General features: G+C 41.1%; 2 protein-coding genes across 6 annotated transcripts in view; one reads left to right on the plus strand and one right to left on the minus strand.

The window, feature by feature from the left end:
* The window catches only part of waca (WW domain containing adaptor with coiled-coil a), a 16268-nt gene extending 14838 nt beyond the window's left edge, over nt 1-1430 (minus strand). Inside the window, exons 1-2 of one of the 2 annotated variants that reach the window (XM_088322550.1) lie at nt 1184-1430; nt 999-1029 (exon numbers count right to left, since the gene is read on the minus strand). In XM_088322550.1, coding sequence (XP_088178676.1) covers nt 999-1029; nt 1184-1224 — 72 coding nt within the window. In that variant the 5' untranslated portion in view covers nt 1225-1430. The remainder of the gene's footprint in view (nt 1-998; nt 1030-1183) is intronic. The other variant, XM_088322551.1, reaches the window with a different exon arrangement.
* Nucleotides 1431-6099: 4669 nt separating this feature from the next.
* Nucleotides 6100-60677, plus strand: mpp7a (MAGUK p55 scaffold protein 7a). Of its 4 annotated transcripts, XM_088322173.1 has the most exons (19): nt 6100-6395; nt 22233-22313; nt 36508-36669; nt 36750-36868; nt 38841-38918; nt 41313-41393; nt 41491-41622; nt 41689-41770; nt 42946-43031; nt 44374-44448; nt 44563-44759; nt 46128-46192; nt 49848-49880; nt 51602-51772; nt 51845-51925; nt 56551-56644; nt 58566-58674; nt 58782-58925; nt 60138-60677. In XM_088322173.1, the coding sequence occupies exons 3-19, from the start codon at nt 36633-36635 to the stop codon at nt 60315-60317; spliced, it is 1764 nt and encodes a 587-aa protein (XP_088178299.1). In that variant the 5' UTR covers nt 6100-6395; nt 22233-22313; nt 36508-36632; the 3' UTR covers nt 60318-60677. The 4 variants fall into 4 exon arrangements, with proteins under 4 accessions (XP_088178299.1, XP_088178298.1, XP_088178301.1 ...); XM_088322172.1 differs by lacking the exon at nt 22233-22313; XM_088322174.1 differs by lacking the exons at nt 6100-6395; nt 22233-22313 and adding an exon at nt 35065-35210.
* The last annotated feature ends 271 nt before the right edge of the window (nt 60678-60948 follow it).

Below are 60948 nucleotides of genomic sequence, written 5' to 3' on the forward strand. Positions count from 1 at the left end.
TTTGTACCGAAGATTACGCTAACGCGAAGGTACGATTAGCCTGGGTTAGTTCTATGATTACGTTGAACATTCAGGTAAACATTCAGGGTGTTGGAACTGAGCCCAAAATTCAGGGTGTTGGAACAGAGCCCCCTTTCCAATGAAGCGCTAGCCACTTGTGGTGCTAAATGACTTGTAAACGACCTGATTTTTTTATTTTTACACTTTCATGTTAGCGTAATCTTTCGTACGGAAGATTAGCCTGGGTTAGCTTTATGATTACGTTAAACAGTCAAGGTAAACATTCAGGGTGTTGGAACACATTAAAACAAGTTACATTATTTTTATTGGGAAAAATGATTTCGGTGATCGAACAAATCGGTTTTCGAACAGGGTTCTGGAACGGATTATGGTCGAGAACCGAGGTTCCACTGTATTCCAAATTCTAAACCCGATATTGTCTGCATTTAAATGTCATTGTCAGTAAATATCATCTGGGGTTTACAAAGAACTGGAAGTATTGTGTGTAGGGAAATTTTAGTTGAAGATTGAATTGAAGATAAAATAAATAACAATTCATATCGGGTTGATTATGACGCACACAGTATCGCTTCGGTTAAGATCTTAACAGCTGTTCGGTGTAACCGAAAGCATAGTAATGTTTAACCGTGCATGTTTAGAATGTCAAAATATTCCAAGTCACCGGTGAGATTAAAAATCACGGTCCGGCCTTTTTAATCAGACTAGCTAGCAGGCTAGCTGACGGTGACAGGATGGTAGCTATACACTAAAACTCGTTAGAATATTAACCCGGCGACAGGCTAGGGATTATATTCGTTTCTCGCTGTTTGTCACTAAAAAGTCTAATCTTGACGTTTTATCGCCGGTAACGCAATGGTTGACAAATAACTACTTTTGACTTTTCCGCACTGGCCGGGGCCTGTTGAGCTCTCCAGAAGCCTGAACCGGAGTTTCCATTTTAATCTGATTTGCTGCTAGCCGAGCTAGCTTTCAAGTACCTGATAGGGCTGTGAATCTCTTCGGTCGCACCTGCAATGAAAAAGAAAAAAAAAACAAGAATGAGAGGAAGACAGAAAAGCGAAAGCGAAGAAACACAACGAAGAACTTTCCGCACAGTTATTTTGGTTTGCTTTCAAAAATGGCGGATTGAGCTATAGGCGAAAATGTGAAGAAGTGTGTTTACCCATCGCCGAGTCTCGGTTGTTTCCTCGCATACATTACCATCAATGCCGTGTTAGTGTGTTGGGACTGGGATGGGATTAAAAAAATGACGGCGCCGTGTTTTCGCTGGCTGGTTCGGGGGCGCCCTGGAATCGTTTTGGACCTTTAGCTGGGAGGTATTTCGATGGTAGTGGTGGAAAGAGCGCCCTCTCTCCCGCAGTCCATTTCCCGCACAGCCACCGCTTCTCCGGATCGCGACGGAAAACGTAGCAGTGCGGTGCTGGAGGAGTTGCCAGGTTTGATCATCCATCCATTATCCTCAGTAGGGTCGCAGGGGTGCTGGAGCCCATCCCAGCTGTCTTCAGGCAGTGGGCAGGGGACACCCAGAACAGGGTTGGGTAGGGTTACTTTAACTGGATTACTTTCAATTACTTTTGGATGACTCCAATACCAAATGTGCTAATAAAAGACAAAATAAACTAAATATGAATAAAATTACTAAATTTTGTGCAGGCTTGGGGAGTAACGGAATACATGGAACCTCAAAAATAATGTTGGCAAGCTGTTTGGATTTATTTTAATTTTGTTTCTGTCGCATTTTATCTTAGTTTTGCCGGAGATCAAATAGATCAAAGCCAGGAGAGAAAGCTTACCACAAAAGTAATTGAAAGTAATCAAGTTAAAGTAACCCTACCCAACCCTGACCCTGAACTGGTTGTAAGCAATTACTTTTAGATTACTCAAATACCAAATATGCTAATATTAGACAAAAGAAACTAAATATGAATAAAATTATGACTCACAACACGTGGTAAGCTTTCCCTCCAGGCTTTGATCTCTTTGATCTCCGGTACCACCTGCTGGTATGGGGTAAGGTTTGGTTTTGGCTTTTGACTTGTGACCGGAAGGCGGGGTTTGTTGGCAGTCTAACAGCGTGCTGTCAACGGTAAGACACGATCTTTTGGTGCTCTGCAAAAAGTTAATTTTAAACATTAAAGCCACAGCCGACAAATCTCTCAACATGCATAGTAATGTGATTGATGTTGTCAAGCTGTTTGGATTTATTTTTGTTTTGTTTCTGTCGCCTTTTGTGTTAGTTTTGCCGGACGTTGCATGTTGTGCTAAAATGGTAATTCCCCTTATAGAGATCAAAGCCAGCAGAGAAGCATACCACGTGTTGTGTTGTGACTGATTCATTTGCAGGTAAATTGTACCCGTTTTTATACTGATTATTGTTAATATTTCTATTTTCTCATATATTAAAAAAAAGGATGATGTAGGTTAAAATTCAGTTTAAAGAAAAATATGTTGAATTCATTGTGAACGTTAAAAAAACACTACATGTTCTCTTGTTAAAATGGATGTAAAAATGTATTGTGGTGGTTGATATTCTAAAATATTTTTATGTAAACTGAAAAGAAAGCTCTTTGATATGTTTTGGGCAGTCTAACAGCGTGCTGTCAACGAGATCAAAGCCAGCAGAGAAGCTTACCACGTGTTGTGTTGTGACTCATTCTTTTGCAGCAACTGTAATAAAAACCTCATCATCCAGTCCTGTGTGAATGTAGATCTTTGGTGGGACAGGTACACCACGCTTACACACACACAAACTAACCGATAGCACCATCAGCAACTACCTGCTCATCAGGGGCATTAGGGATTCAATGTCTTGCCCAAGGACACTTCGACATATCATTTGGAGGAGCTGGGAATCGAACCTGCGACCTCATGATCTCAAGACGATCCTTCCTGAGCTGCTGCCACCCTGATGACACTAGATCAAAGAACAGCAAGTGACACAAAAAAACCGGAAGTACCATTACTTAGAAGTAGTATTATTTTACTAACCTGACATCAGTAGCCTAGATGGTAGTGTGCCCGCTTTGAGACTGGGAGGTCGCTGGTTCGCGCCTCGGCCGAGTCATACCTAATTGGTAAAATGGCGGCGCCCTCTGTTGGCTGCGGCTGCATCGGCTCGCTACAACGGGTCAGGTGTATCGACATTTCGTTCTGTGTACATTGTTACAAAGAATGACAATACAAAGGAAATTATTATTATTATTATTATTATCCATGTTTTTAAATTGTGGGAGGAAACTGGAGCGCCCGGGGAGAACATGCAAACTCCGCAAAGGAAGGCAGGTAGCTGGATTTCATCCCATGACCTCAGAACTGTGCCGCAGACGTGCTAAACACTCATCCGCCGTGCTGCCTCAGGTTTGATCAACTCATGAAATTTCGAGCGATTGCGTATAAAAGCAATGGGCGAGAAGTCAGGAGAGGCAGACGATCCACTGCCTCACCTGTCATCATGGAAATTATTTAAGTCCAGTTATGTTTATTTGTGACGCCCTTTATCACATGGAGTCTTAAAGGGCTGCATAGACCACAGATTATTGTAAACCACAGACTATGATGACACCATCCCCTGATCTGAAACCTACATGAGGGCAAGGAAAAACTCAAAACCTCAGCATGAGGAAAATGAAGAAACCGTGAGAAGGTTTGACCAGGCTGCAATAGGCGTTATAAAATTAAACATTAAATTAAAAAATTAATTAAAGTATAATATAAAATAAAAAAATAGAAAGGATGACCAGGTTGCAATGGATGTTGCATAAACAAACGGTTTTATGTAACATATTATCATGCTGAGCCTGTGAACCACAGCCAATTGGTCCCCTTTTTAATGATTGCAATGCCTCCTATTACACAATACTAAATCTTACAAACACAACACGGCACCTATTTACTCAAAGAAAGACAAACAGTAGAACAAATACACCTACATATGTGTAAACAAGTTTATTCAATGAAATTATTGACATTTATTTAAAGGTGGGGTGCTTAATTCGAGGTGTCCTTAAAACATTAACAGTTAAATATTTCCTTTATTAAGTATGTGTTAGGGCAGCACGGCGGCACAGTGGTTAGCGCTTGTGCGGCACAGTTAATGTCTCGGGAACCTGTCGTGGGTTCAAATCCAGCTCCAGACTTCCTGTGCGGAGTTTGTATGTTCTCCCCGTGCTTGCGTGGGTTTCCTCCGGGCACTCCGGTTTCCTCCCACATTCCAAAAAACATGCATTTCAGGTGAATTGGCTGGTCTAAATTGTCCCTAGATGTGAATGAGCGAATGAGCTGTCTGTCCCTGTGTGCCCTGCGACTGGCTGGCAACCAGTTCAGGGTGTCCCCTGCCCACTGCCCGGAGATGGCTGGGATGGGCTCCAGCCCCCCCGCGACCCTAATGAGGATAAGCGGTACGGCTAATGAGAGAGAGTATGTGTTAACAATGCCCAACTGAGTTCAAAGAGCCCCTCTGCAAATATTTGCTTTTATCTTACTTTTACCAGAGCTGTTCAGGACAGAAGATATTAGGTGGGAGGAATGGGGGGCAGCGGGGAAGTGCTGGATAGTGACGTCATGCATGTCCATGTGTTGTTTCGTTTCCATTCGTTAGTGTCACGTGAAAATGGTGAAAGTAAGAAGAGGCTTGTTTGAAGTACAGTTCAAACGCCAAATAAAAAAAAAAGGATGAAAAATAAGAGTTGCTTACATGCAGGTAGTTTTTCATTTAAAATGGACAAATATGCCCTTTTTTTCTAGGTATGTGGCGCAACTATCAAACCTGGAAACACAACATGACTAAGAAATTCACGAATTTGCACGCGCAAAATAAAAGGCTTGACACAAGCTAGAAAATGGCGTCAGCTAGCAAAACGTTCCAAATTTCCTGCAGCATTCACATTATTTTTATTTTTATTTATTTATTTATTTATTATAACCTAATTTGGGATATGTAAGGTGTGTATTTTTGAGTGTATTTTGTGATTTTAAATGAAGATAAATACATTTTAAAACACTATTGCTAACTGACAATACTTTTGAACCAAAACAATTTTGAGAACCACAGAATTAAGAATATTGAACAACATGTAGGCGGCGTAACTGTCAAACCTGGCAACCCGACAACATTTCTAAATTTCCTTCAGCATTCATATTATGTTTATTTATTATTTATTTATTTATTTATTTATTTATTTATTATTACCTAATTTGGGATATGTAGGTGAGTATTTTTGAGTGTATTTTGTTATTTTAAATGAAGATGGATACATTTTAAAATACTATTGCTAACTGACAATACTTTTGAACCCCCCAAAATTTGAAAACCACCGCATTAAGAATATTGAACAGCATGTATGCGGCGTAACTGTCAAACCTGGCAACCCGACCAAGAAGCGTCATCCCCCACTCGAAACCTCTAACAACTGTAGGGTAAAAACACAATGCTTATTATCTGTGAGGTTTATTGCGTAAAAATTAATTGAAATCATTATTTGAATAAGAGATATGATTTGTTTGATGCATTTATTAGCGGACCGATGTTGAGCAGTACATAATATCCGCTCCTATCTAGTGGCCGATATTTAACATTGCTGCTAGTGTTCCTTGGAAATCTATACACTGTATTTCCATTCTACAAAAATTAGACGAAAATGGCAAATATGTTTATTATTTAATACATTCGTTGAAGAAAATAAGAATCTTTTTATTGTTTACATTCCCTTTGCTCCACCCCCTCACATTTCTTGACATGGCCTTCAGGGGGAGGCATTTTACTGCATTTACAGAAGATTGGAAATAAAACCAAATCACAATGTAATGTAGAATACAAGTTGATAAAAGCGTAAGTACAATAGGTATTTATGTTATCATAACTTTGATGCTTTAATGGCGTCACTGAAAAAAATGTGTCACTGTCACAGAAGCAAAAGCAATTTTTATGAATGCAAAACGTCACCCAAGATACATGTCTTTGATTGGCTATTCATCTCACCCAATGAGAACAAAGCATTCAGGTAAACAGTCCGCCTTTTCCGGCACAGCCAATAAACGAACGGGCGGGGCGGGTCCTTTTGCTATTGCCGTATACAGACCGACCGGAGATCAGCAAAATTCTCCTTATTTTCAACGCACGCCGAAGAACAAAACAAAGAAACTGCTTAGAAATCAGCCACGAAAGATAATTGTATACTTGGGAGAGTGCCACGGCCGAGAGCGTACGTTTCGGAAGATAATTCTAGCAGTTACTCGCAGGAAAAGGAGTTACGAAGGAGAAAATCATACTTTTATTTTCAAAGGGAAACTGAAGGCTTTAATATTTCTTATCAAACGAATGGCAGGATGCGATCGAAGCTAGAGAGAACTCCTCCGACTTCGATCTCAAATGCAAAGTAAGTCAAAGCCTCATTGTATAGTGCATTGTGAAAATGTTCCCCTCTCTTTCATATAAAGTCTGCGAAATTGGACGTTTTGAGGATTAATCAATTGTTATGGGCTGATTTTGTTTTTTTGCACTTTTTTTTAAATTTCACATGTAATATCTGATTACGCTCAGGTGTCCATTTTATTGTGTTTTTTAAAGCAGACAATGTTTACGATAGCTTAAACAATATTAATATGAATGAATGAAAACTTGATTTCGAACATTATGAAATAAAAACAGGACAAAAACAATGACTCAACAACAAAAATAATGTGAACATAACATGTTCGAAAAGGGGTAGTAAGAAGCAAACGCTTATTTTCCCTACCCCTTCATCTTCCCCATTAATTACATTTTATAGATAGCTCCTCTTTTGTGTCTAGTATAACAAAATCTCACGGATATACATATTACATAGGTCAGATATCAATAATTATAATAATAACAATAGTCACATATTTTATACACTAATCATCGTAGTACCCATCCCTCAACGTCATGATGCCACTAGTCACCAAATATCATTGAGACACCAATGATAATAACAACAATGGCAATAATAACAGTTATGATATAATAATAGTAACAATACCAAAAAGGTTAACTATGATGGTAAACGCAGCATTTCCAATCTCTCGTATCACTTATACCCCATTTTCTTCATCTCTGTAATCCACCACTAATGTTATTTTTGTATTTAAATTTGAACACATGAATAGTTGGACATTGTTTGATCTCGTCTTGTAAATTGTTCCAAAGTTTGACTCCACACACAGACACACACATACTTTTCCTGGTGGTTCTCACCTTTGGGATTTTGAATTGACTACAGCCCCTTAAGTTATAACTTCCCTTTTTCTGAGTGAATCATTTTTGGATGTTTTCTGGCACTATGTTTTTGTTGACCTTAAATAGCAGTTGTGAAGTGACAAATTTTACTAAATCATCCAATTTTAATCATTTGGACTGCAGGTATAAAATATTAGTATGATCCCGATATCCTACCCTGTGTATGATTCTTATTGCACGTTTTTTAAGGATAAAAAGGGGCTGTAGTGAACTTTTGTAATTATTGCCCCAGACTTCTGCACAATATTTTATGTATGGCAGAGCTAGAGAACAATATCATAAATACAATGCATTATAGTTTAAAAGGAATTTGGCTTTATTAATTATTGAAATGCTTTTAGATACCTTAGTTTGTATGTGTCTAATGTGTTTTTTCCAGCTTAATTTATTGTCTATTATGACTCCTAAAAACTTTATTTCTGATACAGTGTCTATTGCAGCACCACCTATTTTTAGATCAAAAAACTTAAAAGAAAGCATTACTTATTACAGTTTTTTGTGTAAATTGACCTGTAAAGTCAGGTGAGACTTAGTGTCAGAAATCCTGCTGACACACAACAAAACAAAGGATGTTCGATTCCATATCTTTTTGTGAAAAATACAGATACATCATCTTCAAATCTTGACACTAAAAGTAGATAAGACTTACTTTCCGCTGCAATTTATATTTTTAACCCCCATCAAAATATGTCCATTAAAGGGACAGTGTGTAGTAGCTATGTAGTGCCTTGTAGTGGTACAAAAAAACATATCCTGCTAAAAAAAAAAACTGGATTTGAATTCTAGGGAATATACCCGGAATATCATACCAATGCAAAATTTTATAAAAAAAAAAAATCATAGTGGAATCCATATCTAGTAGACACTGCCATGTTTGTTTGGCATCTAGCTGCTTCGCAGTGATCATTTGGCACTGGTTTTCCTTCGCAGACAACAGTGCCTTCTAGTGGTCAAATTTTACACACTGGGGCTTTAAAAACACTTTGAGTATTTTATAGCAGTTCATAGTTTAAAAAAATGCATTAATTGAAAAAAAACAGCATTGGTTAAAATTAGAATTGGCAAAAATACACAAATGATTACATAAACATATATTTTTTATAGCATGAGACTCACCTTGGGCAGGGGTGTCAAACTCATTTTAACTCGGGGGCCACACGATAAAACAAACATTCTCTCGGGGGCCGGACTTGTCGAATAGAGAGAAAGAAAAGACAGATAAAGAAATAGGAGAAGGAGAGGGAGAGAAAGGTGAGAGAGGGTGTCACTAAGAAAGAGAGAAAGAGAGAGAGGGAGAAACAAAAGAGAAATAGTGAGAGAGGGGAAAAGAAAGAGAGAGAGAAATATCCCGAGGAGAAATGAAAAGAGAGAAGGGGAGAAAAGAGAATAAGAGAAAGAGAGAAGGGGAGAAGGAGAAAGCAAGAGAGATAGAGAAAATGAAAAAAAGAAGAGAGAGCAAAAGAAGGTAAAAGACAGAGAGAATGAGACAAAGAGAAACAACCGAACCGAACAAACCGTTAAAACTGGTTTCCATCAGCAGGAGAAGCCTCCTGATCTGATTCAGATACAGCATCTTCATCATCTGGTCGCTGTAGTTTTTCGTTGTCAAGCTTCGTCCTGCTCTTCAGAGATACCAGATCCTAAATCACTGGGGAAAATCTTTTTCACTCTGAAATTTTAAGGAATCTTGTTCCGTTCACATTCACATCTCACAATATATCTTCCTTTCATTATTATTATTGTTATTCAATGATTTCTGATTGCTAAATAGCCACTGTGAGGCAATCTATACTCGGCAACGATCGCCCGTCCCAATACCCACTTTCACGGTTGCCATGGCGCCCAATTGGCCCCGCCCGTGTGGCACCAGCTGCAGCTCATTAATATATTGGCTTTACGTCCATTTAAGCTCAGTGCTCTCTATCTCTTACTTGGTCAGTCCGTCAACGAACCTCTGTCCCACAAGACGTGGGTTTTGACTCGGCCCAGTTTCCTGTTGGTATTCCCTGTCCGGTATTGTTCCCTTTTATTTTTGTCCTGTTTAATATCGGTTTCCAGTTCATTCTCGTCTATTTTTGTCCTGTTTATTTTTCTCTCCAGTTTTCGTTCCCATCTAGTTTGTCCTGTTTATTTTTCTTTATCCTGTTTCATTATCTATCCTGTCCGTCCTGTCCGGTGTCGACCCCATCTGTCCGATATCAACTCGGGCAATTGGTTTCGATCTGGTCGGCCTCTGGCTTCCTATCATTTCACACCAGACTGCTGCCTAATGTGCCCGACTCCCCATTTCCCGCAAATAAAAGGCTTGTGTGAGATACGTCACGCGTTTGGGTCCTGATCCTGTTCTGGTTCATGACACCCACAGTATATACCGGTACTCGCCCTTCCCTAAAACTTAAACTAAAAAAAATAAATCTATTCCTTTCCAGTGAAGTGATGAGAGCACGTCACGCCAAACCACAAGTGCTGAGAATTTAGGACTCGGTCAGCCTCCCCCGCATGCCAACTCAGTCATTTACATACTTTGTGTTCGTATGTAATAATAAACATGATCCCTGTGGGTTTGTCTTACGCCGTTTTTATAGTCTGTCTGATATGAATATGAAATGAACCAGCTTGCAAGTCCTAGTATGTCATTTAGGTTTCTCCCTTAATATTTTATGAAAATATACAGTGTCTGAAATAACGTCTGCCCGGATGCCAGGGGCGTACATCTTTTACGTCGGGCGTACAACTTACAAAACGTCTCCGCCCGGGTGGCTGACAATGTTTTCAAGAAAAAAAAAACATTTTTTTTAATTCAAATCAAATAAAACGTTTGCCTTATTCTGATTTCGAAATCTTAGTTCGGTTTGGAATTTTCTGAATTTCGGTTCTTTTTGCAATTTGCATACTCTGCAGCCAATCAGAAGCCTGCATCAAATAACTTCCTGCTTCCGGACTCTCCCGAGCGTTATCGGGTCACGCATTTGCATATCATTTTCCAAACTTGACGCGCAGAGATTGCAAGAAAAACGGATAAGTGGTTAGGAATCAAGCCATAACCTCGGTCCCAGAAAATAATATTCAAAAGAAGCTAACAAATTTATGACGCTACAAAACGTAAACGTACATTAAAAGCATTGTGGAAAGAGTTCACCTGGCTTGTAGCAAACATTGCATGAATGAAGATGTGTAAATACAGGGACATACTGATGGCAGATGGAAAACAGCGATGTCATATTCATGCAATGAATGTTATAAGTAGATGTATAATAAACTTAATTTTAAGTGTTGTTCTGTTATATATTCTGATTATCAATTCTTAATACTTAGCAACAGAACACGGCGGCGCAGTGGTTCGCGCGTGTGCGGCTCAGTTCTGAGGTCACGAGATCGAACCTCCTGTGTGGAGTTTGCATGTTCTCCCCGTGCTTGCGTGGGTTTCATCCGGGCACTCCGGTTTCCTCCCACATTCCAAAAACATGCATGTCTGGTTAATTGGCCTAACCAAATTGTTCCTCAGTGTGAATGAGCGAGTAAGTTGTCTGTCCCCGTGTGCCCTGCAACTGGCTGGCAACCAGTTCGGGGTGCCCCCTGCACACTGCCCAAAGATAGCTCGGATGGGCTCCTGCACCCCCGCGACCCTACTGAGGCTAAGCGGTGCAGATATTGGATGGATGGATGGACTGAATACTTTGCAACAATGTTTTTTTTTGCGATAAGTCGTCTTATTGTGCTCCAAGTTGTGAAAAATGGGCCAGGCAACTTTATGGCTGGGCAGGCAACTTTTCAGAGTTGTCTACCCTGGTGTCCGCTAACTTTTTCTCATGATTTTCAGACACTGATATACAATGTGATACTTTCCACAAATATATAACAAGGTTGAGTTTTTAGCTGCAAATCACAGTGTTCATTGGTTTCGAGCAATTACTCTAACCACACTTGTTGTTTTGGATACCGGATAGGAGTTTTATCTCATTAGTATTAATGACAGGAACTAAACAGAAGCAGAGGCGGACCGTTTTTAGGAAGGAGGTCACAGCGGCCCAGACGATGCATGATGTTTTGGTTGTATCACCTGGTGTCCTCGAAACTCCCTACATTGCTCACATTCCAAAGGTTTTACTCCCATTTTGAAGGGCCCACTCACTTGATCGAGTGTTGTGTGAGAATGAAGAAATGTATGAGGATTTAGCTTTCGCAGTTGTTCGCCCACTAAAGAAAAAAAAAAAACAGACTATGGGATGCAGGGGTGGGCCGTACATTTCACACCTAGGCCTTCCGTCACTGTTGCCAATTGGTCCTGCCAGTTTGGCGCCAGCTGCGGCTTGTTGACTGATTGGCCTCCCTACGATTAAAACTCAGTGCTCTCATTCACCCTTTGTAGGTCTGTCAACGAACCTCTGCACTTGCAAGATGTTTGTTTTGTCCTGTTTGATATCGATCTCCAGTGACTGGTATCGTTCCCATCTATTTTGTCCTGTTTGATATCGATCTCCAGTGTTTGGTATCGTTCCCGTCTATCTCGTCCGTCTTGTGATCGGACTCCAGTCTCCAGTGTCTGATATCAATCCTGTCTGTCCCGCTCTTTCCGGTATCGACCCCATTTGTCCCGTATCTGCTCGTGTAACTGGTATCGATCTCGTCGGCCTCTGGATTCCTGTTGTTCCACGCCAGACTGCCTTACAACTGAGGACAAACGGTGCAGATAATGGATGGATGGTTGGTATGTTTTTTGGATCCCCTAACTACTAGTAGTAGGGGCACCATCTCCTTTGGTTTGTTCTGGGCAAGTACAGTCTGGTGGAGCCCATCTATGTTTACTGCTCACCAGGGTTGAATAGGGTTACTTTAACTGGATTACTTTCAATGACTTTTGGATGACTCCAATACCAAATATGCTAATAAAAGACAAAATAAACTAAATATGAATAAAATGATTACTCACAACATGTGGTAAGCTTTCTCTCCTGGCTTTGATCTCTTTGATCTCCGGCAAAATGAACATAAAATGCGACTGAAACAAAATGAAAATAAATCCAAACAGCTTGCCGACATCATTTTTGCCGTTCCATGTATTCCGTTACTCCCCAAGCCTGCACAAAATTTAGTCATTTTATTCATATTTACTTTCTTTTGTCTTTTATTAGCATATTTGGTATTGGAGTAATCCAAAAGTAATTGAAAGTAATCCAGTTAAAGTAACCCTACCCAACCCTGCTGCTCACCTTGCACAATGTTGACTATTTCTTTTGCGCCATGTTGACTATTTTTGCACCAAATGCATATTGCACAAACCCTTACGATACCAACTGTATGTAACATCCTACATGCCGTCATTTCTTTGTGTAAATATTGTGTAAATTATAACGATAACCTTATCCTCCTTGTTTTATAACCTTATCTTCTCTGTTCCTTATCTTCTTGGTTTCTTTACCTCACAGTGAATGTGTGAAACTGGAGTGTCATGCCCAATTTCAGTGTCACAATATGTTCACCCATTTTGTAACAATGACAATAAAGGTATATTCTATTCTATTCTATTCTATCCCTCTCCAGGCCAACAAGTGTTTCCACCAGGTCTTGAACCGCCGGGCTAATAAAGCAGCGGGGGAAACCCTAGGGTTGGTCAAATGGCATATTTGGCCTCTCGAAAGTCACGCGGCACGTTGTACAGTTAGGGTTTTATTGCATTAACATCGCAAACTGTCCCAAAATAGCTTGCCTAAAGCGCCCCTCGCTTCACTACACCTTTGCTTTGTTCTCTGGTCAAAGTGTTCAGCTTGATAAGCCAAACGATGCAAACACAGATGTCTGTCCGTGGAATTAATTGTGATTAAGGACAAGAACGGATGCATCAGTTGTGTTTTTGTTGGTGAATGTCATTAATGCTTTGGCAAAACGGGCTAGGTGCGATTTTGAAAATACATTCTAAAGAAAGCATACATGTTATTTAGTCCCTTCTCATGTTATAAAACTTTCATTCATATAAAAAACACAATATTGATTTTTAGAAATAAGCAGAAATACATGAACTTGTCACGACCAGCACACGGGGTAGACCCAATCGCGTAACGTTTCTCACAAATTTATTGAGATATAGGAAGAGGAAGGGCAGCGCCCGCAATCCGATGCCCGCTGGACGCGGGAAGCAAGTCGCTCTCACAATCGGGTTGTGATCCGAATACGGAAGAGGATCTTCCGTAGCGGGCGATGGCGGTGTCAGGGATGTAAAAACAGGTCGATAGCCGGGACAGGAGAGCAAAAACGTGGTCAGGGTCAGAAACAGGTCGTAAGCCGGGACAGGAGAGCAGACGTGGTCGGGATCAAAAGGGGTCATATCCGGAGACAAACGGGGAGATCAGGAATGGACAGGTGGAAAAACGGGTGCAAAAACGGGACAGGCGGGAGTCAGGGTAAAAGAGGCTTATTTTTCTTATTTTGACGTATTTTAAACTTGTTTTTCAGTGAAATAGGAACAATACTTCTGATATGGTCGTCGACAAATCCTTATTAGCTCATTTTAGAAATGATCCTTTGCTGAGATAAAACCAAAAGGTATCTTTAAATAAAAAATAGATCCCTAAATACCAATTATTAAATTAGTTTTTGTCTTATTTGAGGTATTATCTATGTGTTTTATTTGAAAACTTGTTGAAAAAATTCGACTCATTATGTTATTCAATATGTTATTATGTTATTCAAACAAGAAGGACTGTTTTTGATGTAATAAACTCTCTTATAATCGTTTGGTTTTCAGAATGTATTATTATAAGTGTCCAATTTGCAAGGGAGCAGAATCAAGATAAGCTCTGGCCTTTTCCCTGTCTGTTTCTTTTTTTACTTTGTTTTTTTCTCAAGTGTTTCATAAAGTTAGAATTCATTGTAACCTTGTATTTGGACGAACAGTATGACAAGAATTATTTGTCGATAAAAAAATCCAATAACAAAAGTGACACCGTGAAGCAAAAAAAAACAATAAAATGAGCACTATAACCTGCCAGTGGTGCAATATTTATTTTGTTGCGGTGTATGGAGTAAATGTATTGGATATTATTTTTTATGTTTCTAACTCTTTTTGATAATAATGAATTATTATTCTATCTGTATGTTCAAATAGCTCCAGAATACAACGATGAGATCAAGTTGTTTTATTTGTCAATATCATGTTTTAAAATCTTCCCGATCAAGCAAAAATGTTCCTCTTTTTAAATGGTTCTCGACTGAAAAAAAAAACGTTTCACAAAGGTACATCGCTAAAAAGATAAAGGTTGAGAACCACTGCCATGATGCACAGCATGTCATAGTTGCCATGGCACCCAATTGGCCCCACCCGTGTGGCGCCAGCTGTAGCTTGTTGACGGATTGGTTCACTGTCAGTTTTTAAACTCTGTCCTGTCAGTCCCCTTTTGTCGATCCGTCTGCGAATCTCTATTTTTACACGGCAAGCCCTTTTTCGTCTGTTCCGTGTTTTTGCTCCTGTTTGTCTGCCGCTACGATCTGTTTGATCTCGACCACGTCTGTTCTCCCATCCCTAATAACAATACGTTTTTGATCTCGATCACGTCTACGCTCCTCTCCTGGCTTTCGACTTGTTTCCGATCCCGACCATGTTTTTGTTCTTGTATCCCGGCTATTGACCCGTTTTTTTCTGTTCCCGACACTGACATTGCTCGCCACGGAAGTCCCACTTCCGCGTTTAGAGCGACCTGCCTCCTGCGTCCAACAATCCCCGGATCGTGGGCGCAACCCCCTCCCTTTCTTCCAATAAAACTTGTGAGAAACGTTACGCGAGTGGGTCCTGTTTCCGTTCTGGTCCTGACACAGCACCCAATGTGAAGACTACACTGTTCTGTCGAACAAACCATTTCATTCAGTCATTCCTTCTTTCCCTATTTGGTGTTGAGTGATTCATTTCCATTCATCCATCCATAATGATTAATCATCACTAATACCCAACGTGAATCCACGATGAAGTTGTATCCAACTTCCACTCTGGGTGTCATGATTTGCCCATTGCCCTTACCTGCTCGTTTGGCCCTAGCTGCTGCTCGTTTCCTGATTGGTTCTCCTCCTATTTGAACACATCATTTTTATTCACTCCTTGTCAGTCTGTCTGCGAACCTCAGCGCATGCAAGGCAAGCACTTTTGACTCTGGCTCCTGTTTTGATCCTGACTTGTTTCCGGGACTGATCCCCGATCCACGCTCCGTTCTCCTGTACCGGCTACCCGTATCCTGATTCTGTTTCCTGTATCGATCCCTGATCCAAGCTCCGTTCTCCTGTCCCGGCTACCCATATCCTGATTGTGTTTCCTGTACCGATCACCATACCTGACTTCTCGCTCGTCGCGGCTACCCGACTTGTTCCGATCTCCAATCACGCTCCGTCTCCCGTCCCGGCAACCCGACTTGTTGAAAAAAATAGTTTTGGCTGTAAATCGCTAAAAAATCTTTTATATGGATGTTAATTAAACAATTTAGCATGTCGTGTTTTGCTAGCTAATGTTTGTTTTTTTGTTTTTAGCCTGCATAAACTTTACCTGATTCAATGCGAGACATTTCTCTTAATTCTTGCCGTTTTGAATTATTTTCGAAGGCTTAAAGACAATTTAGTTCTGTAGCTATATAGGCATAGGACACAAAGAGAATGCTTCATTAATACTCTTTCATTAGAAGCAAAAGTATGTTTCTAGCTTTTACCATTGCTTGGTAAACAACAGTTGATCATTGGTAAGTTTATTGAAAATCCTCATTTTGTGAAAGATTGCATTTCAAGCAGAACTTACACTTTTGTGTTTTTTTGTGATACCTCCAACATCTAAACAAAAAAAGCTCTGTTGAAGCGTTAACCGTCTGTATTTATACATATACAGTATTCACTTTTCTCACCACACTGCTTCACTACGCCTACTCGCCACACGGGGTCGCCTACGCACTCCAATTGCTGGATACAGGAAGCAACACTAGGAAGTTGGCCTTCCTTGACATGTGGACAAAGCTCTGCTCAAAGCTACTATTGCCATCTAAGAGTGATTTTTCATTCTGAAATACTTCCCACAGGCTTGATACTTACTGATGAGTTGCGCTAAACCCTTTGAAACAGTGTAAAAATATTTATTTTCACGTTTCGGCACTAAGGCATTGAATGAGTTAATTGTTGGCTGCATTTGTGAGTGAAATATTCCCAAATTTAAGTCCTTCCTGACTACCGTAAAATCCGGACTATCGAGCGCATCTGATTATAAGCCGCACGCACCACATTTTGCGGTCATTATTGGTTTTGTCCTTACACAAGCCGCTCCTGTATATAAGCCGCATGCTCCAACATTTAAACATGTAACACAGTCACAAGTTTATCCCAAACCCATCCACCACCTTAGGCAACATGAACGGAAAATGATACCGGTAGTTAGAATTTAATGCAAACCTTTAAAGTCAAGCTCCCGTTGAAAGTAATCCAACTAAAAAAATGTATATTTCCAAAGTTAAGGGTGGGAAAAATATATATCAACTATTGTCCGCTGCAACAACAAAGAGATTTAACTCAGCTTTACCCCACTTCCCGTCAGTCCGCGTTTGCTCCGCCCCTTCTTTTTGATTCGCTCGTAGAAAACATATCACAATAAGTCTCTAAAATAAATACATCACAAAAATATGGTTGCAAATACATATTATACATGGTTACACATATTTACAAAGAAAGACGGTACGCCGAGAGAGTTTTCAAAGCTTTAATAATGATAATATAACTTTCATCCCAAACCGTGCCTGTGAAAGGTACCACCACGCTACTCCTAACACGCTCGCAACGCACAAAGTGTAGCTGTTTAAAAAAGCCGTACCGCAATTGCGAAATTCACGGTAAACCGTCCGCGTCTTTCTCCTCATAACTGTCGCCATCAAGCGTGTCTTCCTCATAATCGGAACGAACCTATGTATTCTGTCATACGGACAATTCGAACATGAACTAAGAGGATGCAGTCTACCTCGGCGCACAATTCCACCGGTCTAAATTTTACCTTTTGTACTCGAGTGCCGCTGGTGGCCGTTAGAAAAATTACATAAATTGGCCGCTTCACTGAATAAGTCGCAGGGCTGAACATTTGGGAAAAAAGTAGCGGCTTATAGTCCGGAATTTACGGTAATTAGTACTGTGGTAGCATTCATATCGAACATGCGAGGGTTGCACTCAACTTTAAACTTTTATTGCAAGGCGGGGGCTGAAAATGGGCCGCAATAGACCCCTGATCTAGGGAGAGTTACAATGAATGAAAGACATTAGTAGTGATGCCCTTGCCAGCAGTGGGAGGTGTCAGGTTTCTGTATGTACGCACTATGCTACTTTGTTAAGAATAGGAAAATATCTCGGGGCTATAATATTGTGCCAATAATGTCTGGATACGAAAACGTTGATGCTTTGCAGTTATTTACCCTCACCCAACAATCAGAAGAATGTGCTGCGTTAACCATCGCTCGGATGAAAGTGGCAGAAGAAAACAGTCAATCATTGTATGTTGGGCGCTTTATGATTCATTTATGGGGACCAGGGGCCCCCGCAAACAGTGCCGATTGGTCGCATGGCATTTTCATTCGTGGCCTTTGTTTTGAAAGTCCTTCATGGACCTAAATTCTTGACTGTACGGATGGTATCGTAAGTGTTAGCTTCTGTTGACGTGTTGGTAATTACTGTCTCCGGTATGGTATTGTTATCAAACTGCTCATTTTGTTTGGTATAATATTAATCTGAGATGCAACCACTAAAGTAATAACCAACAACCTGTCATGATTACCAATGTGAATCACCTTTGCCTGCTCCTTTTGGCGCCAACTGCCTCGGACTCTGATTGGCTCCCTGTCCCTATTCCAACCCACTCCTATCTGTCCCCTTTTGTCAGTCCGTCTGCAAACCTCAGTTAACACTAGGCAAGCCTTTTTCGACCTTGACTCCCACCTGTTTTTTGCTTCCGTCCGTCCCCCGGCTTCGACCCGTTTTTTGACCACGTCTACTCTCCCGTCCCAGCTTTCGACCTCTTTTGTCCCCGACCACGACTATTCTCCTTTCATCCCTGCAGTAGTACAGTAATGTTGTTTCCTTTACTTTGGAGAATAATGATTATTATGTTGGCTTATTATCTGGGTGGAACCAGGAACTGAATATTTATTATTTTTTGACCATTTGAGTGAAAAAGAATGTGTTTTAGAATCAAGAGTTGGACATTTAAAAATGTCTTGAATTATAAAATATATTACTCAATTAACAAAATAATTATTTGTTGCAGCCATTATAATAGTTTAAAAGTCTGGGTTTTGTCTTCTCATGACTCGTTCTTTGTTTAACTTGTTTCAGTCTAAGGTCCAAAGATTTGTTGACTGTCCTCCAGACAGTTTTTTTTTTTAACAACTTTTTGGACTTCCCACAGAATACAGCCTGTAGAGCAGCCAGCAAATCATCTGCTAAGTTGTGTGGATCATTTTTAAAGACCCCCTAATACGTTTTCAACATGCTGAAGACAGGAAATTGTCTGAAGTCCCTCCACACTTATAAATGTCTCAAAGAACCGCGGTCTGTCCGTCTCCCGGTTATCTGATAGTCTGTAAACCTTTGATACTCTGACTTCCTGTGAATGGAGACCCTACGATAATGTTACACCTGGTAATAGTTTATACGCAACTTGAGGGAGTGAATGTTTAAGTTGGACTTTCAAGGCATGCATGGGCAATCTACAGGCCGTGGGCCAGATATGGACTGTTAGGCTTTTGACTCTCGCCCCCCGAATGAAAATTTTTAAAATATAATGTTAAAAAAGCACTACTACATTTGTTTTTTATATTTTGCTGAAAATGGCCACTTATCCCCAATGGATGGTCAAACCACAATGAACTTTGTTGTTTGTTTCAAGTTGTGCTCGATTGGAGACTGAAACGACAGTGCAGCTTCCACCAATGGAACGGACAGTAATACCAAAGCTTCTCTTTTTGTTTTCAATCTGTGTCCTGTTGAGCGGATTAAAGAAAATGAAAACATGGACAGTGCACCGTCAAGATTGGAGAGGTGACAAAACAATCATGACTGTAGAAAACATATGCGATGCACGTAGCTCGAAAGAGTTGTATTCAAGCTTGGTCCCCATTGGTGGAATTGAACTAGAACATATATTACGTGTGCAGCACGGCGGCGCAGTGGTTAGCGCTTGTGCGGCAAAGTTTATGTCATGGGAACCTGTTGTGGGTTCAAATCCAGCTCCAGACTTCCTGTGCGGAGTTTGTATGTTCTCCCCGTGCTTGCGTGGGTTTCATTCCAAAAACATGCATTTCAGGTGGATTGGCTGGTCCAAATTGTCCCTAGGTGTGAATGAGCGAATGAGTTGTCTGTCCCTGTGTCCCCTGCGATTGGCTGGCAACCAGTTCAGGGTGTCCCCTGCCCACTGCCTGGAGATGGCTGGGATGGGCTCCGGCCCCCCCGCGACCCTAATGAGGATAAGCGGTACGGCAAATGAGATGAGTTGAGATATATTACTTGTTCTTTTTTGTTGATCAAAGAAGTCACTGTGTCACTTATTTTATGACCTTGGTGTCACTCTTGTCCCTGGAGTTCACTTGTTAACCACTGCATAAAATATATTCTTTATAAAGCATCTAATCTGTATTATTATCCAATATTGAATTAATGTAAATACCATGGATATTTTTTTCTGTATTTTTAAAATGTATTTATTTATGTACATTTTATTCATAAAAAAAATCAAATATTGAACAAAAACCCACTTCCTTGTCTTTTTTATTTTATGAGTTTTCAATACATTTGTTCATATTTAGATACGGGGAGAACATGCAAACTCGCGGGAGGCTGCAGTAGCTGGACTTGAACCCTAAACCTCTAAACCAGGGGGCTGCGTGCTAACCACCCTGTCGCTGTGCCGCCTGACATATTGATCTTGCTTCAATTCTCATTGTTTCAAAACAAATTTCATGACATGTATTGGGTCCACGACCTGTTTTGATCCTGACCACGTCTGATCTCCCGTCCCCGCTTCCGACCTCTTTTTGTCCCCAACTACTTCAACTCCCCCGTTCCGGCTTACGACTCGTTTCCAACCCCGACCACGCCTTGCTCTCCCAGTCCCGGCTACCGACCAGTTTTTCCGTCCCTGACACCGCCATCGCTTTCTACGGAAGATCCACTTCCGTGTTCGGATCACAATCAGATTGCGAGAGCGACTTGCTTCCTGCGAGCTCCGGGTCTCGGGCGACGCCCTTCCTCTCTCTATCTTAATAAACCTGTGAGAAACGTTACACGATTGGGTCTACCCTTTGTTCTGGACGTGACAGTAAAAGGGAAAAAACCCAAACTGAAATAAGCAAAGGGATTTGATTCGTCAGTTGGCGGCGTTTTTCCCCGCCCCTCATTTTAAGAATTATTTGTTACTAAAAAAATTCGAATTATTACAATTATTTAGCATGGGATATGGGACGGTTTTGACCATTTTCAATTGACAAGAAAAACAAATACACAGGTAGTAAATGAATATACATATCACTTAAAATATGTTTTAAAGCAATTATTTGCAATATCCTAAAATGAGAAAACTACATTAGAAAAATCATTGAAATGTTATGCATTACATTAATAAAACCACACACGAAGTATAACAGTATTGTTATTTGTATGGTTTTTGTTTTTCTTATTTTACATTGATAAAAAAATAATTGTCCTATTAAAACTATTTGGGAATTATTCCCTTCCTTTTTTATTAATTAGCCATTTTTTAGCCCTTAAATTTCAAAGGCTGTCTTAACAAATGCAAATTTGTGGTGATCCCCTATTGCCTGTTTTAGCGCCCCCTGGCTTTGATATGGCTGCTGACTCGTATACGATGGATACAATAGAGACAAATGAACTTCCACCAGCGTTGGATGAATTAAGTGACTCAATGTCACATTTAAACTGTTTCTGATTGTTAGATGTTTGTCACCCAAATACCTACGGAATTTAAGAAATGTTACTCATTTCGATTTTGGGGCGTAATTCCGGGATGCACAATTGCCACTTTGTTTACCCCCTCACTCCCCCTTTCTTCATGCCAATTTCCAGTTCCTGGCAACCCATGTAAAGCCCATGCAAACGATGGAGGGTACCAGGAAATGGGGTTACGCACACTCACACTCATTCAACCTTTATCATGTCCATTTCATGCTAAAGTGCTGGAATGTGGTAATTGGTGTGTTAAAAGACAGAGGCCGTCTGTTGCAGACAAGATAAATGTTTTTCTTTCCCGCTTTGATGTCATTGGTCCATCCTGTTTTGTCATTTTTTTTGTCGCCCATTTCCCTGTAAGTTTTAGTATGTCCAGGTCTTTTTGCTAATACTGACTTATTTTAACTCCTCATACTGTAGGTTCAGTTCTCAACAGGTTGAAGGTCCACATCGGGATAATTCAGCAACTATAAAAGAGATGTTGGGTTAACATTACCTCGACTGAGTAAAGAAAAATAAACATTGAGGAAGAACTTTTACTTTTTTGAGTCCCCGTTAAACTGTAAAAGAATACAGACGCTGCCCTACTTACGAACAAGATCCGGACAATCGTTCGTAAGTTGAAATTGTTTGTAAGTTGCTTCAGTGTTATATAAACCTTAAACATACATAATATAAGTATGTTTAAGGCTTGTATAAATAACCTCTATTATTTTGTATTAAAAAATAAACATTTCATAAAATACTATGCTTTCTAAAGATAAAATAAAGTTGAGTTTAACTTACTTTTGGGAGATGCGCTTTAATATAGGCGACTTCCTCCTTCGTGGTATAAAGTGGCAGTAAAAAAGCGTTCCGACCATTTTCTCAACCGCATCAAGCTTTCTTTTTCCACTTTTGTTTCAAAAGAAACGTCTTGCCTTTTCTTTACACTTTACACCAACCATATGGAATGGATGCACGAGATATCGAACAATAAAAATGTCAACGTTCTTAGGGCTTTGCTCAGGAGGTAGAGTGCTCATCTTGGGATCAAGAGGTTGCAGGTTCGATGCCCTTCGTCTTCGCTTTCTTTTAGGTATGTGATTGTGACCTTTCTTTAGTGTTTTATACTGCGTGTCTTGCATTTAATATAATATTGTCCTGATTGTTCCCCTGTTTGCGTGCGGGCTCCCAAAGGCTTCCAGGTTAGCCGCACTAGCAGTCGGCTAGCTGGCTAGCCTGCTGTGCTGATTGTTTATTACTTGGCTGGGTTCGTTTTTGTTGCCGTAATCATTTTTCGTAGTTGGCTCCCAGTTATCCTGGCTGCTTACTGCATGTTTTTGGTCAGCCAGCCTCCCGTTTTTTACGTCGATCAGCCCCAGTGTGCCTTCTATAGTATCCGGCTTAGAAACCCTAAAAGTACTTTAAAACCATAAAATGAAGGTCAAACCCTAAGTTGAAACAAAAGCTGGAAACTCTAGAAAGGCCACAAAACTTTTTTATTAAACCCAAACTATATTGAAACCCTACCCCGAAACTCAAGTTCAAACCCTAGTTTGAAACCCTAGCTCCAAATTCTAGAAATGCCACACACCCTAATATCAAGCCCAAGTCTAAAACCCCACCTGAAACCCCCTAAAAATATTCAAAATAGTAATATCAGGCTGTCAAGACCAGAACAGAGACAGGACCCACTTGCGTTGCGTTTTTCACACGTTTTATTGGGAGAACGAGAAAGGGTTGCGCCCACGATCTGGTAGTCGGGTTGTGCTCCGAACACGGAAGTGGATCTTCCGTGGCGAGCGATTGTCAGGGACAGAAAAAGCGGGTCGGCAGCCGGGACAGGAGAGCAAAAACTTGGTCGGGGTCGGAAGCAAGTCGTAAGCCAGAATAGGAGAGAAGACGTAGTTGGGGACAAAAAGAGGTCGAAAGCCGGGACGGGAGAGTAGATGTGGTCAGGATCAAAAACAGGTCGAAGCCAGGGACAGACGGGAGCAAAAAACGGGACAGGTGGGAGTCAGGGTTGAAAAAAGGCTAGCCTAGTGTTCACTGAGGTTCGCAGACGGACTGACAACAGGGGACTGACAGGACTGGGTTCAAATACTGATTGGGAGCCAATCAGAACCCGCGCCAAAAGAGCGGGCACAGATGAGTCACATCAGTAATCATGACACAGGCTCTAACTCTAATTTGAAACCCTAACAGGACACCTTAGAAAGATTTTAAAATCAATATCAAGCCCAAACCCTGTTTGTATTCATATTCAGCAAACATATTAGAGTATGGGTGCTTGTCCGAACAGAGTCAGGGTATTCATTTTGACTATTAAGGTTTTTGATATTTATGCACGGGGGTTAGAGCTCCCAGTTGCAGCCCATCTGTGTCAGGGTGTCTTGAAAGGGTCAAGTCTGGGTCTTTATGACTCGCTTTGGTCATAACTTCCTCGAGGATCAAATGTCTGGCGGAGCAAAGTCGTGCTGGTTTGAGAATGCAGACAGCATAGGGGAAGAAAGGGGGCACTTTTGGCACTTGCAATGGGTCAAGGGGCCAGGGTTATGCAATGGAACGTGTTAGTTAGCCCTTGCAACATTCTTTTTTGTACACAGCAATTTTAGATCCATGTTGGAATGCCCCTTTTCCAGGGACAAAGATTGAATATGTGTGGAAAATGACTCACACGGTATGTTTACACTAGAGTCCAGTGTTCATTTTACCTCTGAAAAGTGCTCAAAAATCTATGGGTCCCAACAGAGATCTATGGGTCCCCAAAATTTAGTGTTATCGAGGTTGAATTTGTAAATCGGTGACAAATATATAATAAAAATCTGTATATTCATTCAGTTTTAATCATCAAATTTTTAATTCATTTTCTGCATCAAATTATTGTTGGTAATATACCGATTAAAGGGATAACCACAAACCTGTCTTTTTTTCATTTTCTCCTTTTATATTTCCTTTTTTTTCTTAACTTCTTTATACAACATAATCATTCGTAATCCAGCACCCCCGCGACCCTACTGAGGATAAGCGGTGCAGCTAATGAGATGAGATGAGATAATGCATCAAAGCAAGTGAGCCGTTTGAGAGCCGGCTCTCTTGAATGAGTTGAGTCGAAAAAGCCGGTTCTCTAAAAAGAGACGGACTTTTCACCACACAACTCGAGTTCGGCGTGCAGACGAAAACTCGAACCGCGAGACCAAAACAACAATGGCGGATCTGCCTGACGAAAAGTTTGGAGTGCGGTAAATCTTTGTGTAAAAAAAAAAATGTAATCGGGTAATAATGACAATTTTGTGTCAAAAAGTTGCGTCCCCAGCAAAAATGATGCGTCTAGGACGCAGGGACGCGGGCAAACGAGAACACTGAGAGAGTCTCATAGATATTGTACCACAAAAAAACTGTTTTTCCGATTTCAGTATTTGTTTTTCTTTCTATCAATATTTTTGTGTTTTTAAGCATCTAAAGAATTATTTTTTTCTAACCTTACCACATTTTATATATTTTTTCTTTTTGCATCATTCCTTTTTATGCTTCCATTAAATGACTTTTCATGGTTGGAGGGTTGTTGGATGTTCTCAGGGTGGTCTGCCATTACTATTAATTGATGTTGGTGGGGGAGGACAAAAAAATAGCCTGCAACTAAGCCAAAGCAACATCTAAGAATAGAAAAAAACTTAAAAAAATAATGTGAAAATCAATCAGAAATAAGTTATTGTGGGTTGGAATTACACTCAAAGGGACAGTGTGTATTATTCAGTGCCCACTTGTTGTAAAAAAAATTAATTCATAATGATTTGAATGATTAGCAAAAATAAAGGAACTTTTTTGTATTTTTTAAAGTACTTATAGGTCGAGATATTTCTGATTATTTTAGATAACACGTGGCTTACAAAGAGGGAGCTCACGTTGAATTTGAGACCCCCGGTTCAGGCAGTCAAGGGGAAGGAAGCAAGATAATCCCATTTCTTTCCCATAAGCCCCTTTTCTTTGTTCTTTTTCAGTTATATTGTAAAATTGTTGATTTTTCAAATTATTGTAACCTTGTGTGTTTAAGAATAGAGAGGAAAATATAGAAATGAATGTGTTTTTTGAAAATCTTCATATGCAATGTAATTAATTAATGACACATATATTTAATTTTAGATCTAATTATTCTATTTTTATTGTTTGTTCATGCAACATCCATTACAGCCTGCTTATCCTGGAAGACCTCTCAAGGTTCATAGTCATCATGCTGAGGTCTGGGTTTTTCCTTGCCCTCACGTAGGCTTTAGATCAGGTTATGGTGTAATAATAGTCTGTAGTTTGCAATAATCTGTGGTCTGTGTAGCCCTTTGAGACTCTTTGTGATTAAGGGCCAAATAAATAAACATGACTTGACTTGACTTGAGGAAACCCTGCACTGTTGAAAGAGCAAAGTTAGACAATCAAAGGAAAAATAAGTTTTTTTTTTCAAGTAAAGGGATTTTCCTCCACAGGTAGATACTTTTCCTAATTTTATTTAATTGTATTATTTCAGGATTTGTTTCAGATATGTTTTTCGTAAAATAGGAAAAATGTCTTAACGAGCACACATATTTGTGATCTTCATGTGCGGATAAATGTTAACCATTATTTTTCTTATGTTTTAAATATTTTTTAACCTTCTTGCAAAAATAATTTGGATAAATGTATTTCAGCTTTTTGGGGGGCAAAATACTTAAAAAACAAAGTTATGTGGTAAAGAAATTGTGAATAATTTAGCTCATCTTAAGGGAAATTCTTAATTTATTAAAATATTTAGAAAATCTTAAAGGGACATTGTGTCTTATTTAGCACATCTGAGTAGTAATAATGCTTCCTTAATTAAAAATGAAATGTTGACTTGAATAATGAGCAAACATATATGAACTATTACATAAATGTGCATATTATGAAGTAATTTCAATTATTTTCATTTTACATAAAATTACCTTCACCTAGAGGGAGCTGACATTTTTTTACACGATCTTGCTGCTACGGGTACCAAAAGACCCAGAAACTGTTATGCTTGCATGCTGGAGAAGTCGGAAAAGCCTGGGCATGAAAGTGAAAAGTAAAATGGTATAGTTTGGTCACTTTGAGTCACCGTAGTTTATATTATTCCTTGTGCTTGTAGCACTCACTTTTGGTTGCATTGGCATAAATGTGACATCAGGTGGTGAAATATTAAGTCAAGTCATGTTTATTTGTATAGCCCTTAATCGCCAAAAATGTCTCAAAGGACTGCACAGGATTACAATTACACCATTACCTCATCTTAAACCAACATGCGGACAAGGAAAAACTTAAAACCTCATTAAACTGAATACAACCTACATGTAACATGTAGTCAATTGTATAAAATCCTTTATAGTCAAATGTATAAAATCCTTTAGTACTCTAGCTTCACATAGCTTCAAAGGGCTGCACAGACCACAGATTATTGCAAACCACAGACTATCATTACACCATCCCCTGATCTAAAACCTACATGAGGGCAAGGGAAAACTCAAAAACCTCAACATGAAGAAAATAAAGAAACCTTGAGAAGGGACCGCACATGAGGTCATCCCCCTTCCAGGATGACCAGCCTGCAATGGATGTTGCAATAACAATTAATACACAGCTAGCGTCAGCAGGAAATATAGATCATTCATAATCTATGGAATAGAAGTGTGTTTTAAGCTTAGATTTAAACATTCCCACTGAGGTTGCAGATCGAATCTCAGGGGGAAGAGCATTCCACAGTACCGGGGCCTGAATGGAGATTGTTCTCGTACCTGCGTATTTCTTCTTGGCTCTTGGGATCACTAGTAAACAAGCATTTTCAAAGCTAGGGTCTCTTGAAATTAGTTGAAACGTATATTAAGAAAGGGAAAAAAATAATCCAACAAGTGAAAAACCATCATTTTAATTGATGCATTGTTTAAAAAACGCATTTACTACATTTCCCCTCAATTCTCTACCTGTCCTCTTTCAATTAAGAGTTTCCTACAGTGCTTTATAAGCCTGGCGGAGCATCCGGCTTTTGTTCTATTATTACCTACCAGTCCATTAATGAATAGTAATTCCAGACCACCCTGCAAACTCCCTTCACTCATTAAAGTAAAACCCTATGTAATGACTTATTTTGATGATAATATGAAATCTATATACAGTATAAATAAATGCTCCACCCCACTTCAATAGAAACCTTGCACCATTTCCCAGCGGAATGTTTTAGTTATCAAACATTCTGTTCTCCTTTCTTTGAACATGTTTTCCCCTGACATTCGTCTCTTCGACTCCATTAATTATGCATCAGTTAATGAGTCGTCTTACACACAAAGCACACTGTTCATTTTCAGGGTTGGGTAGGGTTACTTTAACTGGATTACTTTCAATTACTTTTGGATTACTCCAATACCAAATATGCTCATAAAAGACAAAAGAAACTCTGAATAAAATGACTAAATTTTGTGCAGGCTTGGGGAGTAACGGAACACATGGAACGGCAAAAATGATGTTGGCAAGCTGTTTGGATTTATTTTCATTTTGTTTCTGTCGCATTTTATGTTAGTTTTGCCGGAGATCAAAGAGATCAAAGCCGGGAGAGAAAGCTTACCACGTGTTGTGAGTCATCATTTTATTCATATGTAGTTTTTAGTTTTATTTCATAAAATAATATGCTCTATAAAGATAAATAAAGTTAAGTTTTAACCTACTCTTAGAACAGGGGTGTCAAACTCATTTTACCTCGGGGGCCACACGATACAACAAACATTCTGTCGGGGGCCGGACTAGTAGATTAAAGAGAAAGAAAAAAAGAGATAAAGAAATAAGAGAAAGAGGGAGGGAAAAGGAGAGAGGAGGGGACAAAAAAAGAAAAAGAGAGAGATGGACAGAGCGTGAGAAACAAAAGAGATAAAAAGTCATGAGAGAGGGTGAAAAGAAAGGGAGAGGAAGAAAGAAATCCAAAGAGAAATAGAAAGACAGAAGGAGAGAAAAGAGAAAAGAAAGCGCGAAGGGTAGGAAGAAAGAAAGAGAAAAAGAAAAGGAAAAAAGGAAGCTAGAGCAAAAGAAGTTAAAAATGACACAGACAAAGAGACAAAGAGCAACAAAGGAAGAGAAAAAGAGAGACACAGGGAGTGAAAGAGACAGAGAGTGGGAGAAAAGGAGTGGAAAAGAAAGAAAGAGACCGAAAGAAATACAAGTACAGTGTCTTTGTGAGAGGCACCTGGCTTTGGCAACATCAAGTTGACATATTTCAACCTGCAGCTTGTTTTTCTCTTGTGCTTCTTTGAGTGTTGTCTCACGGGCTGGATTCAATCCCTTAGCGCCTGATATGGCCCGCGGGCCGCCTCTTTGACACCTGTGTCTTAGAAGATGAGCTTCAAGAGTTCGGCGACTTCCTCCTCCGTGGTAAAAAGTGGCAGGGAAAAAAAGCGATCCAACCATTTTCTCAACCGCATCGGGCTTTCTTATTCCACTTTCATTTCTAAAGAAATGGCTCGCTTTTTCTTTACATTTTACACCAACCATATTGAATGGATGCACGAGATATTAAACAATAAAAATGTCAAATTTCTCAGAGCGCTGGAGATACAGTATAGTATGTTTACACACCAACTAGGAATATGAAGCTGATTTCTTCTTCAGGGTGGATGCTGGGTAAGTGCTCACATCACTACACGCCAGTAGTGGCGGAGAGAAGAATTACAGTACTGTCCTGTACTCGGAAAAAGATGCACTCTAATCTAATCTAATTTACAGCAATGTCTGGATATTTTTCGTCATCCCGAAAAAAATGTTTGTATTTATCGCTGATTGAATGATGGCTGCGTCTTCCTTCCCACTATATTGCCTGAACCCCTCCTCCTCCTCGTCTCAGAACTCTAAACTGTGACGGTGACACGAAGAGAATGCTAAGAGCACGCATGCGCATTGGGTTACCAGGCAAAATTCAGGCAATAGCTCGTTTGTTTACATTCGGGAAACTCTAATAGCAGCGCGTACTGAACTGTTTTTTTTACTTTGTATCCTGAAACACCTTTGCAACTAAAGGCAATATTTTCCCATTCAGGGAACTTTGTAACCTGGAACCTTTGTATGTAGAAACATTTTTAAGTAGTGATACCACTGTATGTGTACAGCTCAGACCGCAACATAATCGACACACGAGCAGACACTGGCAGAAAGGGGGCGGGTTAGCTGTTCAGCCAATCAGAACGCAGAACATAACGCCCGATGAAAATCCTATCACGACCCAAAATGAAATCATGGACTCAATTGCGTTCGTTTTAAAGGAATCTTTATTGGATCGAGCTGACAGAGCTGGCTTTGGAAGCCGATGGTTGTCGGTCGCTAGCAGCGTTGAACGGAACGGCAGTTCTGTGACAGGTAGGCAGAATCAATACGTCTTAGCGGGCAGGTCGATGGCCAGGGCAGGAGAGTAGATCGTAAACGCGGGGCAGAAACAGGTCGGAACCGAAGGCAAGAATCAAAACAGGAGAGTAGTCTTTGGTACTTGGTAATCTGGCGAAACACACAGGAAGACAGAAGTACGGCCTGACGTCCTTCTCTGGACCCTGACCGCTTAAGAAGAGAACGTCAGCCAATCAGAGAGCGCGCCAAACGATTGCCACAGGTGTCTTCACTTTGGCAATCACGACAAATCCGCGAAGTAGCTAAATCGTGAAAATGAATCCGCGATACAGCGAGGAATTACTGTAAACCACAGGTAGTAGTATAACACACTCTATTTATGGATTGACACAGGGCTGTGGTAACCAAGCAACGCTGCCATTTTATTGACCTGCAGATTAGTGAGGCTTATGGTTACCTGCTGTTCTCTCCCTGGCCTGCATTGTCGTACTAATCCCTTGATTAATGTCGGGATGCGTACAGTTATGTCGAACAGACGTTGTGCATTTTGATATGAGAACTCGCCCTTAGATTTAATGTCCGGCTGAAGGAAATAGGCCATTAATCTTCTTGACAAGAGTCTGTGTGAGAGAGGAATGCGTGAGTGGTGACTGACACTGACTGTGGCCTTCTCTCCTTGTTGGCGGGTCAGTGACAGACAAAGAGCTGTTGTATTGTATTAAAAAACAGAATGGAGAGTAGGTGTAAGACAAGGATGGTGTGAATAATAACGACGGTATTTATTTGTGTACCTAAAAAAGAACTTAAAGTTTGGGTGGGCATTATACAGAAGGTTTTATTTCACCTTATTTGTGCAATGATCGATCTGGGATTGAACCCGGATAGCCGTAGCAAGTTCGCCCAATCCCAAGTGCTAGAAACAATACTGACATTATGCGCAGTCCCTTCTGAAGGATTTTATACATTTGACTATGAAGGATTTTATACGATTGAATACAAATTACATTTAATTCAAAAGATATTCACTGACTGGGCTGTAGTACAAGGTCAGGGCCGGCTGGTGGAAGATGTTGTTTACAGTAACGGCAGGAACGGGACGTACTGATGATAAGATAATCAGCACACCCAGACGCTGATGATCCAGAAAGCTCGGTGTTGTTTTGAGGACCCCAGACATCTGGACGCTCGTCTATGAAATGGTGAAGCCCAGGGGGCTTCCTTGGCACGCCAATGGGAGGAGGCGGAACACCATCTTGCGGGGAGACGTGGGCCAAGAGGAGAAAGCTAAAGGACTTCAGAAGAAGGCTTCCGACAGACTCCAACGTCACTTCTTCAGCCGTCTCCGATGAAATAAACTTATTTTCTGTTAGGGAAAATAAATCTGCCCCCGTGTGGAAATGTCGGCTTCCTGATCTTTTTTCCCTCAAGAAACGAGCGCGCATAAATTGGTGGGTGAATGTAGGTTGAGCTGATATCAAAAATGACCCGCCAAGAAGATTGTTTTTTCCTACTACTATACATGAAGACTATAATGTATTTCGTATATTTTCCTGGGAATTTAGCTCATATTTCTCATTTATTTCTTATAGAAATAAATACTAATAGTTATCACAAGTGTTTGTAGTAGTGTAGTAAAATAGTTGATATTTGAGAAAGTGCTTCAAGGCAGCCGTCGCCTTATGTCAGCACCATCTAGTGGTTATTTTTGATTCTGCAGATTAAAATTCCAAATTTCCCGCATACTGAACTAGTGTACTGTATAGATCAGGGGTGTCAAACTCCTATTAACTCAGGGGCCACACGATAGAACAAACATTCTGTCAGGGGCCGGGCTAGTAGATTAAAGAGAAAGAAAAAGAGGGATAAAGAAATAAGAGAAAGAGGGAGGGAAAAGGAGAGAGGGTGGGACAAAGAAAGAAAAAAGTCGTGAGAGAGGGGGAAAAGAAAGGGAGAGGAAGAAAGAAATCCAAAGAGAAATAGAAAGACATAAGGAAAGAAAAGTAAGCACAAAGGGTAGGAAGAGAGAAAGAGAAAGAGAGAAAAGGAAAAAAGGAAGTTAGAGCAAAATAAGTTGAAAAGACACAGAGTGAGAAAGAGACCTAGAGCAACAAAGGAAGAGAAAAAGAGAGACACAGAGAGTGAAAGAGAGAGAGACAGAGAGTGTGAGAAAAGGGGTGGAAAAGAGAGGGAGAGAGAGAGAAAGAAATACAAGTACAGTGTCTTTATGAGAGGCACCTGGCTTTTGCAACATATTTGACATATTTGAACCTGCAGCTCGTTTTTCTCTTGCGCTTCTCTGAGTGTTGTCTCGCGGGCCGGATTCAATACCTTGGCGGGCCGCCTGTTTGACGCCTGTAGTATGGATAGTGTGTATTCGTCGTGTTGGGAAGGGTTTTTTTTCATTTTCTTCATCTTTTCCTCCTTTTCTTTCAGGAATACATGTTATAAAGCCCTTCCCCCATCAATGTTTTTTTTTTCTAAAACAAAATCTGCAGAAACTAATGAGTTAGCTCCGTGAACATCCTAAAATGATTTCAATGAGAGTAAACAGAAAGCTGAGCTCTGTGGTTTTTCTGTGAGAGGAACTCGCCTTTCAGGTCCGATCAGGTGAGCCAACCTACCTGGTGGGCAGGCCGCTTCCTGTATGGGAGGGTTTGGTTTTTATACACTGCAGGTTGTTTGGGTGTGCCCTGCTCATGCGTGTCAGGCTTCATATCGGTCTTAGGAAGAACGTGGGTAGGTGTTCTTTTGCTCTTGCCCGATTTGTTTTTGCATGATTTCTATCATGTTTATTTGTGCAACCTCCAATCTCATATCTGACATTGTCTGTATGCGTGTGTAGTAGTCGGTCGCTGACCTGTTTTTATCTTGTGTTGCACTGTTCTAACACGCCTCTTTTTGTGGCCACAGAATCTCGTTACGCCGGAGTATCTTTGATGCATTATTCATTTCTCTGTGTTATGCCACAGTTTGTGGAAATATATATTTTTTAAAAGTCACAAATAGAAATTTTAAACATGTTTAAAATGTTTTTATATTAAAATAAACACGTGTTTTAAAATAATAATCTTAATTAAATTAAATAGTAAAACAATAAGTGGGCAGTGGTTAGCGCGTGTGCGGCACAGTTCTGAGGTCATGAGATCGAACTTCCTTTGTAGAGTTTGCATGTTCTCCCCGTGCTTGCGTGGGTTTCCTCCGGGCACTCCGGTTTCCTCACATATTCCAAAAACATGCATGTCAGGTTAATTGGCCGGTCCAAATTGTCCCTAGGTGTGAATGAGCGAGCAAATTGTCTGTCCCTGTGTGCCCTGCGACTGGCTGGCAACCAGTTCGGGGTGTCCCCTGCCCACTTCCCGAAGATAGCTGGGATGGGCTCCAGCTCCCCCGTGACCCTACTGAGGATAAGCGGTGCAGATAATGGATGGATGGATGGATTAAATAGTAACAAGTAATGGAATATTGAATTAAAATATGAGTTAGATAATAACAAAAACAAAGGACATTTTGGAGACATAATAGTCTTGATGCTTGAAATGTGTTTCCACAACCCCCAAAATATCAGGACCAGAACGGAAACAGGACCCAGTTGCGTTACGTTTCTCACAAGTTTTATCGAAGGGAAAAAAGGAAGGGCTGCGCCCACGATCTGGTGGTCGCTGGACGCGGGGAGCAAGTCACTCTCGTACTCGGATTGTGCTCCGAACGCGGAGGTGGATCTTCCGTAGCAAGCGATGGCGGTGTCAGGGACAGAAAAACGGGTCAGTATTCGGGACAGGAGAGACAAAACGTGGTCAGGGTTGGAGGCGAGTCATAAGCCAGAAGACGTGGTCGGGGACAAAAAGAGGTTGTAAGCCAGGACGGAAGAGTAGACGTGGTCAGGATCAAAAACGGTTTGAAACCGGGGAACAGACAGGGGGAAAAACGGGACAGGTGGGAGACAGGGTCGAAAAAGGCTTGCCTAGTATTCACTGAGGTTCGCAGACGGACTGACAAAAGGAGACAGACTGCACTGAGTTCAAATACTGAGAGGGAACCAATCAGAAACCGCGGCAGTTGGCGCCGAATGAGCCAGAGTCACATCAGTAATCATGACACAAAAACTTCTTAAGTACTACTTCTCTGTAAGCCGTTATCTTTATTATCATAGTCCTGCACCTTATGTGGGGCATCCATTGCCTTGGGAAACGTTGTGCTATTAAAAATCGCGAGTAAAATGATATTAATATTTCAACATTCATATTTATGACATTTTCTTATACAATGGAGAATTGTGGTCAGGGAATACAAAATGTATGCATTATTAAGATTTGAACTTGACAGGATCTTCATAGTCAGAATTCTCATTTGAAAGTCAGAATTACTCCTTCTCTGTCATGATTACTGATGACTTTGTTGGGACTTAATGGAAACAATGAGTGCAATTTTCTTGTTTAAAGCAGTTCTCTGGTCAGCACCAGTTGAAAAGATCCAAAGTGGCCACCCTGCCCCAATTAGCTACAGGGTGAGTCATTTACTAAATATTTTAAATGGAAAACACTCTGTCATGATTACCGATGTGAATCACCTGTGCCTGCTCATTTGGCGCCAACCACCGCAGATTCTGATTGGCTCCCTGTCACTATTTGAACACAGTCCTGTCAATCCCCTGGTATGAGTCCGTCTGCGAACCTCTGTTTTTCAAGGCAAGCCTTTTTTTGACCCCTGACTCCATCCTGTCCCGTTTTTGCTCCCGTTTATCTCCGGCTACGACTCGTTTTGATCCCGACCACGTCTGCTCTCCCGTCCTGATTTACGACCCATTTTTGATCCCGACCACGTCTACTTTCGCTTTCTGGCTTACGACTTGTTTCCGACCCCGACCATGTCTTGCTCTCCCAGTCCCGGCTACCGCCCAGTTTTCCGCCCCTGACACCGCCATCGCTCGCTACGGAAGATCCACTTCCGTGTTCGGTTCACAATCCGAGTACGAGAGCGACTTGCTTCCCGCGCCCAGCGAACACCGGATCGTGGGCACAACCCTTCCTCTCTCTTTCAATAAAACTTGTGGTAAACGTCACGCAAGTGGGTCCTGTTTCCGTTCTGGTCCTGACATTCTCAGAATGTGGGTACTAAACTTCTCATTTTGAAGTGCGAATTTTGTCTTCTCAGCTCAGTTTTATTCACAGAATTTACCCGCTGATCTAGAATTCTTTAATAACATAATTATTCCCAGAATTCATAACTCTGAATTTATTAATATTACAAAAATCTCACTTTGTGATTAAAAAACTAGGTGTGCCTAATAACAAATGATAGAGCAGATGAGAGCCATGTACTCATGTATGTATTATTGTTTTTGCAGAGAAACGTATTTTTATATTTATCATTGAGCAACTGTATTGCATGTAAGTTATCATCTCAGTTAGGATTAGTGCAGTTAACCAATCAGAGATGACAGAATCTGCTGACCCCTAAGATGATGGATTACTAAGTTTAAACTTCTCCTTTGAGATGTAATGGATGAGGTATAGCAGGTCCGTTTAAAAGGGACATTTTGGACAGGATTTTTTTTTTTTTTAAACAATTAATTGAATCACTGCTTTGAGGTTCCAATGGTGATTTTTTTTATTCAGGTTTCAATATTTGGGTAAGTTTCTGTCTCTTTATATTTAGCCCTAAGTTAGTGATGTTTCACGTTAAAAAGTGGCATTATTCTGGCTATTTAACACAAGACCACACAATATAAAACAAAAAACACTGTTATAATGAATCCCCTATATAACAATAGAGTGCATTAATGTATCTACAGAAGGAGCATGTCGGTTAAGGTAGAAGACAGATCTATTGCCTTTTCTTTTTCCTTTATCTTGAAATTAGAATATTATCATTAGGAATAAAACTATATCTATTTATTTTACGATGAAAACAATTTCAAATCAGAGTAAAATAAGAAAAACATAAATTACAATAGCAAAGATGACAACCATTTGACTTTAAAAAGTGTTCTAATTTATATGGATTGGCTCCCTTTCCCTATTTAAACCCATTCCTTTCTCTCACCTGTTGTCAGTCCATCTGTGAACCTCAGTTTACACTAGGCGAGCCTTTTATTTTACCCTGACTCCCTCCTGTTTTTTGCTCCCGTTTTTGAACCTGACCACGTCTACTCTCCTCTCCTGGCTTACGACTCGTTTCCGAACCCGACCACGTTTTTGCTCTCCTGTCCGGGCTACTGACCCGCTTTTCCGTTCCCGGCTCCAGCCATCGCTCGCCACGGAAGTCCCACTTCAGCGTTCAGAGCGACCTGCTTCCCGCGCCCAGCGATCACAGGATTGTGGGTGCAACCCTTTCCTTTCTTCCAATAAAACAGAGAGAAACGTAACGCAATTGGGTGCTGTCTCCGTTCTGGTCCTGACAGCGCTGCAGTGCCCAATTTGGCAACAAGTCGAAAGCCAGGAGAGGAGAGTAGACGTGGTCAAGATAAAAAACGGAACGTTATTCGGGACAGGAGAGCAGACGTGGTCGAGATCAAAACAGATCGTAGCGGGAGACAAACAGGACCAAAAAAGGACAGGCGAAAAAGGGCTTGCCGTGTAAAAACAGAGATTTGCAGACGGACGGACAAAAGGGGACTGACATGACAGAGTTTAAATACTGACAGGGAGCCAATCTGTCAACAAGCTGCAGCCGGCGCCACACAGGCGGGGCCAATTGGGCGCCATGGCAACCGTGACAAGCGCAGCCGAATCTCATTTTTTATCGGCCCGGGCCATCATTTTGTAAATAAAAATAAAACATTAGTAGCGGAGGTTTCAACCAATGAGAACCATGCACATCTCGGGGAATACCGACTCGACTGACGCCCACCAGTAGCACTATTCACATTCAAAACATGTGAGCAGCTCTTTCACCCTGTAATTATACTCTAAAATCTGCTCTCGCAGGTTTCCATGGCATAAAACCTGCCCGCAAACGCAGTTGGTCTTCGGTGAGAGTCGCTGAGGGATCGGCACTGCTTTTGCCTCACTGGCATTTTCCATAGCCTTGGGGGAGGTAATTGGCAGGAGCCATGCCTGCCCTGACCACCGGAATGGGCCAGGAGCCAGGTGATAGATACTACAGAAATATGAATTTGGGACACCTTGTTGACTCGAAGTCTACAAATAATGTGTTATTTTTTTCACAGGATTGTACGAGTTGCTAGCAGCTTTACCTTTGAAACTGAAGCCCCATGCAAGCCACCCAGAAGAAAGCAAATTCCTTCAGGGCATGTTTGGGGAGAAAAGCCTCCATTCATTGTTCATGGTATGACAATTAACTCAATAATGTCTTTGTTGGCGTGTTTGGACCTGTATTTTGTAGTTCTGGGAACTTTCGTTCACGCTTAGGGAAAAACACAATCGGTGACGTGTGGTGAGGTTTGGTGAGATACAGTCAGATTTACGAAAAATGAACGTACATCGTATGTCACGACCAGCACACAGGGTAGACCCAATTGCGTAATGGTTTCTCACAATTTTATTGAAAGAAAGAGCAAGGGCTGCGCCCACGATCCGGTGTTTGCTGGATGCGGGAAGCAAGTCGCACTCGGATTGTGATCTGAACACGGAAGTGGATCTTCCGTAGCGAGCGATGGCGGTGTCAGGGACGGAAAAAGAGCAAAGAGCAAAGTTTGGTCGGGGTCGGAAACGAGTCATAAGCCAGGACTAGAGAGTAGACGTAGTCGGGATCAAAAGCGGGTCGTAGCCGGAGACGAACGTGAGCGAAAACGGGACAGGCGGGAGTCCGGGTCGAAAAAGGCTTGCCTTGAATAAACAGAGGTTTGCAGACGGACTGACAACAGGGGGTTGACAGGACTGGGTAAAAATTGGGACAGGAAGCCAATCAGAACCCGCAGCGGTTGGCGCCAAATGAACGGGCACAGGTGATTCACATCGGTAATCATGACATCGTATTCATCATTTGATTGGTAGAGCAAGAAAGCAATATTTAAAATGTAGCATAGAATCAAAAGTTATATTGTCTTACCATAACTTATAATTTAAGTCTATGCTATGCTCAATTTAATTAAAAGCATTGAGAAACATTGTCCCCACAACGAGAAAAAATATATATATACTGGATGGCACAACTTGCTGTTAGCTTGGTAATTCTATCACTATTTATATTGTTAGGGGCTGAAGTGTGGCCAGAATCAGAATCTATGGTCTCACTATCGTCCACTGCTATGAGGCAAGAGAATTGTGTGCCTCACGTTGCAGATGCTAAGCACAACAACATGGTACATACTGCTCCTTTGAGATAAAAGCATCAATAGATAGGAAATCCTCCATTACGAAAAAATGTAATGAGAAAATAATGACTGGATGGCAAGACTTGCTGTTAGCTTGCTTATGCTAGCACATATTCTATTGTCTGGAGCTGAGGTGTGCACTAAATCTGAATACTTGGTCTCACTATTGCCCTCTGCCCTGAGGCAAGAAAGTAACGTCCTTCATTCTTTTGATATAATTCATAATTTTGTGTAATTTTGAATAAGAAAATCGAAAAATTGTCAAGTTAAATGAGAAAACCAGTGTCTGAAATAACGTCTGCCCGGACGGTTTGTTTGGCAATTTGCATACTCGGCAGCCAATCAGAAGCCTGCAGCGAATATTTTTGTACTACCGGACTTTCCTGAGCGTTATAAGGTCATGCCTTTGCATATCATTTTCCAAAGTAGATGCACCGAGAACACAAGAAAAATGGATAAGTGGTTAGGAATCAAGCCAAAACCTCAGCCCCAGAAGTAAGATTCAAAAGAAGCTAACAAAATTGATGACGCTACAAAACGAAAAACGTACATTAAAAGCATCGTGGAAAGAGGAGCTCATGTGGCTTGTAGCACATGACGGAACGCAAATATTGCATGAATGAAGATGAATAAATACAGGTACATACTGATGGCCAATGGAAAACAGCCATGTCATATACATGCAATGAATGTTATAAGTAGATTTATAACAAACTTAATTTTAAAGGGTTGTTCTGTTATATATTCTGATTATCAATCCTTAATACTTTTTTTTTGCGATTAGTCGTCTTATTGTGTTTTATGTTGTGAAAAATAGGGCAGGCAACTTTATGGCTGGCCTGGTGTCCGCTAACTTATTCTCATGAGTTTCAGACACTGCCTAATCACTGAATAAGTACCATTAATTTTTTTTTCCCGTGGTGACTGATAAGGCACTGCCTCCCTGCTTCCCTGCGAGTCACTGAACATAATCTGTCGTTCCAGATTCACGATCGACTGCAGCATTATGAAGAGAGTAAACCCAGTCCAGTCTTGAACGATGCTACGGGTTTGTGCAATCAAGTAAGTGGATAAACAGTAATATTAATTAAAGTTGCTTTAAAGTATGTGCTTGTTAGGTTCGTCATTTATTTGTATCAGGACGGAGAAATGTCATGATTACTGATGTGAAGCACCTGTGCCCGCTTATTTGGCGCCAACTGTCTCGGACTCTGATTGGCTCCCTGTCCCCATTTAAACCCACTCATTGCTGTCATCTGTTGTCAGTCAGTCTACGAACCTCAGTTTACTCTAGGCAAGCTTTTCAACTCACTCATGTTTTGGCTCCCGTCTGTGTCCCGGCTATCGACCCGTTCTTTTTTATCTCGACCACGTCTATTCTCCTGGCTTTCGACTCGTTGCTGATCTCGACCACGTTTTTTGCTCTCCTGTCCCGGCTACTGACCTGTTTTTTTCGCTCCCGACACCCTCATCGCTCGCCACGGAAGTGCCACTTCCGCGTTCAGAGCGACCTGCTCTCCGCGACCAGCGATCACCGGATCGTGTGTGCGATCCTTTCCCTTCTTCCCAATAAAACTGAGAGAATTGTACGCAAGTGGGTCCTGTCTCTGTTCTGGTCTTAACAAGAATATAAGCCTGTCTTTAAAAATGCTATTTCAAAACCCTACAGCTACAGAAATACCACCATCACATTCACCTACTTTAACTCCGGTTAAATTAGCTTTGAAGCTATTTGTTTGAGTTTTTTGTGAGTAAAACTAAACTTGGTTGCAATTTTTTTTCAGTTTTTATGCTAAGCTAGGTAAGCTTCTCTTTTATTCTTCCATTGTTCATGATCAGTAATTGTTATTGCTGATACGGAAATGGTTGAAACTTTAAGTTCAGTTAGTTGACTTGCTTTAGGCTAGTCAAAGTGGCCGTCAGTCAGTAGAAGTTAGAACTTTTACATTGACAGCACTGATTTTGGTGTCTGCTGGAAGACTTAACTCCAATTAAAGCTTTAAATCAGAATCAACTTGACTTTGCCATTGACGAGTCAAATATTTAAAGCGGCTTTCAGTTAACTTAGTGAAAGCTTTAAGCCAGACAGCACGAAAGTTAGCCTCATCTGTACCATTTATCTCAAATTCAAGTCTGAAAGCAGCTTTGAGTTAAAGACTGGCCATTGAGTTAAAGCTTGGACTTTTCCATGTCTAAAATTAGCCTCTGATGGAGGGCTTTACTAAAGTTAATGTCAGTACCAGAACGGAAACAGGACCCAATGGCATTACATTTCTCACAAGTTTTATTGGAGGAAAGAGAAAGGGCTGTGCCCACGATCCGGTGTTCGCTGGACGCAGGAAGTAAGTCTCTCTCGTGCTCGGATTAAGTTCCGAACTCAGTAGCGATCAATGGCGGTGTCAGGGACAGAAAAAAACGGGTCGGTAGCCGGGACTGGGAGAGCAAGACGTGGTCGGGGTCGGAAGCGAGTCGTAAGCCAGAACGGGAGAGTATACGTAGTCGGGGACAAAAGAGGTCGGAAGCCGGGACGAGAGAGTAGACGTGGTCAGAATCAAAACAGGCCATAGCCGGAGAAAGACGGGAACAAAAACGGGACAGGTGGGAGTCCGGGTCGAAAAAGTATCGCCTAGAATTAGTAGTTATCTATCACTTTTGAATTACTGTAAACATCCCTTTTTTTCTTGTTTTTCATGTCTAAAACGTTGGCCTTATGTTTTTAAAATGGAACATTTTCAACTGGACCAAAATATGCCCAAAAAATTAAAACCAAAAATAAACAATTGACTACAGTTGCTGCTAAATCATATGGGGTTTTTGTCACGACCAGAACGGAATCAGGACCCAATTGCGTAGCATTTACCACAAGTTTTATTGAAGGAAAGACGATGGGCAGCGCCCATGATCCGATGCTCACTGGACACGGGAAGCAAGTCGCTCTCGTACCCGGACTGTGATCCGAACACGGAAGTGGATCTTCCGTAGCGAGCGATGGCGGTGTCAGGGACGGAAAAACTGATCGGTAGCCGGGACTGGGAGAGCAAGGCATGGTCGGGGTCAGAAACAAGTCGTAAACATGAGAGTCGACGTAGTCGGGGACAAAAAAATGTCGTAAGCCGGGACGAGAGAGTAGACGTGGTCAGAATCAAAACAGGCCATAGCCGGAGAAAGACGGGAACAAAAACGGGACAGGTGGGAGTCCGGGTCGAAAAAGTATCGCCTAGTATACACTGAAGTCCGCAGACGGACTGACCACAGGGGACCGACAGAATTGGGTTCAAATAGTGACAGGGAGCCAATCAGAACCCGCGGCGGTTGGCCCAGCTGAGTCACATCAGTAATCATGAGAGTTTTGTTAAATTTAATTTTAAAAAGTCTTAACAAGTCAACTTGCCTTAAGCTGTAGGAAGTCTGTAATAATATGTTCTTTTAGATATGTCAATGTATATAATTTTTTAGCTGTCTGAGGAGCTTCAAGGAAAATCCGCTACAAGTGAAGTCAGTGAGCTTCTCAATCTATTGGCCAAGCCTCACTTGAAGGTGAGGATGCCATATTTGAGCTTTTATAGTCTATTGAAATATTTTACACTCTTAACTTTTGCTGTTCATGTCTTTATGCCCTCTATCTCTACTCAAGAGCCTTCTGTCAGTCCACGACACAGTTGCAGAGAAAAACTACGACCCCGAGCTACCTCCGATGCCTGAAGACCTCGACGAGGATGAGGATTCCGTGAAGATCATACGACTGGTTAAAAACAAAGAGCCCCTCGTGAGTTCCTCCATTTTCTCCTGTTGTGTCCATGCGTGGCTTGATGTCCCGGCATACTTCTCATAGGGAGCTACGATAAAGCAAGACGATCACACGGGAGCTATCCTTGTGGCCCGGATCATGAAAGGAGGGGCCGCCGACAGAAGTGGTTTGTGCCATTATTTCATTTTTCTTAGTCTTTGTTTTTGTAAACATTTATGTAACCGGCTAGACACCTGCAAAGTAGACTGCATAGAATGCCAGATCATTATTTTTACTATTAGAAGGGTCCGCCTTGGGAAAAGCCTGATCCCCTCTGCCTTCACCCTTCAATATCATGCACTATCACTATCGGCCAATCATGTTGCTGTTCTTTGGTGTCCACGTCCTTTAGCATGAATCTGCTTTTTGTAACCTAAGACATTTACTAAAAAGAAATGACTTTTAGAAGAGCTTGGTATATCTGAGTGTTGGGTCCTCTCCTGTTCTCCTCGCAAATTCAAAGTCTATTGTGTCACGGTTGCCCATTGCCCTCACTTTGGCCCGCCCGTTTGGCGCCAGCTGCTGCTCGTAGCCTGATTGGCTCCCCTCCTATTTAAACTCAGTGCTCTCATTCACTCCTTGTCGGTCCGTCAACGAAACTCTGCACTTGCAAGAAGTGTATTTTGACGCTGTCCGATATCACGCTCATGTATCCAGTACCCGGTATCGATCCCGTCTGTCTCGTCCTGTCCAATATCTTGATCGTGTATCCGGTATCGATCCCGTCTGTCTTGTCCTGTCCGGAACTTGCTCGTGTATCCAGTATCCGGTATCGATTCCGTCTGTCTTGTCCTGTCCGGTATCTTGCTTGTGTATCCAGTATCGATCCCATCTGTCCCGTTTTGTCAGGTATCTTGCTGCAGTACCCAGTATTGATCCCGTCTGTGCTGTCCTGTCCGGTATCTTGCTCGTGTATCCAGTATCCGGTATCTATCCCGTCTGTCCTTGCCTGTCCGATATCTTGCTCCAGTATCCGGTATCGATCCCTTCCGTCCCGTCCTGGGACAAAGCTCTGCGTGGTGGCAGGATGCCGGAAAAACATGGTGGTGACCTAATACCTGTCCGGTTTTGATCTCGTCTGCCCCTGGCTTCCTGTTTTCCCCGTACCTGACTTCTCTGTCTAACTTCTTCTGCCCAGCGATCGCCAAATCGCTGGCGTTTGTGTTCCCGCGCATGACTGCCCCGTTCCCGTAAAATAAAGCTTGCGTGAAAACGTTACGCATCTGGGTCCACCGTCTGTTCGGGTTCTGACAGTATCTTCTCCTTTTTCTGAATTTTTACTAAACTATGAACTTATCACAGGCCTTATTCATGTTGGGGATGAGCTGAAGGAGGTCAACGGAATCCCTGTGGATGACAAGAAACCAGAAGAAATTATTCGTATTCTGGTATGTCCCCCAGTCCAAAGCAAATTTGTGAGGCAAATACTTCCCGACACTCATCCAGGAATCTATGACTTCCACATGCTGTCAGCTAGTGTGCTGTAAGACGTTCTCTATTGTGCCCCAGGGAATTTCCCAATTATATCTTGTATGCTATTGTTCAGTATCTTTGTTTTTTTCCAGCTATCTGCTGGGTATCTGTAACATTCAATTATATCAGTAGGGGGCAGTAGATTACTATATTTGTTATTTTCTTAAAAAAACTGCTCATTAAATGGTACAGTATATTTAACAACTTATTTTCTTTGATAAACTGGTTTAATATTGCACTGCAAAAACTAATAATATCAATTGGATAAAGTAAAACATCTTGCATAATTTTGCTGATTTAAATGATTATTTTCTTATTTTACTAAAAAAAGGTAGAACATAGTTTTTTGTTACTCTGGCAGATATTTTTTGTTGATCCTATTAAAAATAATGAACAAAAACAGCAGATTGCTATATATTTTATACACTAATTATCTGCTGATTAGGTAGTACATTAAGGCAGCACAGCGACGCAGTGGTTAGCGCAGGTGCGGCACAGTTCTGAGGTCATGAGATCGAACCTTCCTGTTTGGAGTTTGCATGTTCTCCCCGTACTTGCGTGGGTTTCCTCCAGGCACTCCGGTTTCCTCCCACATTCCAAAAACATGTTAGGTTAATTGGCCGGTCCAAATTGTCCCTAGGTGTGGATGAGCAAGTGCATTGTCTGTCCCTGTGTGCCCTGCGATTGGTTGGCAACCAGTTCAGGGTTTCCCCTGCCCACTGCCCGAAGATAGCTGGGATAGGCTCCAGCAACCCCGCGACCCTACTGAGGATCAGCAGTGCAGATAATGGATGGATGGATGGATGGAAGTAGTACATTACATGTAATAACTTGTTTTTGATTGCATTAAATCAAAGAAAGTTAAAAGTATTGCACATAATTGTGCTGCTTTGAATTATTGTTTTCTTATTGTACTAAAAAAGGTACAAAATAGAAAATGTTATTGTTCTACGGGCCGGTTATTTTGCTAATTTTGAGTGTTATTTTTGTCATTTTCCTAGAAAAAACAAGGTATAGATTTAGTAAAACTTGAAAAAGTGGGTTTAAAAAAAGAAGTATATCAACCAAAACAATCCACTTGTATTTTTTTGTGACAAAAAGTGTGCCATGGCTCAAAAAAGTTGAGAAACACTGGTTTAACTGAACACCTGAAGGGATTTACAGTGTGCATCTGGAAAATGGACTCTCTTGTAGTTTTTTTTTAGCAGAATTCAATTACATATGTAATAATCATGTTATACATGTTGGTCTTTCCAGGCTCAGTCTCAAGGAGCTATCACCTTTAAAGTCGTTCCCGCGATTAAGGAGGACATATCGGCCAAGGAGCCAAAGGTGGGTCATCATCGATAAACTCCTTCACTGCCGACGTCTGTCGCCGTCAATGGCGGTGAACGAGTTAATGCCAATAACGTCCGTAGAGGTCATTGAATATTGGATGGTGTGCAGATGTTCGTGAAGGCACTCTTTGACTACGACCCGAAAGACGACAAAGCCATCCCATGTAAGGAGGCGGGGCTGGCCTTCAAAAAGGGTACCATCCTGCAGATTATGAGCCAAGATGACGCCACCTGGTGGCAGGCCAAACTCGAAGGAGACGCTAACCCCCGGGCGGGCTTGATACCATCCAAACAATTTCAAGAGAGGTAAGAATATCAATGAACTCATCTACTGCCAGCGCAGTTCAAAGGATTTTTTGACATCGATAGTCGTCATTGCTAGTGAATGTGAGGGGTGTACTCAATTTTGTGACATGCTGTATCTACCATGGGTGAGGCGACCATTTACGTTTGATGAAGAAGAAGCAGAAGTCAAAGATGAATTCAGTACATTGACAAAATCATTGAAACTGAGCAGAACCAGGTTGAAAAGCAATACTTCAAAACAATAACTGTCATGATTACCAATGTGAATCACCTGTGCGGGTTTTGATTGGCTCCCTGTCAGTATTTGAACCGAGTCCTGTCAATCCCCTGTTGTCAGTCCGTCCGCGAATCTTTGTGTATACAAGGCAAGCCTTTTTTGACCTCGACCCCCGCCTGTCCCGTTTTTGCTCCCAATTGTCTCTGGCTACAACCCGTTTTGATCCCGATCACGTCTGCTTTCCCGTCACGGCTTACAACCCCTTTTTGTTCCCGACTACGTCTACTCTCCCGTTCTGGCTTACGACTCGTTTCCGACCCCGACCACGTCTTGCTCTCCCAGTCCCGGCTACCGACCAGTTTTCCGCCCCTACGCTCGCTACGGAAGATCCACTTCCTTGTTCGGATCACAATTCGAGTACAAGAGCGACTTGCTTCCCGCGCCCAGCGAACACCGGTTCTTGGGCGCAGCCCTTACTCTCTCTTTCAACAAAACTTGTGGTAAACGTCACGCAAGTGGGTCATGTTTTCATTCTGTTCCTGACAATAACACTCTCAATGTTTTGGATTTAACAAATGGAAAAGTATCCAGTTATTGACATAAAATGAAATTAAATGAAATGATCTGCATTTATATAGCGCTTTTCAAGTCAAGACTTCCCAAAGCGCTTTACAGTGTGCTTCACATTTCCCAATAGCGGCCGTGCAGCCATGTAAGGCGCTAACCTGCTTATTGGGGGCATTAGGGGTTCAGTGTCTTACCCAAGGACACTTCGACATGTAACACGGAGGAGCAAAAGTCATAGATATTTTCATACCATTTGTTACATATTGCGAGCAATCCTTTTCGAGAATGCTGGTGCTGGAAGTGTGAAACTATCTATCTATTTATCTGCTCAGTAGAAGCCACACATACCTGAACTGTTCTCACAAAGTCAACAGTAGAAATCACACGTATTTGCAGTTTTGTAATTTTTTTGTGGGTTCATGCTCGATGTTGGTTTTGTTTGGTAGAAACTATGTCTTGAATTTGAAAAAAATCATACTTTACTTTAGAGTGGAACTAGTGTGTTTCGATTGGTCCAACAAGGTTCCAACTGGGTTATAGAGTGTCTTTATTACTCTCTGACGATATGACCGTATATTTTACAGGAGGCTAGCTTTGCGAAGCCCTGTGGCAGTTCTCCCCATCCAGAGGTCTTCAATTCGACGATCCAGTAAGTTTTTTCTTGTATGTATATGCATCTTTACATGGACAATTGCACACCTTATTATGTAATGATGGGAGATGTAATCTAATTTGCACTTAATAAAATAAAATAGGGCTGCTAAATCAATTCTTATGACATTTGTGTCATGAACCGGAACTGGATCAGGACCCAAACGCATGACATTGTCACACAAGCCCTTTATTTTACGGGAATTGGGGAGTCATGCACGTTAGGCAGCGGTCTGGCGTGGAAAGACAGGAAGCCAGAGACTGACGAGATTGATTCCAATAGCCCGAGTAGGTATCGGACACATGGGGTCGATACCGGACAGGACAGGACGGGACAGACAGGATTGATAAAGAAACAGGATATAGAAATAAAACAGGACAAACTAGACGGGAACGAAAACTGGAGAGAATAATAAACAGGACAAAAATAGACAGGAACTAAACTGGAAACCAATATTAAACAGGACAAAAAATAAACGGGAACAATACTGGTCAGGAAATGCCAACGGGAAACAGGACCGAGTCAGAACCCACGTCTTGCGGGGCAGAGCTTCATTGACGGACCGACAAAGGAAGAGTGAGAGCGCTGAGCTTAAAACGACGGAAAGCCAATCTGTCAATGAGCCGCAGCTGGTGCCACACGGGCAGGGCCAATTGGGATGAAATTCCAGCAGATTATTTTAACAATAGTTAATATGTTGATTAATTAAATCCATAAAAAATGATAGAAAACATAATATTACCGATAATTGAGCAGTTCTCATCAAGTGGGAAGAGCTTACTTTGATTCACTGGAATCAACTCTGACAAACTGCTTCATTAAAATGGGACAGTGTAAAAAAAACGGAAAAAATCAACGCTTGAATAATTGCAACCCTATCATTTTCAAACCAGATTGTTTTTCTAAAGAGTACATGAATAATGAAAACAGAAAACACAATACATTCCCAATACTGTCATGTGTTAAGATAATAAAGACATTGGAAATTGTGTTTTCTTTTTAAAGATGATGTGCCTGTAGAAAGTGGTAGGTCCTCTCTGTCATTTTCTGCTTCAATTAAATGTGCTCAACCTGTCTTCAACTTTTTGGCTAACACGAAATTTCTTTTTTTGTGCTTCGTTTGCCGTTTCTTACAGTTGAGGAAATTAAAGGTACAATTAACACCTCTCGTTGAGTGAGGTTTTAATCTAATTGTATTTACCGCTCATGCAATAAGAAAGATAAGTAATCTAACACTGGTTTTGCTTAGACGCTGCCCTACCTACGAACAATGGTTCGTAAGTTGAATTTGTTCGTAAGTTGCTTCGGTGCTATATTTTGTATGTTTAACTTTTATATAAGTATGTTTGAGGCTTGTATAAGTAAGCTGTATTGTTTTGTACGAAAAAATAAATATTTGATAACATAATATGCTCTATAAAGATAAATAAAGTGAAGTTTAACTTACTTTTGGAAGATGCGCTTCAAGAGGTCCTCCTCCGTGGTAAAAAGTGGCCCAAAAAAAGCGTTCCGACCATTTTCTCAACCGCATCAAGCTTTCTTATTCCACTTTCATTCCAAATGAAACGGGTCGCCTCTTCTTTACACTTTACACCAACCATATTGAATGGATGCACGAGATATTAAACAATTAAAATGTCAAAGTCCTTAGCGAGCTAGAGATACAGTGCAATGTGTATACACACAAACTAGGAAGTAGAAGCCGGGTTTCTTCTTCGGGGTTGATGCTGGGCGAGCTCTCGCAGCGCCACACGCCAGTAGCGGCGTAAACAAGCACTACAGTACCGTCCTTTACTTGGAAAAAGGTGCACTATACAAAACTTGTTCGTATCTACCGTTTATCGTAAGTCGAATTTTCGTAAGTAGGGGAGCGTCTGTACTATTTTTTTATATGGCGCCAACTCAACTAACAGCACTAGCTAATATAACAAAGTTATAGAATGTATCATATGATTGTATTTTTTTACAATTTATAATATATTTATTTAACATTTATAGACAAGGACCATATGTTTACTGAGGTAATGGTAAGGCTTTACTCTGTAAGTGTTAAATTAACACTAGTACTGAGTACAATTGAATAACCAGAGTTAAATTAACCCTCAAAGAGTAAACATTTAATACAACTACAGTGAACATATGGTCCTTATGTACCCTTATGTACAGTTTTATATTAACACTGGTAATCTTACTGTGTACTTTATTACATATATTTGGGAGATTATTGGTATTAGAATGTCCAAAGCTATGGACAAGGATATGGTTGTGTCAAGAACCGGAACAGGATGAGGACCCAGATGCGTGACGTTTCTCACACAAGCTTTATTTTAAGGGAAATGGAGAGTCATGCACGTTAGGCAGCAGTCCGGCATGAAATGATTGGAAGCCAGAGGCCGATGAGATCGATACCAATTGCACAAGCAGATATCGGACAGATGGAGATACGGGACAGGACGGGACGGACGGGTTTTATATCAGGCACTGGAGACTGGAGTCCGTTAACAAGCAAGAAGAGATAGACTTAAACGATACCAGACACTGGAGATCGAAATTAAACAGGACAGACTAGACGGGAACGGAACTGGAGACCGATATCAAACAGGACAAAATAGACGGGAATGAAACTGGAGATCAATATCAAACAGGACAAAATAGACGGGAACGAATCCGGAGATCAAAATCAAACAGGAGAAAAATAGACGGAAACAATACCAGACACTGCATATCAAAACGCAAACGCCAGTGATTAGGCGATCGTTGGTGGAAGACGTAAGGCAGCAGTCTGGCGTGGAATGACAGAAGCCAGAGGCAGACGAGATCGATACCGATTGCACGCGCAGATATCAGACAGATGGGTTTGATACCGGACAGGACGGGACAGACAGGATTAATATCAGGCACTGGAGACTGGAGTCCGATAACAAGCAAGACGAGATAGACGGAAATGGGGAGTCATGCACGTTAAGCAGCGGTCTGGCGTGGAAAGACAGGAAGCTGAGATCGATTCCAATAGCCCGAGTAGATATCGGACAGATGGGGTCGATACTGGACAGGACGGGACAGACAGGATTGATAAAGAAACAGAATATCGAAATAAAACAGGACAAAATAGACGGGAACGAAACTGGAGATCGATATTAAACAGGACAAAATAGACGGGAACGAATCTGGATATCAAAATTAAACAGGACAAACTAGACGGGAACGAAACTGGAGACCGATAGCAAACAGGACAAAAATAGACGGGAACGATACCAGACACTGGAGATCGAAATTAAACAGGACAAACTAGATGAGAACAAAACTGGAGACCGTTAGAAAAGTCAAAACCCACGTATTGAGGGTGCAGAGGTTCGTTGACGCACTGACAAAGGGTGAGTGAGAGCACTGATCTTAAATAGGAGGGAAACCAATCAGTCAACCGTGACAGATTGTGTATTTTCTTTTTGTTTGCTGCCATTGACGTCAATATACGTCCACGGTTCATAATATATTCAATGCCATAGATTTTAGAATTGGATGACAGTGAATCACCGGTAGTTGAACTTAGCAAACAAGTGATGAACCTGAATCTTGCTTATTTCTTTTCTACTTTGACAATATGTGTCTTTTCTGGACCTTTTTTTCTTGTTCTTCTTTTTCTCATCACCAGAGGAGGCTGATTTTCTTAACGAATCTCGAGTAGGTGAGAGATTTATTCTTCACTTTTCTGTTCCTCCCCGCTTTGTTCCTGTGTTTATTTATCTACTGTATTTGTTTTGGTCTTATCATCCTCCTATTTTCTTTACTTTATTCTTTGAAGCTCAACTCATTTCTATCTCATTTTCATCTTTTTAATTAACCAAAGGTTTGTATTTATTACATGTAATATTTTCTTGACTTCATTAAGTCCCCCTTTAACCAGGGGTGTCAAACTCATTGTGTCATGAACCAGAACAGGATCAGGACCCAAATGTGTGACGTTTCTCACACAAGCTTTTTATTTTACGAGAAATGGGGAGTCATGCACGTCAGGCAGCAGTCTGGCGTGGAATGATAGGGAGCCAGAGGCCGACGAGATCGATACCAATTGCCCGAGCAGATATCGGACAGATGGGGTCGAAACCGGACAGGACGGTACAGACAGGACTGATATCAAAACAGGATATCGAAATCAAACAGGACAATCTAGACGGGAACGAAAACTGGAGATAATAATAAACAGGACAAAAACAGACAGGAACGATACCGGACAGGAAACACAGGCGGGAAACCGGACAGAGTCAAAACCCACGTCTTGGCAGAGGTTCGTTGACGGACTGACAAAGGGAGAGTGAGACCACTGAACTTAAATAGAAGGGAGGCCATTCCAAAAACATGCATGTCAGGTTACTTGGCCTAACCAAATTGTCCCTATGTGTGAATGAACGGGCGAATTGTCTGTCCCTGTGTGCCCTGCGGCTGGCTGGCTATCAGTTCAGGGTGTCCCCTGCCCACTGCCCTTAAATAGCTGGGATGGGCTCCAGCATCCCCGCGACCCTACAGAGGATAAGCGGTGCAGATAATGGATGGATGAATCACATATCATAACATCAAACGCAAAACAGCAAAAGGAGCAAGAGGAGCAAGAAATTCTAACTCAGACGGGGGGTGAGATAACACTGAGTAGTGTGAAAAGCGTCCATCTTGCTTAAGATACGGTAGTCAAAAAACATATTCAACACTGCAAGTCATTGTGTAATGCGACACAGCTCATTTTTCTCTTGTGCTTCTCTTAGCATTGTCTGAGAGTGGCGGTGTCAGGACCAGAACGTAAACAGGACCCAATTATGTTACGTTTCTCACAAAGGGCTGCCTGCGCCCAGGATCCGGTGATCGCTGAACGCGGGAAGCAAGTCGCTCTCGTAGTCGGATTGTGCTCCGAACGCGGAAGTGGATCTTCTGTAGCGAGCGATGGCGGTGTCAGGGACGGAAAAAAACGGGTCGGTAGCCGGGACTGGGAGAGCAAGTCGGGGTCGGAAGCGAGTCGTAAGCCAGATGTAGTCGGGGACAAACAAAGGTTGTAAACCGGGACGGGAGTACAGAGGTGGTCAGGATAAAAACAGGTCGTAACCGGAGACAGACGGGAGCAATAACGGGGCAGGTGGGAGTCAGGGTCGAAAAAGGCTTGCTTCGTGTTAACTGAGGTTCGCAGACGGACTGACAAAAGGGGACGGACAGGACTGGGTACAAATACTGATCGGGAGCCAATCAGAACCCGCGGCAGTTGGCACCAAATGAGCGGGCACAGCTGGGTCACATCAGTAATCATGACAGGACATTTGGGCCACAGCCTATGCGTTTGACACATGTGCATGAAACCATTGTATTTAATGTCTTTCGAACAGATCAATTTATTTATTTCTATTTTAATTTCAATCACATCAGTTGGGTTCAGAAGAAGCTTCCGACTCAGCAGGAAAGACAAGAAGACCAATAAGTCCATGTACGAGTGCAAGAAGAGTGAAATCTACGACACGGCCGACGTGCCCACTTATGAGGAGGTGACCAAATACCAGAAGCACGAGGGGGCTCCTCACCGCTTGGTGGTCCTCGTCGGTGAGTCCCGTCCTGAAACGATTAAAAAGAAAAAAGTCTTCGGAATGAGATCCCCGGTTTGTCTCGCCGCAGGACCCGCCGGCGTCGGCTTGAACGAGCTGAAAAGGAAACTTTTGATTTCCGATCCGCAGCACTTCGGCGTGACCGTCCCGCGTAAGTTCACTTTGTTCTGGTTTCCTTTAATGGACAGAAGAAGAACACAGATTTGGAGACCCCTTTTTTTGATTGGCACCAACACTAGAACCTATTCGCAGTGTAGCGCAACTATTTGGAGTCAGGGTTACTCATGTGACATGTTATACTTATACAGTGGAACCTCAGTTCTCTACCATAATCCGTTCCAGAACCCTGTTTGAAAACCGATTTGTTCGATCACCGAAATCATTTTTCCCATTAAAAATAATGTAAATCGTTTTAATCCGTTCTAACACCCTGAATGTTTACCATGAATGTTAAACGTAAACAAAGGTAACCCAGGCTAATAGTACGTTCGCGTTATCGTAATCTTCCGTACGAAAGATTACGCTAACACGAACGTGTAAAAATAAAAAATAAAAAGATAAAGAAAAGAATTATGAATAGGATTTCTTACTTTTGTGGTGGTCAGCAGAAGGCGCAGGTAGACGGTGGAGAGAGGATCAGACACTCGCACACCTCCTTCATATTTGGCTATTATTTCTTTCTTAAATGCAATATTTGTACGCACTACTTTTCTTTTTTCACCTGTAGCAACTTTGCTGCTTGCACTGACTTTTTTTGGGGGCATAATAAGGGGCCAAAACACCCAGAAGCCGCTCAGCATGGCACCCTAGCGTACGCACTCACGCATTACCGGCGTTCGAACTCCGATTTTTTGACCGAACAGCGAAGCAAGAATTTCTCGAAATTTTTGGTCGGACTCCGATTTGTTCGAACTGAAAGGCATTCGAAAACCGAGGTTCCACTGTATTTAAATGGATGAGTTTCATCAAATTGGTTTTGAACATAGAATAGAAGATAGAATATAGAATATACCTTTTTTGTCATGGTTACAACATGGGTTGAATATATTGTGACAACGAAATTGGACGTGGCACTCCAGTCCCACATTTTACAGTGAGGATAAAGAAAAGAAAGCGATAAAGGAAACGACCAAATTAGAGCAAACTAGTATATTAGGTCCCTATTTTAAGCACTTCTTCATTTGTTATTAATTTTAAAGTATTACTATAGGGGTTTTTAAGGTTTTTTTTTGCATTTTTTTTGTATTTCTGAAGTCTGATTCTCAATGAAGTTCATTAGTTTTTTTTTAGTGTTAATGTTGTTTTATTTTTGTAATTTTTATATAGTATTTCCATAGTATAATTGATTTGTATTTCTGTAGTACTTTTGTTGTATTTCAAAAGTAGATTTTTTTGTTGTATATCTTTAGTATTTTTACAGTATTTTTATTATTATTACAGTAGTTTTATGATTATTGTATTTTTGTAGTATTACTGTAGTATAATTATTTTTGTACTATATCTATTGCATTTTGTAGTATTTTCATTTAAGAATGTTTGTCGTATATGTATGTAGTATTTCTGTAGTATTTTTTTGTACTACAGTATTATTATAGTTTTATTTTTGTAATCTTTTTACAGTATTTCTGAAGTATTTTTGATTTAGTATTTCCATAATATAATTTTTTTGTATTTCTGTAGTACTTGTGTTGTATTTCGAAAGTAGATTTTTTGTTGTATATCTTTAATATTTTTTCAGTATTTTTATTATTTATTACAGTAGTTTTATGATTATTGTATCTTTGTATTATTATTTTTTATGTACTATCTCTCTTGATTTTGTAGTATTTCCATATAAGAATGTTTGTTGTATATCTCTAGTATTTTTGTAGTATTTTTGTAGTACAATATCACTGTAGTTATATTTTGTAATATTTTTGTGATATTTCCACTGGAGAATTTTCGGAGTATCACTATAGGAGTAATTTGCAGTATTTCTGTCGTAAACCTCTTGTAGTATTATTTTTGTGGTAATATTTCTCTAGTAGTTTTTTATATTAGAGCATTATGTATTTATAAATTGAGTATTTAAGTAGAAGTATAATTGATATATTTCCTAAGCAGTATTTTAGTAGCAGAATTGTAGAATTTTTGTAGTATTTCCATAGTAGTATTTTTGTCATAATCATTTTGTATTTTTGTAAAATAACTGTAGTCGTCTTTTTGGAGTATTTTTGGAGTAAATAATTCTGTATAGTATTTTGTAATATAGTATTACTGTAGTAGTATTTTTGTAGTAATATAATTTTTTATTTTCAGAATGAAAGCAAATTAATATGCGAGCTCCCTGTTTTTAAGCACTACGTTTTATATCTAGTTTTGTAGTTATTATGTAGTATTTTTTTTGTATTTTTGTAAAAGTATTTTTGAGTTTACTGTACACACAAAGTGACTATGCGGTCAATGTTTGCACCCAAAAAGTTAACCACATTTGGGGGGGCCCCTAGTCCATGCGGGCCCTTTGCAGCCTCTTAGCTCGCCTCTGTCTTGGGACACAGTAAGAGTGCCAAATCCTAATTATTTGACCGTCAGCGATACAGATGACAAACGAAAAGGCATTAACCTCATCTCACAATCTTACTATTTTTACAGTGCCATTTGTCTCAGGTAACGTCAAAATTGTGTGATGGTGAGATAAAATCTGATGCCTTTGCATGTGTCATGTACATCGCTGGAGGTCCAGTGATTAAGATTCTGCATACTTACCGCTATGACCCAGGTTAGATTCCCTTTGAATCCAACAGCTAAGTTCCAGCTGAGAAAAAGTGAAACAGCATTTTTTACTGATTTAAACGCGTTAGCTACGAATACAATGAGTAGTCAAGTCAGTCAAGTCATTTTTATTTGTATAGCCCTAAATCACGAAGAGTCTCAAAGGGCTTCACAGATTGTTACACTATATTACACAAACTATTTTCAACCGACAAGAGGAGTAGGTTATTCGTATGCAATGGAGTAGAAGTGAGTTTTAAGTTTAGATTTAAACATTTCCACTGAGGTTGCAGATCGAATCTCAGGGGGAAGAGCATTCCACAGCACCGGTGCCCGGATGGAGAACGCTCTCGAACCAGCAGAAGACTTCTTTGCTCTCGGGACCAGCACTCTCAGATCGTAGGCTTCGGACCGGGACATAGTGGCAGATCAGATCTGAAAGATAAGAGGGAGCAAGTCCATGTATGATTTTGTACAATACTAAGAGAACTTTGAAGTCACATCTTTGGCTAACTGGGAGCCAATGCAGGTTAGCCAAAATCGGTGTTATGTGATCGTACTTTTTTGTCCTGGTTAAAAGCCTCGCTGCGGCATTTTGTACTAGCTGAAGAGACTTGATTCTGGACTTCGGGAGACCGGAGAGTAGTGCATTGCAGTAATCGAGACGGGAGGTAACAAATGCATGAATTATTGTTTCCGCATCAGACTGAGACAGTATTGAACGGATTTTAGCAATGTTGCGAAGATGGAAGAAGGCAGTTCTAGTAATTTGCTTTACATGCATCTCAAAGGATAGATCAGGGTCAAATATGACACCTAAATTTTTAACTGAGTCACTCTGTGTGATGTGACATTTGTCAATGTTCACAGCAGTTTTTGAGAATAAGTCCCGGCATTTAGAAGGACCAATGACTAACATTTCGGTCTTTTCAGAGTTAAGACGCAAGAAATTGAGTGACATCCACTCTTTTATCTCAGTGAGACAGGCCTCCAAATTTCCACAGTTTAGTGTGGAAGATTCCTCCAACGGAAGATATAGTTGAGTGTCGTCTGCGTAGCAATGGAAGCTGATATTGTACTTGCGAATAATATCACCTAATGGAAGCATGTAAATGTTGAAAAGTAGGGGGCCGAGCACTGAACCCTGCGGAACACCGCAGGTAACATTAAAGGGCTCAGATGTCGTTTCACCATATTTAACACAGTGCGTCCTATCTGAGAGGTAGGATTTGAACCACGAGAGGACGGCTCCTGAGAGACCAATCCATTTTTCCAACCGTTCTAGTAGGATATTGTGGCGCACTGTGTCAAAAGCAGCTTTGGTACTTGGTATTGTACTACTCAAGTCTTGAGTTATACAATAAATCAACATTATTCAGTATTACCAACTACTATGAATCTTCCATAGATTAATACACCAGTTTGTTAAATATAAATAAATATGCGTTTTCTAGTTAGCAAGTGTGCGGAACGGTTCTGAGGTCATGAGATCCAACCTCCTGTGTGGAGTTTGCATGTTCTCCCCATGCTTGTTGGGTTTCTTTCGGGCACTCCGGTTTCCTCCCGCACTCCGAAAACATGCATGTCAGATTAATTGGCCGGTCCAAATTGTCCCTAGGTGTGAATGAGCGAGCGAATTGTCTGTCCCTGTGTGTCCTGCGACTGGCTGGCAACCAGTTCAGGGTGTCCCCTGCCCACTGCCCGAAGACAGCTGGGATGGGCTCCAGCACCCCCGCGACCCTACTGAGGATAAGCGGTGCAGATAATGGATGGATGGATGGATGGATGAATGCGTTTTCTGGGAAAAAAAAAACAAGCAATGATCATTTTTATCTTGACAGTGTTGACTGTTTATTGGTTATTCATGGTGCATTAGTGCCATCTGCTGGAAACTTGCAGTGACCGCAGGTTTAAAATGCGGTTTCTACATGGTCTCAGAACCACTTTTGACCTAAAAATAGCGCTCTCAAAGGCTACGAGGAAAAACTGTCTTCACTGTTCTTTTTCTTTCTGACCTTTTTCCAGACACCAGTCGTCCCAAGAAGACCTTGGAGAACGATGGCGTGGAATATCATTTCATCTCCAAACATCTTTTTGAAACGGACATTCACAACAATAAGTAAGCACACTTGTAGCTGACGTTGACACTGAAAAATATGGAAAGTCAGCCTATTTCACATTCACATACAAGCAAAAATGTTGAAGAAAAGAAGGTATTAAAGGGACAGTGTGGATTATTGAGAGCCTTCTAGTGGTAAAAAACTGAATTCATTTAAAATAAATTATTGATTTAAATAATAAGTTAACAATCCGCCGGCGGACTGCCCTTTACAATGTCACCACTCACGAAATGTCACGCCCTATATCATTAGTAAACTTAAACTCTTGGAATTCAAGATATAACTCGAACAGGAAGATTCAAAATGTACTCATCAAGGAAACATCTCGATCAGCTTGAAAACTATAAAGCCGGGATAGCTCACCAGTAGAGTGATCTGGTAGTCCACTGATGACACAATTCTCCACAGAAATGGTGAATCCAATCGTGTAAACTTTTTACTCCAAAACACATAATAATGCCGACAGATTAAATAAAAGTGAAAAAAATCAGCCTAAAAGCATGTCTGCATCGTTTGACAATCCGTGTTGTAATCCGTCCGTATTGCCTGATAACTCCTTGCAAGTAAAGAAACTGATCTGATTCTTCATAGTGCTCCACATCAAGGTTGCGGTAGGATTTGGATTATTGTTTTGGTATTGACTGTGGAATACTCATAGAATCGACGCGTGCTTTCAGTACATACCCGTTTATTTTTACCCATGTATTTAAACATACTTATATAAACCTTTAACATACAAAATATAGCACTGAAGCAACTTACGAACAAATTCAACTTACAAACGATCATCTCGTTCGTAAGTAGGGCAGCGTATGTACTCAATGTTGGTACCACTTGCAGTGATTATTTCAACTGGAAACAAAATTTCAGAGTGTTAGCTTTCAAAAGAGACTAAAACCCTCCACAGTTCAACAACAGCATTCAATTTACTCTGGGTACGTCTCGGATTGGGATTTGGGTGAATTTTAGATGCTTGTTATAGAGTTTTAACATATAAATTCTCATTGTTTTAATTACTTGTAAGTCCAGAAATATGCATTTATTTGACATAAGTTGAGCCTCTCCTAGAGGGAGCTGACATAATTGTCTACTATCTCTCTGATATGGATACCAAAAATGGTGTGTTTTGGTCACTTTGAGTCTACGTAGTTTGGATCTGTCCTCGTTCTTTTTAACACTCGCTCTAACTACACCATACATCGACATTTAGTGGTCAAATAATACACAGTGAGGCGGCCTGGTGGATGAGTGGTTAGCACGTCCGCGGCACAGTTCTGAGGTCCTGGGATCGACTCTCTTGTGCGGAGTTTGCATGTTCTCCCCATGCTTGCGTGGGTTTCCTCCGGGCACTCCGATTTTCTCCCACATTCCAAAAACATGTACCTCAGGTTAATTGGCCTGTCCAAATTGTCCCTAGGTGTGAATGAGCGAGTGAGTTGTCCGTCTCAGTGTGCCCTGGGACTGGCTGGCAACCAGTTCGGGGTGTCCCTTGCCCACTGCCAGAAGATAGCTGGGATGGGGTCCACCATCCCCGCAACCCTAGTGAGGATAAGCGGTGCATTATGCACATCTGGTTAGCTGCTCCTCTGCAGTCTTTGCACTACTGTATAATACTATACATAGCTATAATTATTTAGTATATTATTATTACTTCAATTCTCCAACTCAATACAACATTTTATTTATATCTGTACATTCAAGGAAACTGTGCGGGTCAGATGTATGGACATTTCGTTCTGTATACACGTGTACAAGAATGTCAATAAAGCATATCTGAATCTGAATATAATGAATATATGGATAATTAATTAGTGTCCCCTTTAAAAAAAAATCCCAATTCAATTCTGATGTCGAGAGGAATTCCGTTCTCTTCAGTTCAAGGACGTTCTCAGTAATCTTCTTATCTCTTTTTCCCGCCAGGTTCATCGAATTTGGCGAGTACAAAGGGAATTACTACGGGACAAGCTTAGACTCGATACGATCCGTCGTTTCCAAGAACAAAGTCTGCATCTTGGACGTCCAGCCTCATGTGAGCGACCCCCTCTAAAATTCTCCTCCCATGTCTTCCTTTTTGGCGCACAATGACATGTGTTTACTGCATTTCCTAGAAGTTTTTTTTCTTCCCCCCCCCCTCAGACATTAAAACACCTACGGACGGCAGAGTTCAAACCGTTGGTCGTTTTCGTCAAGCCTCCTACGATCGAGAGATTGCGGGAAACCAGATCGAACGCCAAGCTCATTTCAAGCAGGGACGAGAAGGGAAACGCTAAGCCGTTCTCGGTGAGTGCAGGAAACGGGACTGCATCCTGATTTTGTTTGGATTTTTGTCCCAAAATGTTTGAGAATTTCAGTTGCTCAGCTTTATAGCAGCATGAATAGGCCAGGATGCTCAATGTCACTTTTTTTTGTTTTTAACTCACTAAAGCTTATACCGAGTGCCAATCCCAATAATTATTTTGATAGATAAACAAGTCAAGTTAAGTCATGTTTATTTATAAAGCCCTTTATCACAAAGAGTCCCAAAGGGCTGTACAGACCACAGATTACTGCAAACTACTGACTATTATAACACCATACCCTGATCTAAAACCTACATGAAGGAAAAACTCAAAAACCTCAACATGAGGAAAATGAAGAAACCTTGAGGAAGGATCGCACATGAGGATATCCACCTTCCAGGATGACCAGGCTGCAATGGATGTTGTAGTATCAATTAATACACAGATATTGTCAACATAAAATATAGTTTATTCATATGCTATAGAAAAGAAGTGTGGTTTAAGTCTAGATTTAAACATTTCCACTGAGGTTGCAGATCGAATCTCAGGGGGAAGAGAATTCCACAGCACCGAGGCCAAATGGAGAACGCTCTCCAACCTGCAGATCTCTTCTTGGCTCTTGGGATCACGAGTAGACCAGCATTTTCAGAGCGAAGGCTCGGGATCGGAACATAGGGGGAAATTAAATCGGAAAGATATGAGGGAGCAAGTCCATGCATGATTTGGTATAATACCAACAGAACCTTAAAATGACAACTCAAGCTAACAGGGAGCCAATGCAGGTTAGCTTAAAATGATGACTCACAACACGTGGTCAGCTTTCTCTCCTGGCTTTGATCTCTTTGATCTCCAGCAAAACTAACATAAACTGTGACAGAAACAAAATGAAAATAAATCCAAACAGCTTGCCATTTTTGCCGTTCCATCTATTCTGTTACTCCCCAACCCAGCACAAAATTTAGTCATTTTATTCATATTTAGTTTATTTGGTCTTTTATTAGCATATTTGGCATTGGAGTAATCCAAAAGTAATTGAAAGTAATCAAGTTAAAGTAACCCTACCCAACCCTGCCCTCAAGGTACACTCAGCTATCCTATGCCAATGCTTGGTATCACTTCTTAGTTTTGATATTAGCTCAATACTAAAAAAAATGATACTAGAACATATCTGTCCTTGTGTTTATTTCTCACCTCGTTTTCGCACCCTCCACAGGAAGAAGACTTTGAGGAGATGGTGAGCAGCGCCCAGACAATGGAGACCCAGTACGGTCATCTTTTCGAGAAGGTCATCGTAAACGATACCCTTTCGGAGGCCTTCGGCGAGCTGCGGCATGCGCTCAAGAAGATAGAGACGGACGCTCAATGGGTTCCCGTGAGTTGGGCTCACTCTTGAGAACATGAAGGAACTCGTCATCACTCCAGCTCTGGAAAAGTCTCGATGCGTACGCCATCGTTGTTTGGGATCCAAGGTGACATTTTGCACCGGTGCCGGCACCACGGCTGAATGGAAACGGTTCTGCCGGACTGCTAAAAGACAAGACTGTTAGAAACCTAAAGAACTGTAGCAAACTGTCACATGTCCTTTGGGTTAGAGAGTTTACATGCACATATCTGTAAAAATAATGGGAAGTGGAGGGAAACTGGGGCAGAAGAGTTTGAGATTTTCTGTTTTATATTTTTGCATTCTCTTCCAGGCTCCATGCATTGTTTGGTCCATTCTCATAAAGGGTTAAAAAAGTAATATATTTTCTAATAGTCAATAGTTTTTTTTTAAACATTTACTCTGCATATCAAAAAATGTAAACATTACTTGAAATGTGAATTAAGTTCCTCTTCACAATTCCACTTAAGCCAGCTTTCTGGTACAGTAATCTTGTCACTCTTGACCAATGTTCCCTCTAAACTGCGTGTGTGGGATTGCTGTTGCTCACTGTTGTTTCAAGCGTTGCTCACCGACTTAGTGTGAACGCTCAGGCCCGTGGAAACTTACAGGGAACATTGCTCTTGACTGCATTTTAACTGTC

This window comes from Urocampus carinirostris, chromosome 18, assembly GCF_059441175.1.
Source record: "Urocampus carinirostris isolate Australia breed hairy pipefish chromosome 18, RoL_Ucar_1.0, whole genome shotgun sequence".
NCBI lineage: Eukaryota > Metazoa > Chordata > Actinopteri > Syngnathiformes > Syngnathidae > Urocampus > Urocampus carinirostris.

What these genes read in the sequence shown, in the direction of transcription:
- mpp7a (XM_088322173.1), top strand. Translation starts at nt 36,633, where the DNA reads ATGCCTGCCCTGACCACCGGAATGGGCCAGGAGCCAG. An exon ending in AGGGGCCGCCGACAGAAGTG is followed by an intron (nt 41,771 to 42,945) that starts GTTTGTGCCATT and finishes AACTTATCACAG; the next exon opens with GCCTTATTCATGTTGGGGAT. An exon ending in TATCGGCCAAGGAGCCAAAG is followed by an intron (nt 44,449 to 44,562) that starts GTGGGTCATCAT and finishes GATGGTGTGCAG; the next exon opens with ATGTTCGTGAAGGCACTCTT.